The following is a 72,089-nucleotide window of genomic DNA, read 5'->3' as shown; positions in this document are numbered from 1 at the left end:
AGATCAAGATGGATGCAATGCGCTTGAAGATTAGAAGGATTAGAAAATATGCCCTTAATAAAGAGGCCTGGTATCACTATGATGTTGGATCAATTGTTACCTTAGTTGTGATCTTGATCACATTTGTTATTGCATTTAAATAATTTAGCTAGAAACTCTTGTATGTTGTTTTATGAGAATAAGTGTATATGCACCTTATGTGTGAACTTGAATTAATTTGGTCTTTCGGACTTGTGTAATGAAGATGAACCGACAATGGATGTACAATGACCGACGCTCTCCCCAGTTCATTAATGGCTTGTAGAGTTTTCTGCGTACGGCTGAGGCAAACAAGCGGGATGGTTTTATCTGTTGTCCATGTGCTGTATGTAAGAATGATAAAAGTTACTCTACGTCAAGAGTCATTCACGTGCACCTGTTTACGTCTAATTTCATGTCCGGCTATAACTGTTGGACCAAGCACGGAGAAAGAGGGGACCTAATGGAAGAGAATGGAGAAGAAGAGGACGATGACGGCTATCCTTCGTTCCCTGAATATGATGGTGTTGGGTAACGTAGCATAAATTCAAAATTTTCCTACGCCATATTCAGATCTTCCTATGGAGACACCAGCAACGAGAGAGGGGTAAGAGCATCTTCATACCTTTGAAGATCGCTAAGCGGAAGCGTTACTAGAACGCGGTTGATGGAGTCGTACTCGCAGCGATTCAGAACGCGGTGTGATTTCGATCTAGTGCCGAACTACGGCACCTCCGCGTTCAACACACGTGCAACCCGGTGACGTCTCCCGCACCTTGATCCAGCAAGGAGGAGGGAGTTGGGGAAGAACTCCAGCAGCACGACGGCGTGGTGTCGATGGAGAGACGAGGTCTCCCGGCAGGGCTTCGCCAAGCACCGGCACAGAGGAGGAGAAAGAAGGGCAGGGCTGCGCCGAGGGAGAGGGAGAAGTTTGTCTCCCAAGGGCCAAAACCCCTCTCTATTTATAGCAGGAGGGGAGGGGGTGCGCCACCCCTAGGGTTCCCCCCTAGGTGGTGCGGCAGCCACCAGATGGGAAAGGGGGGCGGCGGCTAGGGTGGGACGGGGTGGCGCACCACCTGGTGGGCCTAAGGCCCACCTGCGCCTAGGGTTGCCCCCTCTCCCACCACTTGCGCATTGGGCTGGGTGTGGGAGGCGCACCAGCCCATCTAGGGGCTGGTTCCCTCCCGCACTTGGCCCATCTAGCCTCTTGGGGTCGTTGCCCCCTTCGGTGGACCCCCGGGGCCACCTCCGGTGGTCCCGGTGGTCCCGGTACGTTACCAGTGACGCCCGAAACACTTCCGACGTCCAAAACCATCCATCCTATATATCAATCTTTACCTCCGAACCATTCCGGAGCTCCTCGTGACGTCCAAGATGTTATCCGGGACTCCGAACAACTTTCGGTAACCTCGTATAACAATTCCCTGTAACCCTAGCGTCATCGAACCTTAAGTGTGTAGACCATACGGGTTCGGGAGACACGCAATCATGACCGAGACACCTCTCTGGCCAATAACCATCAGCGGCGTCTGGATACCCTTGGTGGCTCCCACTTGCTCCACGATGATCTCATCGGAGGAACCACGATGTCAAGGATTCAATCAATCCCGTATACAATTCCCTTTGTCTGTCGGTATAGAACTTGCGCGAGATTCGATCGTCTGTATACCAATACCTTGTTCAATCTCGTTACCGGTAAGTCTCTTTACTCGTTCCGTAGCACGTCATCGTGTGACTAACTCCTTAGTCACATTGAGCTCATGATGATGTTCTACCGAGTGGGCCCAGAGATACCTCTCCGTCGCACGGAGTGACAAATCCCGATCTCGATTCGTACCAACCCAACACACACTTTCAGAGGTACCCGTAGTGCACCTTTATAGTCACCCAGTTACGTTGTGACGTTTGATACACCCAAAGCACTCCTACGCTATCCGGGAGTTGCACAATCTCACGGTCGAAGGAAAAGATACTTGACATTAGAAAAGCTTTAGCATACGAACAACACGATCTAGTGCTATGCTTAGGATTGGGTCTTGTCCATCACATCATTCTCCCAATGACGTGATCCCGTTATCAATGACATCTAATGCCCATGATCAGGAAACCATGATCATCTATTGACTAACGAGCTAGCCAACTAGAGGCTTGCTAGGGACATATTGTGATCTATTTATTCACACATGTATTACTGTTTCTTGTTAATACAATTATAGCATGAACAATAGACGATTGTCATGAACAAGGAAATATGATAATAACCATTTTATTATTGCATCTAGGGCATATTTCCAACACTAGTGGGGACAGGGCCTTTAGCCCCGGCCCGTAAGGGGCTTTAGTCCCGGTTCACCAACCGGGACTAAAGGGGCGGGACTAAAGGCCTAACCTTTAGTCCCGGCCCTGTTCCAAGCCGGGACTAAAGGTGCTCCACGTGGGCGCCTCGTAGCGCCCCAGGGGCAGGCCCTTTAGTCCCGGTTCGTTACACGGACCGGGACTAAAGAGTTTCAGATTTTGTTTATTTTTGGGGTTTTTTTGAATGAAATTATTTTTGGGTTTTAGGGTTTTAGGGTTTAGGTGTTCGGGAGATTAACGTGATGCCTCGTTTGGTGTTCGGGAATTAGTTTTCATATAATTTAAATATAAATAATTATGCATATATATATATAAGATTAACTTATCTTACAAGCGAGCACATATATACAATTATATGGAGATCTGAATTATCGGGACTAGAGCCCGTCTATTCGATTACATGGACGAACATCAGTAATGGCCCCTAGCTACACTAAATCGTCCTGTGTCATCTATAGCTTCCGTCCTCAGAAAGGTCGCAAGCTCCTCTGCAACAGCAATCGCGCGTTGCTCTGGTAGGACCTTCGTCCTCATGGCCGTGTACTATATAAGAAGAGGAGATGAATATGAATATCAATCATGATAACAAAGAATGACGGGTAAAAATAGAGGTGTGAATGTTCATTGCTTACGTCGAATCTGTGATCCTTGTGCTCAGAGGTAAACGTGCGAATGGTCTCGCAAACATAGTATCCGCATAGATGCGTTCCCCGTGGCTGCTGGTCGCACTTTACGAGAATAGAATATATATAATCAAAATAATAATCTAGCATCATAAATGTATTGAAAATAGAAGTATATCATACTACTACTTACCTGAGCCGCTCTAAAGGTTAGCTTCTCAGGTTCGATACCGGGAGTCACGCACTTGAACCGCTTCCAAACCCTGCCCGACAAGGATAATGCTTTGCTAAGTTTTTCATTAATTGATATATCAGAAAATCATCGAAAGAGACCGATAGAGCGCAAGAATGATTGAAATTACCCTTGGAGCATGTCCTGCAGGCTTTGGAACTGTTCCAAGGGTCTTGATAATGGGTCGAAGGCATCAACTCTTCCTTTATAAATTTGAGCATAGTATTCAAAGTAGGAGTACTTTTCCAATTTGAGCATTCAATAAGCAAAACCAAATCGTAAAATAAAGTAGTATTCAAATTAGAATGCATTCAATTATAAGCAAATACATCATCTCTTTTGTCCGTACATCGTCGAATATTATCACTAATACTCCTCGAATACTATCATACATATAGCATCACTGATACATCTAGAACCGTAGCGCCCGACGGGTATCGGTGCGGGCGGTGGACACCCAAAGAGAAGGAACCATCACAGGATCATAGCTCGAGTGAGATCCCCGAAGAACCTGCTAGGTATGCTCGAACCTGCCCTCCAACGCAACCATGTAGCGACGGACGTGCTCATCCTCCTCGCTAACACGGTGACTTACCACCTCCGCGGTGTCCGGAAGCCTCGGCACCCTCACTGGCCCACGCGACCGCCACCAAACAAGGATCGGGTCAACGACGGGCTCGCTCCTCACCAACCTACGCCCCCCGGAAGGTAGCACCTCCCAATACCAGCCGGGCGGAGCCCAGTCCCGGACAGGGCCCTTCTGATCAAGCTGGTGTCCTCCGCCGAGTCGACGACGAGGATGCGGTATAGGCATCGTAAAATGAACTAAAAAATAAACTAGTTCTATTAATTTTCTTGCTAAAAATAAACTATTAACACTTAAGCATATACAATAGCAAAATTAAACTAGTAACACTTAAGCATATACAATAGCAAAATTAAGCAATAATCTAAGAAACACTATTAACACTTAAGCATATACACTATACAATAGCAAAATTAAATGACAAAAAAAATATTTCTTCTTCTTGTAACCCTAAACTAATTTTTCCTCTTCTTCTATTTCTCCTCTTCTTCTACTTCTTCTTCTACTTCTACTTCTCCTCTTCTTCTACTACTTCTCCTCTTCTCTTCTTCTACTTCTCCTCTCCTCCTCTTCTAATTTTTTCTCTTCTTCTACTTCTCCTCTTCTTCTATTTTTCCTCTTCTTATCCTCTCCTCCTCTTCTTATTCTCCTTTTTCTTCTTTTCTTCTTCTCCTCTTCTTATTTTCCTTTTTCCTAATTCTAAATATTACTAACCCTAAGAATCTAGCACAAACCTAATAACAATAGGAATCAAATGACAAAAAAATCTTTTTCTTCTTTTCTTCCCTTTTTCTTCCTTTCTTCTCCTTTTTCTTCCTTTCTTCTCCTTTTTCTTCCTTTCTTCTCCTTTTTCTTCTTTTCTTCTCCTTTTTCTTCTTTTCTTCTACTGGCCGGAGTGTTGGGGAGGAGGGGGCGGGGGGCTTACCGGCCGGAGGTGTCGACGGCGCGCGGCGAGGAGGACGGCGGCGGCGAGGAGGACGACGGCGACGGCGAGGAGGACGGTAGGCGGCGGCGAGCAGGACGGCGGGCAGCCTGACGGCGTCGTCGAGTTCGTCAATGTGCCGCGTCGGGCACGAGAACGAGGAAGAAGGAGAGAAAGAAATACGATTTGGGTTGGAAATTTTCTAACTCCTCCTTATATAGGTGGATCTTTAGTCCCGGTTCGGGGCTCGCTCCGGGACTAAAGGCCCCCTTTAGTCCCGAGTGGAGCCACGACCCGGGACTAAAGGCCCTTTTTCGGCAGACCAGAAGGCGGGAAGCAGGGGCCTTTAGTCCCGGGGCGTGGCTCCACCCGGGACTAAAGCCCCTCCTCGGCTGCACGATAAGTTTAGTCCCACCTCGTCCAGTGAGGGGGACTAACACTTGTTTATAAGCCCCGTCTCAGCTTCTGCATCGAGCTCCTCTCTAAAGCACGCTTACGGGCCTAAACTCACTCAAAATTGAAACTATATTCGCAATTATGGAGAAAATTCAACCTGAATTCAAAGTGAGTTCAATTTGAATTTAGATTGAATTTTCTCTATAAATTCACATATAGTTTCAATTTTTTTCTATTTTCATAATTAATAATTTTGACTATCCAAACTATTATCTATTTTGTTATTTTCAATTAAAAACTATGTTTATTAAAAATTCTTTTTGCATACTTGAGAATTTGACAAAACTATGATAATGAAAAGTGTTTGAAATTTAATAAATAATGCAAAACTATTTTCTATTTTTAAAAGTAATTATTTTGACTATCCAAACTATTATCTATTTTGTTATTTTCAATTAACAACTATGTTTATTAAAAATTCTTTTTGCATATTTGAGAATTTGACAAAACTATGATAATGAAAAGTGTTTGAAATTGAATAAATAATGCAAAACTATTTTCTATTTTCAAAAGTAATTATTTTGACTATCCAAACTATTAACTATTTTGTTATTTTCAATTAAAAACTATGTTTAATAAAATTCTTTTTGCATATTTGAGAATTTGACAAAACTATGATAATGAAAATTGTTTGAAATTGAATAAATAATGCAAAACTATTTTCTATTTTTAAAAGTAATTATTTTGACTATCCAAACTATTAACTATTTTGTTATTTTCAATTAAAAACTATGTTTATTAAAATTCTTTTTGCATATTTGAGAATTTGACAAAACTATGATAATGAAAAGTGTTTGAAATTGAATAAATAATGCAAAACTATTTTCTATTTTCAAAAGTAATTATTTTGACTATCCAAACTATTAACTTATTTTTTTGAGCTAGTTGACCGTGAAATTGAAAAGCACTACAAATGAACTCTGAAAATGTTGAAAGTTGGCATGCTATCATCATTTCACCCACAAAAGCATGTGTTAAAAAGTTGAGAGGGTACGACAAAAACTGGATGCACTTCGTGTACAAAACGGACAATCTCTCTCGAAGTATCAGCGTTTCGAACAAGAACTCATCTCTTACAAAGGGATTTCATTTTTTTGAACTTATTTGAACTCCATACTTTTTGTGTGTTCAAAATGCAGCATTCAAAGGCACATCACAAAATTTCAACAATTTCTGACTTCATTTGGTATTCTTCGTGCATTTACTTTTTTTTTGAGCTAGTTGACCCTGAAATTGAAAAGCACTACAAATGAACTCTGAAAATGTTGAAAGTTGGCATGCTATCATCATTTCACCCACATAGCATGTGTTAAAAAGTTGAGAGGGCTACGACAAAACTAGATGCACTTCGTGTACAAAACGGACAATCGCTCTCGAAGTATCAGCGTTTCGAACGAGAACTCATCTCTTACAAAGGGATTTCATTTTTTTGAACTTATTTGAACTCCATACTTTTTGTGTGTTCAAAATGCACCATTCAAAGGCACATCACAAAATTTCAACAATTTCTGACTTCATTTGGTATTCTTCATGCATTTACTTTTTTTTTGAGCTAGTTGACCCTGAAATTGAAAAGCACTACAAATGAACTCTGAAAATGTTGAAAGTTGGCATGCTATCATCATTTCACCCACATAGCATGTGTTAAAAAGTTGAGAGGGCTACGACAAAAACTGGATGCACTTCGTGTACAAAATGTACAATCTCTTTGGAAGTAGAAGCGACCCCCACAATAAGAGACGATATTTTTCTTCTCTCATATATGGTGGACACTAGCTCACCTGATTTTTCAACCGTCGATGATGGTCGCTACTCCTACTTCCCCTAGTGCATAACCAATATCTAGCACAAGGAGAAGAAGGAGAAACGACCACCCACAGCAACAGTCGACATTCTTCTTCTCTCATGTATGGTGGACACTCCCTCACCTGATTTTTCGACCGTCGATGATGGTCGCTACTCCTTCTTCCCCTAGTGCATAACAAATATCTAGCACAAAGAGAAAAAGGAGAAGCAACCCCCACAACAACAGTCAGCATTCTTCTTCTCTCATGTATGGTGGACACTCCCTCGCCAGTTTTTTTGACCGTCGATGATGGTCGCTATTCCTTCTTTCCCTAATGCATAACAAATATCTAGCACAAGGAGAAGACGGAAAAGCGACCCCCACAACAAAAGTGGTTCCGCGGCACGCCACGTGGTTCCGCTGCACGCCACGTGGTTCCGCTGCACGCCATGTGGGAATAATGGTCTTTCATTTTTAAATGACTGTTTTAATCAAAAACAGATCTGTTACAAAAGGGATTTCATTTTTTGAACTTATTTGAACTGAAGACTTTTTGTATATATATGTGGTCGAAATGCATGATACCATGAAGTTAGAAAGGGCTAAACCATTCAAAAGTAGCAAATGAAGTTAGAAAGGGCTAAACCATTCAAATTTGGAAACTATAATGGCACAAACAGAAACTAGACATATATAAATTGGTCCAAGCAGCACATGATACTAGTCCAAACAGTACATAATAATAGCTATCATAGATATATATATTCGAGGTGACGCTGGCCATAGTTGACGACTCGAATCAGAATGTCCACCTTATTCGAGGTGACGCTGGCCATAGTTGACGACTCGAATCTTGCGGTACAACTCGTATGAAACGTATGTATCTTTTGCTCCATACTCAATGTTGATACGATCAAGTGGGGCCTTCTCCCAAAGTTTGTGCCGACACTTTGGGAAATTGGTCTTCATATTACCATATTCCTCGTCGATCAAAGCAACTGCCATATGAGCCATCGAAGTCCTGACATGTCGAAGCCTGAATACCGTTTGGAGAACAATGAGGCAACCAGTTGGTATCTCAATACCGAAGCTGTACCTCATCTTCAGCTTGTCATTCGTTATGTCAGCGGTAGCAAAAGTGATGCCGCTGCGAAGGAAGTCCATGAGTTCTGGACAATGCTTGTCACTACTGCAACAGAAACAAATTAAAATGGAACAAATGTTACATACTGCTGCAATAAGGAAACATGTTTCACTACAACTAAAGAGAAAATTATCTTTAGGATTCAAATAGAACATATTGCTATCCTATGCAATTTTCATATCCTACGAATTGATCAAGAAACCGTAAATTAACTATGACATATATATATATATATATATATATATATATATATATATATATATATATATATATATATATATATATATATATATATATTCTCCCACGGTTTTGCAAATATTCAATAAGCTAGACATGTTGCATATTGCGATCCAATGGAACCTAGAGAGATCACTATATCTATCCAATGGAACCTAGAGAGATCACTAGCTATATGCAATTTTCATGACTATGACATATCATATTGCTATCCAATGGAACCTAGAGAGATCACTAGCTATATGCAATTTTCATAACCTTGAATCAAAGAACACCGCATAAAATTGTATCACTACAACTATGATTTCAATGGAACATATTGAACCAATTAGATTTTTCAGATTGTGGAACACTATTCCAATGGAACATATTAAACACTAGCCCCTTAAACTATCACTACAACGATTCCCTTCAACTAATCAAAATTGTTTCACTACAACTATTTGAAGCGAACCAACTATGATTCCAATGGAACATATTAAACACTAGTTGATTCTAATACGATTTTTCAGATTATGGAACACTATTCCAATCAGATTGTGTTCCCCTTCAACTAATCAAAATTGTTTCACTACAACTATTTGAAGGTAACCAACTATGATTGAAACAAATAAACTTACAATGTCATTACCTTGGATCAAAGAAAGCCTCAAAACTTACCTCGCCCATTGGAAGATCAAGACATGGTGTGCGAAACATAGTTGGATGGCGGCAACACCGCGTTGATCGGCCGTGTACTCCAGATCAAGCCCCAAGAACTTATCATGATCCACTGCGGCGTCAAGCCATCGTTCCTTCAACTGTCTAAGAAAATGCGGCACCTCCCTGCTCTCGTTCGTGTACATGACATCGAGCTTGGTCTTTCCAAGTGCGAGCACCTCTCCAAAGCGAGTTGGCATGGTGGAAGAAGAGAAGGGAAGAAGAGAGGAGAAGAACAGAGCGAGAGCGAGAGAGGAAGAAGAACAGAGAAAGAAGGGCGACGCGACACAGACTGTGCTTCGGTTGTGGTTTTGTGAAGCGGGATGCAAACCGTTTTGGGCCTTTAGTCCCGGTTTGAGCCACCAACCGGGACTAAAGAGGCATACCAACGGTTGCCACCACTACGGTAGGCCACGTGTTAGGCCTTTAGTCCTGGATTGAGCCACCAACCGGGACTAAAGGGGGATACGAACGGTTGCCACCACCACTACCCACCGCGTAGCCCTTTAGTCCCGGTTTGGGACACGAACCGGGACTAAAGGCTCCTTACGGGCCGGGACTAAAGCCTCGAGGGAGGCATTGAGAATTGGGGCGACGTGGTCGGGCCTTTAGTCCTGGCCCAGAGGCAGGCCGGGACTAAAGGGTCCCGACCAAAGGCCCGTTTTCCACTAGTGCAACAGTCTCCCACTTGTTGGGGAACGTCGCATGGGAAACAAAAAATTTCCTACACGCACGAAGACCTATCATGGTGATGTCCATCTACGAGAGGGGATGAGTGATCTACATACCCTTGTAGACCGTACAGCAGAAGCGTTAGTGAACGCGGTTGATGTACTGGAACGTCCTCACGTCCGTCGATCTGCCCCGCGAACAATCCCGCGATCAGTCCCACGATCTAGTACCGAACGGACGGCACCTCCGCGTTCAGCACACGTACAGCTCGACGATGATCTCGGCCTTCTTGATCCAGCAAGAGAGACGGAGAGGTAGAAGAGTTCTCCGGCAGCGTGACAGCGCTCCAGAGGTTGGTGATGACCTTGTCTCAGCAGGGCTCCGCCCGAGCTCCGCGGAAACGCGATCCAGAGGAAAAACTGTGGAGGTATGTGGTCGGGCTGCCGTGGAATAGTCGTCTCAAATCAGCCCTAAAACCTCCGTATATATAGGTGGGAGAGAGGGGACCTTTGCCTTGGGGCTGAAGGATCCCCAAGGGGTTCGGCCGAGCCAAGGGGGGAAGGTCTCCCCCCCCAAACCGAGTTGGACTTGGTTTGGTGGGTGGGAGTCCTTCCTTCCCTTCCCACCTCCTCTTTTTTTTTCTCTTTGATTTTTTCTTCCAATGTGCATAGGGCCCTTTTGGGCAGTCTCACCAGCCCACTAAGGGCTGGTGCGCCACCCTCAAGGCCTATGGGCTTCCCCGGGGTGGGTTGCCCCCCCGGTGAACTCCCGGAACCCATTCGTCATTCCCGGTACATTCCCGGTAACTCCAAAAACCTTCCGGTAATCAAATGAGGTCATCCTATATATCAATCTTCGTTTCCGGACCATTCCGGAAACCCTCGTGACGTCTGTGATCTCATCCAGGACTCCGAACAACATTTGGTAACCAACCATATAACTCAAATACGCATAAAACAACGTCGAACCTTAAGTGTGCAGACCCTGCGGGTTCGAGAACTATGTAGACATGACCCGAGAGACTCCTCGGTCAATATCCAATAGCGGGACCTGGATGCCCATATTGGATCCTACATATTCTACGAAGATCTTATCGTTTGAACCTCAGTGCCAAGGATTCATATAATCCCGTATGTCATTCCCTTTGTCCTTCGGTATGTTACTTGCCCGAGATTCGATCGTCAGTATCCGCATACCTATTTCAATCTCGTTTACCGGCAAGTCTCTTTACTCGTTCCGTAATACAAGATCCCGCAACTTACACTAAGTCACATTGCTTGCAAGGCTTGTGTGTGATGTTGTATTACCGAGTGGGCCCCGAGATACCTCTCCGTCACACGGAGTGACAAATCCCAGTCTTGATCCATACTAACTCAACTAACACCTTCGGAGATACCTGTAGAGCATCTTTATAGTCACCCAGTTACGTTGCGACGTTTGATACACACAAAGTATTCCTCCGGTGTCAGTGAGTTATATGATCTCATGGTCATAGGAACAAATACTTGACACGCAGAAAACAGTAGCAACAAAATGACACTGTCAACATGCTACGTCTATTAGTTTGGGTCTAGTCCATCACGTGATTCTCCTAATGACGTGATCCAGTTATCAAGCAACAACACCTTGTTCATAATCAGAAGACACTGACTATCTTTGATCAACTGGCTAGCGAACTAGAGGCTTGCTAGGGACAGTGTTTTGTCTATGTATCCACACATGTAAATGAGTCTTTATTCAATACAATTATAGCATGGATAATAAACGATTATCTTGATACAGGAATTATAATAATAACTATATTTATTATTGCCTCTAGGGCATAATTCCAACACCACTTGCACTAGAGTCAATAATCTAGTTACATTGTGATGTATCGAACACCCATAGCATTATGGTGTTGATCATGTTTTGCTCGTGGAAGAGGTTTAGTCAACGGGTCTGCAATATTCAGATCCGTGTGTACTTTACAAATATCTACCACTCCACTCTGGACATTGTCCTGGATAGAGTTGTAGCGGCGTTTGATGTGCTTCATCTTCCGGTGAAACCTGGGCTCCTTGGCTATGGCAATGGCCCCAGTGTTATCACAGAAGAGTGTCATTGGACCCGACGCGCTTGGAACCACTCCAAGGTCGGTGATTAGCTCCTTCATCCAAATTCCTTAATGAGCCGCTTCTGAAGCAGCTATGTACTCCGCTTCATATGTAGATGCTGCCACGACTTCTTGCTTGCTGCTGCACCAGCTCACTGCCCCACCATTCAACACATATACGTATCCGGTGTGTGACTTAGAGTCATCCGGATCTGTGTTGAAGCTAGCGTTGACGTAACACTTTACGACGAGCTCTTCGTCACCTCCATAAACGAGAAACACTTCCTTAGTCATTTTCACGTACTTAAGGATATTCTTGACCGCTGTCCAGTGTTCCATACCGGGATCACTTTGGTACCTCCCTACCAAGCTTATGGCAAGGTTTATATCAGGTCTGGTACACAGCATGGCATACATTAGAGAGCCCACGGCTGATGCATAGGGGACATAACTCATCTTCTCTCTATCTGCTGTCGTGGTCGGCGACTGAGTCTTACTCAATCTCATACCTTGCAAAACTGGCAAGAACCCTTTCTTTGAGTTTTCCATATTGAACTTCTTCAATATCTTGTCAAGGTATGTGCTTTGCGAAAGACCTATGAGGCGTCTCGATCTATCTTTATAGATCTAGATGCCTAATATGTATGCAGCTTCTCCAAGGTCCTTCATCGAAAAACTCTTGTTCAAATAGGCCTTTATGCTCTCCAACATCTCTATATTATTCCCCATCAATAATATGTCATCCACATACAGTATGAGGAAAGCTACAGAGCTCCCACTCACTTTCTTGTACAGACAGGCTTCTCCGTAAACATGTATGAACCCAAACGCTTTAATCACCTCATTAAAGCAAATGTTCCAACTCCGAGATGCTTGCACCAGCCCATAGATGGAGTGCTGGAGCTTGCACACTTTGTTAGCACCCTTAGGGTCGACAAAACCTTCTGGTTGCATCATATACAACTCTTCCTTAAGGTTCCCGTTAAGGAACGTTGTTTTGACGTCCATTTGCCAAATTTCATAATCATAAAAGGCGGCAATTGCTAACATGATTCGGACTGATTTCAGATCGCTACGGGAGAGAAAGTCTCTTCGTAGTCAACTCCTTGAATTTGTCGAAAACCCTTTGCGACAAGTCGAGCTTTGTAAACGGTTACATTACCGTTTGCATCAGTCTTCTTCTTGAAGATCCATTTATTTTCTATGGCTCGCCGGTCATCGGGCAAGTCCACCAAAGTCCATACTTTGTTCTCATACATGGATCCTATCTCGGATTTCATAGCTTCAAGCCATTTGTTGGAATCCGGGCCCGCCATCGCTTCTTCATAGTTCGAAGGTTCACCATTGTCTAACAACATGATTTCCATCACAGGGTTGCCGTACCACTCTGGTGCGGAGCGTGCCCTTGTGGACCTTCGCGGTTCAGTAGCAACTTGATCCGAAGCTTCATGATCATCATCATTAACTTCCTCTTCAGTTGGTGTAGGCGCCACATGAACAACTTCCCGCGCTGCGCTACTATCCTGTTCAAGAGGGGGTGTAATTACCTCATCAAGTTCTACCTTCCTCCCACTTACTTCTTTCGAGAGAAACTCTTTCTCTAGAAAGGATCCGTTCTTGGCAACAAAGGTTTTACCTTCGGATCTAAGATAGAAGGTATACCCAATAGTTTCCTTAGGGTATCCTATGAATACGCATTTCTCCGCTTTGGGTTCGAGATTTTCTGGTTGAAGTTTCTTCACATAAGCATCGCAGCCCCAAACTTTAAGAAACGACAACTTAGGTTTGTTGCCAAACCATAGTTCATACGGTGTCGTCTCAACGGACTTAGACGGTGCCCTATTTAAAGTGAATGCTACAGTTTCTAATGCGTATCCCCAAAATGATAGCGGTAAGTCGGTAAGAGACATCATAGATCGTACCATATCTAATAAAGTGCGATTACGACGTTCAGACACTCCGTTGCGTTGCGGTGTGCGAGGCGGTGTCAGTTGTGAAACGATTCCACAGTTCCTTAGGTGTGTGCGAAACTCGTGACTCAAATATTCTCCTCCACGATCAGATCATAGACATTTAATTTTTCTGTCACGTTGATTCTCAACCTCACTCTGAAATTCCTTGAACTTTGCAAACATCTCAGATTTGTGCTTCATCAAGTAGATATACCCATACCTACTCAAATCATCGGTGAGAGTGAGAACATAACGATAGCCACCGCGAGCTTCAACGTTCATCGGACCACACACATCAGTATGTATTATTTCCAATAAGTCAGTTGCTCTCTCCATTAGTCCTGAGAATGGAGTCTTAGTCATCTTGCCCATGAGGCACGGTTCGCATGTGTCAAATGATTCAAAATCAAGAGACTCTAATAGTACATCAGTATGGAGCTTCTTCATGCGCTTAACGCCGATATGACCAAGGCGGCAGTGCCACAAGTATGTGGGACTATCGTTATCAACTTTACATCTTTTTGTACTCACGCTATGAATATGTGTAACATCACGATCGAGATTCATCAAGAATAAATCATTCACCAGCGGAGCATGACCATAAAACATATCACTCATATAAATAGAACAATCATTATTCTCTGACTTAAATGAGTAGCTGTCTCGCATTAAGCAAGACCCTGATACAATGTTCATGCTTAAAGCTGGTACTAAATAACAATTATTAATGTTTAAAACTAATCCCGATGGTAGATGTAGAGGTAGCGTGCCGACGGCGATCACATCGACCTTTGAACCATTCCCGACGCGCATCGTCACCTCGTCCTTGGCCAGTCTCCTCTTATTCCGCAGTTCCTGCTTTGAGTTGCAAATGTGAGCAACAACACCGGTATCAAATACCCAGGAGCTACTACGAGCGCTGGTAAGGTACTCATCAATAACATGTATATCACATATACCTTTAACCTTGCGGCCTTCTTGTCCGCTAAGTATTTGGGGCAGTTCCACTTCCAGTGACCTTTTCCCTTGCAATAGAAGCACTCAGTCTCAGGCTTGGGTCCATTCTTTTTCTTCTTCCCGGCATCTGGCTTACCGGGTGCGGCAACAGTTTTGCCGTCTTTCTTGAAGTTCTTCTTAGCCTTGCCTTTCTTGAAACTAGTGGTCTTGTTGACCATCAACACTTGATGCTCTTTCTTGATTTCTACTTCTGCAGACTTGAGCATCGAGTACAACTCGGGAATGGTCTTCTCCATCCCTTGCATGTTGTAGTTAAGCACAAAGCCTTTGTAGCTTGGTGGGAGAGACTGGAGGATTCTGTCGATTATAGCATCATCCGGAAGTTCGACTCCAAGTGAAGTCAGACGACCGTGTAACCCAGACATTTTGAGTATGTGCTCACTGACAGAACTGTTCTCCTCCAGCTTACAGCTAAAGAACTTGTCGGAGACTTCATATCTCTCGACACGGGCATGATCTTGAAAAACTAGCTTCAGCTCCTAGAACATCTCATACGCCCCGTGTTGCTCAAAACGTCTTTGGAGCCCCGTTTCTAAACTGTATAACATGCCACACCTAACCAGAGAGTAGTCATCACTCCGCGTTTGCCAGACGTTCAGAATGTCCAGGGCTGCTCCGGGAGCGGGAGGGTCACCTAGCGGTGCATCAAGGACATAAGCCTTTTTAGGTGCTTCAAGGATGAGCTTCAAGTTGCGAACCCAGTCCGCATAGTTGCTACCATCATCTTTCAGCTTGTTTTTCTCTAGGAATGCATTGAAATTGAGGTTGACGTTGGCCATCTACAATATTTATAAAGACAACTTTTAGACTAAGTTCATGACAATTAAGTTCATTTAATCAAATTAAGTATGAACTCCCACTTAAATCGACATCCCTCTAGTCATCTAAGTGATCCATGATCCATGTTGACTAACCCGTGTCCGATCATCACGTGAGACGGACTAGTCACCATGGTGACCAACTTCATGTTGATCGTATTCAACCATACGACTCATGTTCGACCTTTCGGTCTCTTGTATTCGAGGTCATGTCTGTACATGCTAAGCTCGTCGAGTCAACCAAGGTGTTTCGCGTGTGTAAATCTGGCTTACACCCGTTGCATGCGAACGTTAGAATCTATCACACCCGATCATCACGTGGTGCTTCGAGACAACGATCCTTCGCATTGGTGCACACTTAGGGGAATACGTTCTTGAAATTTTAAGAGGGATCATCTTATTATGCTACCGTCGTTCTAAGCAATAAGATGAAAAATATGATAAACATCACAATGCAATCATATAGTGACATGATATGGCCATTATCATCTTTGCCCTTTGGATCTCCATCTTCAGGCATCGCATGATCATCATCGTCATCGGTGTGACACCATGATCTCCATCATCGTGTCTCCGTGAAGTCGTCACGCCAACTACTACTATCACTACTACCATAGCTAACCGTTAGCAATGAAGTAAAAGTAGTAAGCACATGGCGTTGCATCTCATACAATAAATTAAGACAACTCCTATGGCTCCTGCCGGTTGTTATACTCATCGACATGCAAGTCGTGAAACCTATTACAATAACATGATCATCTCATACATCATACATGCAACATCAAAACTTTGGCCATATCACATCACATGTCAAACCCTGCAAAAACAAGTTGGACGTCCTCTAATTGTTGTTGCAAGTTTTATGTGGCTGTTTTGGGTTCCTAGCAAGAACACCTTCTTACCTACGTGACAGCCACAACGATGATATGCCAAAGCTATTTACCCTTCATAAGGACCCTTTTCATCAAATCCAATCCGACTAGAGTAGGAGAGATAGACACCCGCTAGCCACCTTTATGCACGGTGTGCATGTGTGTCGGTGGAACCAGTCTCACGTAAGCGTACGTGTAAAGTCGGTCCGGGCCGCTTCATCCCACAATACCGCCGGAAAAGAATAAGACTAGTAGCGGCAAGCAAATTGACAAATCATCGCCCACAACTTTTGTGTTCTACTCGTGCATAGAATCTACGCATAGAAAACCTGGCTCGGATGCCACTGTAGGGTAACGTAGCACAAATTCAAAATTTTCCTACGCCATATTCAGATCTTCCTATGGAGAGACCAGCAACGAGAGAGGGGTAAGAGCATCTTCATACCTTTGAAGATCGCTAAGCGGAAGCGTTACTAGAACGCGGTTGATGGAGTCATACTCGCAGCGATTCAGATCGCGGTGTGATTCCGATCTAGTGCCGAACTACAGCACCTCCGCGTTCAACACACGTGCAGCCCGGTGACGTCTCCCGCACCTTGATCCAGCAAGGAGGAGGGAGAGGTTGGGGAAGAACTCCAGCAGCACGACGGCGTGGTGTCGATGGAGAGATGAGGTCTCCCGGGAGGGCTTCGCCAAGCACTGGCACACAGAAGGAGAAAGAAGGGCAGGGCTGCGCCGAGGGAGAGGGAGAAGTCTGTATCCCAAGGGCCAAAACCCCTCTCTATTTATAGCAGGAGGGGAGGGGAGTGCGCCACCCCTAGGGTTCCCCCCTAGGTGGTGCGACAGCCACCAGATGGGAAAGGGGGGCGGCGGCTAGGGTGGGAGGGGGTGGCGCACCACCTGGTGGGCGTAAGGCCCACCTGCGCCTAGGGTTGCCCCCTCTCCCACCACTTGCGCATTGGGCTGGGTGTGGGAGGCGCACCAGCCCACCTAGGGGCTGGTTCCCTCCCGCACTTGGCCCATCTAGCCTCTTGGGGTCGTTTCCCCCCTTCGGTGGACCCCTGAGGCCACCTTCGGTGGTCCCGGTGCTCCCGGTACGTTACCGGTGACGCCCGAAACACTTCCGGCGTCCAAAACCATCCATCCTATATATCAATCTTTACCTCCGGACAATTCCTGAGCTCCACATGACGTCCAGGATCTCATCCGGGACTCCGAACAACTTTTGGTAACCTCGTATAACAATTCCCTATAACCCTAGCGTCATTGAACCTTAAGTGTGTAGACCCTACGGGTTCGGGAGACAGGCAGTCATGACCGAGACACCTCTCTGGCCAATAACCTTCAGCGGGTATGGATACCCTTGGTGGCTCCCACTTGCTCCACGATGATCTCATCGGATGAACCACGATGTCAAGGATTCAATCAATCCCGTATATAATTCCCTTTGTGTGTCGGTATAGAACTTGCCCGAGATTCGATCGTCGGTATACCAATACCTTGTTCAATCTCATTACCAGTAAGTCTCTTTACTCATTCCGTAGCACGTCATCGTGTGACTAACTCCTTAGTCAAATTGAGCTCATGATTATGTTCTACCGAGTGGGCCCAGAGATACCTCTCCGTCGCATGGAGTGACAAATCTCGATCTCGATTCGTACCAACCCAATAGACACTTTCAGAGATACCCGTAGTGCACCTTTATAGTCACCCAGTTACGTTGTGATGTTTGATACACCCAAAGCACTCCTACGGTATCCGGGAGTTTCACAATCTCACGGTCGAAGGAAAATATACTTGACATTAGAAAAGCTTTAGCATACGAACAACACGATCAAGTGCTATGCTTAGGATTGGGTCTTGTCCATCACATCATTCTCCCAATGACGCGATCCCGTTACCAATGACATCTAATGCCCATGATCAGGAAACCATGATCATCTATTGACTAACGAGCTAGCCAAATAGAGGCTTGCTAGGGACATATTGTGATCTATTTATTCACACATGTATTACTGTTTCCTGTTAATACAATTATAGCATGAATAATAGACGATTGTCATGAACGAGGAAATATGATAATAACCATTTTATTATTGCCTCTAGGGCATATTTCCAACATATGGTACTACAATGGGGGAAGAAGCTGAAGTAGAGGCACCAGATGAGCCCGTTGATGATTTTGGCCGGGCCATTGCTGATGCAAAGAGAAACTGGGCAAGTGGATAGGAGAAGCTGAAGTTGCAGCGCATGTTAGAGGATCACAAGAAATTGTTGTACCAAATTGCAAAGACGACAAGATGAAGCTGGGAACCGCACTAGAATTGCTGCAACGGAAGGCGGAGAATGGTGTATGTGACAAGGGTTTTGAAGAGTTGCTGAAATTATTAAAGAAGATGCTTCCAAAAGAACTACGAATTTCCTGACAGTAGGTACAAAGCAAAGAAGTCTATCAACCCGCTAGGACTAGACGTGTGGAAGATACATGCATGCCCTAATGACTGCATCCTGTTTTTCTTTGTGTCACCCCCGATGTATTCGAGCTCATGAGCCATATAATAAAGAGTGTGTTAGTTGAAGGGCTTTGCCTCTTGCCATGATCAAAAGAGTGAGAATAGAACAAAAGCATGAAAGATCATGTAATGATCTTATGGGAAGTGATGGAGTCACATATAAAAAGAATGAGGATTGAAACTTGTTGAGGGTAGGCAAACGTAGACCTTGGTCATGGTTGCAATTAATAGGAAGTAATAAAGAAGAAGAGGTTCACATATAAATATATCATCTCTGACACCATCTATGATTGTGAGCACTCACTAAACTATTACATGCCTAGAAGTAGATGTTGGACAAGGAAGACAACATAATAAATTGTGTTTGCTTGGTTCCGAACAATGTTATATGACTAGAGATCCCTTAGCATGTGACGATTGCTTCCACCTCACATTAGCCAAACCTCCCGCACCAAGTAGAGATACTACTTGTGCATCCATAAACCATCAACCCAGTTTTGCCATGAGTGTCCATCGTACCTACCTATGGATTGAATAAGATCCCTCAAGTAAGTTGGCATCGGTGCAAGCAATAAAAATTGCTCTCCAATATGTATGATCTATTAGTGTGTGGAAAATAAGCTTTGTATGAACCTGTGATGAGGAAGACATAAAAGCGACAGACTGCATAATAAAGTTCTTTATCACAGGGGCAATATAAAGTGACGTTCCTCCGCACTAAGAGGACACGCATCCAAACCTCAAAAGCGCATGACAACCTCTGCTTCCCTCTTCGAAGGGCCTATCTTGTACCTTTAATTTTTGCCCTTGAAAGAGTCATGGTGATCTTCACCAATTCCTTATCTCGCCTTTATCTTAGCTAACGTCATATGCTTGGGAAAGATCTATATTCATATGTCAACTTGGAAGTAAGTATTCATGAATTATTATTGTTGACATTACCCTTGAGGTAAGCAGTTGGGAGGCAAAACTATAAGCCCCTATCTTTCTCTGTGTCCAGCTGAAACTTTGATCTCATGAGTACCACGTGAGTTGTAGCAATTGTAGAGAACGAAAGAATGATTGAGTATGTGGATTTGCTTTACAAGCTCTTATTTGACTCCTTCTGATGTTGTGATAAATTGCAATTGCTTCAATGACTAAAGGCTATTGGTTGTTCTTTCTCGGTAAGGTTCTTGATCTATGCTTTACTTTGTGAAGGAATTATCACTTTAGCATGAGAGATTATATGTTGGTATTGCTGTTCTGATCACGATCATGATGCATGCATGTTCGTATCTTGTTTCGTCTCTCCCTAAACATGTGGACATATTTATTGAGCTAGGCTTTCGCTTGAGGACAAGCGAGGTCTAAGCTTGGGGGAGTTGATACGTCCATTTTGCATCATGTTTTCATGTTGATATTTATCTCTTCTTGGGCTGTTATTTCACTTCACGGTACAATTCTTATGCCTTTTTTCTCTTATTTTGCAAGGTTTACATGAAGTGCGAGAATGCCGGCAACTAGAATTCTGGCCAAAAAGTGGAGCAAAGTTGAGATACCTATTCTGCGCAACTCCAAACGTCGTAAAAATCAACGAGAATTTTTTCCTGATTTATCAAAAATACTGGGGCGAAGAAGTGCCAAAGGGGCGCCAGGGGGTGGCCACAAGCCTGCACGGCACGGCCACCCCCCAGGCCGCGCCATGGGGGCTTGTGGGCACCCTGCTGGCCCACTTGCCCCCCTCTTCTGCTATATGGAGGGTTTCGTCCAGGAAAAAATCAGAGAGGAGCTTTTTCATGGTTTCGCCGTCGCCACGAGGCGGAACTTGAGCAGAACCAATCTAGAGCTCCGGCAGGACGATCCTGCCAGGGAAACTTCCCTCCCGGAGGGGGAAATCGTCGCCATCGTCATCACCAACACTCCTCTCATCAGAGGGGACTCATCACCATCAACATCTTCATCAGCACCATCTCATCTCCAAACCCTAGTTCATCACTTGTAATCAATCTCCATCTCGCGACTCCGATTGGTACTTGTAAGGTTGCTAGTAGTGTTGATTACTCTTTGTAGTTGATGCTAGTTGGATTACTTGATGGAAGAGTTTATGTTCAGATCCTTGATGCTACTCATTACCTCTCTGATCATGAATATGATTATGCTTTGTGAGTAGTTACTTTTGTTCCTGAGGACATGTGATAAGTCATGTTAATAGTAGTCATGTGAATTTGGTATTCGTTCGGTAATTTGATATGTTGTATGTTGTTTTTCCTCTAGTGGTGTTATGTGAACGTCGACTACATAACACTTCACCACTATTTGGGCCTAGAGGAAGGCATTGGGAAGTAGTAAGTAGATGATGGGTTGCTAGAGTGACAAAAGCTTAAACCCTAGTTTATGTGTTACTTCGTAAGGGGCTGATTTGGATCCACTAGTTTAATGCTATGGTTAGACTTTGTCTTAATTCTTCTTTCGTAGTTGCGGATGCTTGCGAGAGGGGTTAATCATAAGAGGGATGCTTGTCCAAGTAAGGGCAGTACCCAAGCGCCGGTCCACCCACATATCAAACTATCAAAGTAACGAACGCGAATCATATGAACATGATGAAAACTAGCATGACAGAAATTCCCATGTGTCCTCGGGAGCGTTTTTCCTCCTATAAGACTTTGTCGAGGCTTGTCCCTTGCTACAAAAGGGATTGGGCCACTTTGCTGCACCGTTGCTACTTTTGTTACTTGTTGCTTTCTACGAATCATCTCACCACACAATCACTTGTTACCGACAATTTCAGTGCCTCTAGATTTTACCTTGCTAAAAACCACTTGTGAGATCCTTCTGCTCCTCGTTGGGTTCGACACTCTTATTTATCGAAAGGACTACGCTTGATACCCTATACTTGTGGGTCATCATAGGCCACCTTGAGTAAACGTTTTCCACATAAAAAGTGTGTGTGATGGACAATCTATGCCACACAGTTTCTTCTACGCACCGTGCGTGATGCATTCAAGAACACAAACGATAACATTGTTAATATTGTTTGCAATGGCAACACTATCACACACGATTTGATGGGGAAATTATATATGATGTACGTGTTAACGGAAACGTTTGTGTGGGATTCATCATGTGGGATGTACATACGAACGGAAACATTTTTCATGGATTGACTTTGTGGGATGTACATACAAATGAAAATGATTGGGCCCGTATAATTGTATGCGATTGCTAGCCCGATTGCACACAAGCTCATTTTGCACAACGTGTGTGACCAGAGGACCTATCCCTGACGGTTTGTGGATCGTGTGGGAAGGACCCCTTATCGCCCATACTCACTAGGAGACGATTTAAAATGCCATCGTGGAAAGGGGTTAAAACCATTTGTCTAGCAGGTCGTTGCACCAGTGTATGACCAAAATGACCGTGGGATCAATGGCCAACCTACACTTGTTCCAACAGTCGGATTTCAAAGACTCACGCGACAACATTGCTCGGGCTACAAGCAATGACTCAACCAACTCTGGAAGAGATTTTCTCTCATTGTCTTCGTTCGAAGACATATGTATTTTTGGTTTGAGAATCACGTCAACATCTGACTTCGATCACCTTCACCCCACTTAAGAGTATGGTGGTTCCTATGACTCGGGAAAGAAGAAGAAAACAACCAAAAGACTTCATATTCGTGTTCCATTATCTTCAATTGATTATCTTCGCGTACCACCAATGGCTTCGGCCATCATCAATGTCGTCGGCCATTTTTAGGGTCATCTTTGATGGTTAAACCGAATCTCCAGGGACTTCTATCTGTGTTAACCTATGAACTCTCACAAACACATTAGTCCCTCAACCACGTTTGTCTTCAATACAACAAAATCAACAACTGATGGCACTAGATGCACTTACAAAAACAGGGATCATGCCTATACTAAAGCACACCTGCATGAGCTAAACCCCCAAAAACGTACCTAATGGAGCTTGCTTTTGATTGCTTACCTTTCATGCCGAAATGCATTATTTCTTGAATGCACATTCATGTCTTTTATTGAGGATAACACGGAGTGAGAACAACTAAGATCTAGCTATACATTCTTACCCTAAAAATATTGCTATATATGAACGTGATTGAATAACCTACTACTAGACCAACCTAGAGTTAAAGTAGAAAAATTCAATTTTCCAGTACAAATCAATATCACCCCACAATTTAGAGGTTTGACCAAGTTCATGGTTGATCAGATACATATCAATACTTATATTTGATAAATATTGCTCAATAATATTTCAAGGTTTTTAATCAGGGCATATTGGAAAGCAAACTAATTGGGCATTCAGTCATTGGCCTCAATCACCACTAATTTCTTTCATAAGAATTCAATATGTGCTAAGATTGCTCACATTGGGGGAAATGTGATATTGATGAAATCAAATGAAAAGCATGTAGTCTAAAAGGTAACCTTCTAACCAGATGCAAATCAGGTTTTGCATCATCACAAAAACGTGTATCAATACCCGATGAACCCCAATGGGTGAAAATAATGAAATGTGTGAGGAAGTAGTTTAATTTTATTTTTCAAACAAAAATAAAGATCACCAATTTGCACTATAATGCAAATTATAAAGTTTCTACTTTTACCAACCCGAACAACAAGATTTAGGCCCAACCTTTTCCAAAGCTAAGTCCTATAGGAACTTAAGTATAGTTGACAAAACAGTATTCCCTACTTTTCCTTTTGATCTTCGATGTTTCATTTGTCGTCATTGGGAATAAATTTTATGGTACTATAAGCATTAAAGCTATATTATATACTACGCAACAAGGGCCAAACAACTAGAGTAGAAAAGAGATATTAATTCTTGAGCGTACTTACCTACACTAATCACATAGTCACATTTTATTATTCAATAAGAGGAGACCATAAACTAACAATTTGTAGATAAAGAAAGAACATCCAAATCACACACAAGATATGTAACTGATGAATCATGCTCTTGACTTTTTCTATGCATCATGCGACATGCATGTAGAGGTATAAGCATCACGTAATTTAGCAAAGCAAAAAAAACTGTGATTCTACTTACAACTATATGAAGATACTTCAAAATTTAAGGGGAAATTGAAGCTCAAAACACAAAAGCTAGAGATCGGGCAATATATCCTCTACAATATGAGTACTCTAGACCAACTCAATGTCTGCCAAAACAAACTTAATCATGCTCAACTCGGTACCACAAAAAACTTACTAGTAAACACCAGATGCTTATTTTTAGACATTTTAACCAAACTGAAAAATAAATCGTAGATGTGTTGGTTTTGCAAAGTTAAAATCTTAAAACATTTACAAAGTTGCACGTAGACTCAAGAAAAATCTTGTAGAAAGTGTTTGGTTATACCCAAGCACAAGGCTACACGAATTAGTTCACCTTAACAACATATTTGATTCTTACATGAACAATCCTTCATGTTCTACTGGTGATCTCAAACCACAGCATCATAGTGATGGGAGGGCTCTGCATGATTGCTCGCCCAATTGTCTATGGTCTATCTGTCAATTTGGTTAAAATGGCTAAACATGAGCATCTAGTATTTGGTTATACTAAAGTAGAAGGCTACACGAATCAGTTCAGATTAATAGCGTATACAAGCCCGACAAAAATAATTGTTCATGTTGTAATAATGATCTCAAACCTTAGCGCCATAGAGGTGGGAGGGCTCCGCGTCGTGGTGCACCTAATCGTTCACGCAATCGTTCACGTTGGCAAATTCTAGGGCGCATCATGATCCATACCCGTGAGAGGACCGACTCAAGGTACATTTGTGCTAGGCGGTCAAGATGTCGCATGCGCTCGCGGGGTCTAGGGTTTTGGCATGGAGAATTTGGACTCTTCCATTGCCATTTCCATGTATGGGAGAAAAAGGAAGAGACGCCTTCCCCATGGTCACCGGTGCAAGGGGAGGACAATTGTGTCATGCATCATAGTGATTTTTCAAACACGAGCGCAAACGACAAGTTGATCAGGAGCCCCATCACGAAAGTTGTGATTGTGATTTAACAGTAGAGATAATGATAGATAATAAATGATGTAGTTTGCAGGATTAGCGACTTGTTATTAAGGAATGTTTTGTTTTTGTTTTGAAAGATTGTTGAAAAAAAAACATATATATGTTTGTCTTTTAGTAAGGTGAGCTCACATATGTAATTAGATTTTTGGATCCTTAATCATCTAATATTTACATACTTTAATGAATCGGCACGTGCAAAGCAAGTGTAAAAAAATGAACAAGAGGTTTGATGAATCGATTCGGTTTTTAGTTGGAGGGAGGAAAAATCAGCATGACGGAGGCCCCTTTAATTGTAGAGGTTGATTGGCACTTAGCGGTAGCACGGACAAGTACTAGGTTACGAAACGATGGACTAACAAAGTAAATAATTTTACACCTGCAATTGGATAATCATCATGACTTTAGTAATGAATTTATTTATTTATTTGTCCTGAAGGGAATGGGGATGTTGAAGTGGCAAAAAATGCAATTGTACACAATGATCGAACTGATCTTAACTTGATCATAGGACTGGAGTTGGCACATTTTGGCAAGTTACTAGACCAGAGAACTTTGGGTGTAGCTAGCTTCAATTGTTGGCATTGTCGTATCAAGTGGTATATCGTTATTCAGTAATTGGCTCATGTTGGCCATATCCGATATTCAGAATCAAGCCAATATAAAATGACAGACTGCCAAGTGGCAAGTATGTTTTTCAGGATAGACATCAAGACATAAGGACAGAATCACAGGAAAAACAACAACTCAAGTAGTAGTCTTGATGAGCTCGGCAACAAAAACAAAAAAATAGAAGAAAAGAGCAAAGAACTAGGGAGACATTTCACTGGCATAGAATATATATATACTTATTGCAAACCCCTTTATACAGTGCATGTGTGTGTTATATGTTGAAGAAAATGCATAAAAATGAGTAGATGCATTCCATTTATACAAATCTGCTACTCCAGGCTTCCATAAGAAATGTCAAAACAGACAAACAATTGGTAACCCAGCATCGGGTGCAGTGTACCGCACAGCGCTAACGAGAGCGAGCAGTTGCCGTTGCCGTGTAGTAATAAAGAGCAGTAGGAGAGTGTGTGTGTGTGTGAGAGGGGCCGGGTGGGAGGAAAAAGGAAAAGGATGGGCACGTTCGTCCGTCCCTGAACATGCACAGACCATACAGTCCAAGACTTGCCTGCTGCCGGGGGGAAAAAGCTGGCCAAAGCAAAAGCCTGCATGGGCGCGGTGAGGTACGTACGTACGTACGTGTGCTCTCGCCTCGCCTGGTGTGGCGTGGGTTGGCTTTCGCGCGGGCATGGTGGTGCACGGGACAGGAGATTTTTCCGTCCGTTACGGACCAACGGGCGGGAGCGTGTGATGACAGTGGGCCTACAAAAATGCTAAATCAATGTAGCACTCCTATTTTCTCCATTGATGGAGTAGTACTAGTAAATGATGGAGGGAGGCAGCAGCACGAATCCCATGGTGTGGTGGGTCCCATTAACTCAAATCCTCCAAGCCCCTGCGCGGGCCAGCTGTCTGCTGCATGGCATGGTAACCGTGTTTCGATTTTGTCCTACCCAGTTTCGTTTCTTCCTGTCAAACGCCATGGACCATCCACCCCACCCCACCCCACCCCTGTTGCTAGTACTAGTACTGTTCTCTCCCTGCCAGCGGCATGCACGGATCCTTTCCTTCCCCCACTACACTGGGCCCTCTTCACTTTCCTATGGGATTGGGGGACACAGACTGCACGACAGGGAAGGGAGGGGTTGAGCAGCAGGGGTCCGCTCATCTGCCGGCTGCGGCGACCATGCCGGGCTATGCATGCATGGGAATATGAGATGGAAGCAAAGGGTGGGCAAAGCCAGAAAGTACCTTTCCCTCAACATGTTCTTTAACAAAGAAAAGCTTTTACCGTCTTTATACCAACTTCGAAGCACGATCCCAAACACCAGCCCATTTCGTTCCTTCCTTGTTCGTTTAGCAGTGACACTCGAGTCGTGTTCATCTGAATTTGTAGATGCGTACACATTTCGATCGCAACTCGTTCGCTCGATATCTTCAAAACAAGCATAGCAAATAATTCCACATCCGAAAGAGTATTATTATAACCCAATCAAAATAAATACAATATCAAATACTCTTACAGCCCTATCAAAATTTGTTTTAGTAAAACAAAATTAAACCGATAGATCTATTGGTTGTCAATGTAAGTTCACATGTCCTCAATCATGTCATTTTGAAGCTGGACATGAATATGCCAAACATGCAATTCACGATGAAAATGGACAAACTATTCCAAGGTTGTCGCACGTGCCTGCTGAGGCTCAAAGTTTTTACCCTGAAAATCAAACAATTCGTAGATCGTATCATCACTATCATATTGTGCATGATCACATAAGTAGTCATCACCTCCAAAGCTTTTGTGTGCTCCACGTCAATGCAGTGTTTCGAACGATGTCCCATCGAGACTGAAGCAAATCGAAAGCACGCTCCACATCCTTCCTAGCACTCTCCTGCATTCAGGCAAACCTTTGTCTCTTCTCTCCTTACGGATAGGGTATGGTCTTCACAAGATTGGACCACTGAGGATAGATATCGTCAACTAGGTAATACCCCTTGTTGTACTGGTGGCCATTGACTTCAAAGTTGAGCTCCGGGGAGTGGCCATCTACAAGCCATGCAAATACTGGAGACCGTTAAAAAACACTGATATCGTTACGAGAACCAGCATACCGAAGAAATAATGTTATATCCACAGATCTTGTGAAGCCACCGCTTCAAGTATGACTGTGTCACCTTTTACATGCCCTTTGCACTGTCCGTGCCAAGAAAGTGGACAGTTCTTCCATTTCCAGTGCATACAATCGATACTACCAAGCATGCCTGGAAAGCCGCTCTCTGCACTAATCGCCAACAACATGTTTCTATCAATGACATTTGGCTCTCTCAGTTACTCATGGCCGAACACAGCTACCACGGCCTTGCAGAAAACTGTACATTTGAGTGGATACATGTGAACTCACTCATACAAACGTACTCATCCACAAGATCTCCGAAAATTCCATATGCAAGCATGTGAATAGTCATAGTGCATTTTTGGTAAGAAGAGAAGCCAAGCTTGCCAAGGGCATCCTCCTTGCACTCAAAAGTATGGGTCATATGCTACCACTCCCCCCGAATATGATTGAACACATATCTCAACATACAGAAGCGATGACGAAATTTGTGTGCTTTGAAAACTGTGTTGTTCTCAAAGTAATCGACATAAAAAAGTGCATTGCATTTCTCCCTATTGCGGTTCAAGGTGGGAGCATGGGCGGGGGATTTGTCCCCTGAACCGAGGCCGCATCCTACTAATGTAGTCGTGGACGACCAATGCAGCCGCCACAAGCTCTTCATTAACCAAGGACGAATCATCCGATCTACAAATGAAGTTGTGAAAGAAAAACTCATCACCGCTATCCATAATACTTTGTGAGTAAATTGTCGAACACCTTGCGGTCGTGGTGGAGACGCGTCCAAAAAGAGCAAGTCCGTTTCGCGAAACGAGGTTGGTGTTGGTGGGTGTGCGCCCTGCGGCAATTCAGCGGCTGTCGGAAATTGTTGGGGTCGACATTCGACGCCGACGGCCGTAGCTTCTCTCCCACCGACAGCAAGGAAGCACGCACGCCGGCAAAATGCTCTACCGAAACATGGGGCGTGGACCGTGTATGAAATGACATGGTTGTGGGATGGACGACCTTGATGGAAGGCGACACGGCCGAGAACTGAGGTGGCAGCGACGATGGCAGGGGCGGAGGGCGGAGGGCGGAGGGTGGAGGGAAAGGGTAGGGTTAGAGGAAAATGGTTGTGTCCCCGACGGTCGAGCGAGGGGTAGGATAAGGGCACGTGTCCCGGCCATCGGCGCGTGTCCATTCGGTCACAAACGCGGCCACATGCATTGGTTCGTTTGCTCCCATGCGTTGGACGACATGTTATGTCCGTTTACCCCCAAATGGACTTGGCCGGACCATTCGGGGTATTGAGTTGGAGTTGGCCTTACCTACAAGCTTGTTCGGTAATTAATGAGGTAATAGCACCCCGGGTACTACAACTTGTAGAGAATGTGATATTTTAGTCTATAACTTGCAAAACTCCACCCCACCATCGTAGAACTTGCAGGGAATGTGACAATTTGGCCCAAAACCAATCATAGTCCGACATTTGGTGCCATGTGGCTGAACTGGTGGTTGTTGTATCTTTTCCAGATTCCCCCTGCCGTTTTAGTTAATTCTCATTGCACTCACACCAGTTGCTAAATCTGTAGAGCTCCCACCGCCGCGTCATTCATGGCGTTGCTCCTTGTGTTGGTGTCGTTCTTGGCAAGCGGCACCGAGGCCAGGAAATCCAAGAGCATCTACAGCCGGACATAGCAAATATGACCCCCTAAACGTCCACGGACGTGATGGGTCAGTCACCGGGCGTGTTCCCTATTTGTTCATCTGTGTATCCACGTTCCTCATTTTATTCCTCATATGTCCGTTCATTTGCATATGATTGATGAAGAGAAAGAGAGAGAAAGAAAAAATGAATAAAGAAAATAAAAAGGTCTCACTAGTAGAAAATGGCCCATTTGTCCCGGTTCTGGAACCGGGACTAAAGCCCAAAACCTTTAGTCCCGGTTCGCTTATCAACCGGGACAGAAAAGTCTCCACGTGGCCGCTGCGGGGAGCCCGGGAGGAGGGCGTTTAGTCCCGGTTGGTCACACCAACCGAGACCAAATGGCATCCACGCGTCAGCATCTGGCCGGAGCTGGGGTTTTGGTTTTTTTGAATGGGGGGAGGTTGGGGGGTTTTGGAGGGTTAATTTAGTGGTTTTACATTGTGTTAGCTATCTAATAGAGAGAAGTGTGCTCTCTTTCTTCGTGCTTGGTCGACCCTAGCTACTATACATATAGAGAGAACATGACGCTAGCTAATAAAAAAATGAAGCAAACCATTTACAATCTCTAACATCTTTTACAATATAACATCTTTTACAATCTCTAACATCATCTACCTAAGATCCAATCACAAATAGTCCACATAGTATTCTCCGTATTTAGGTATGACATGGTCAAGAAAGAATCCCGCCAATTCCTCTTGAATTGCTCGTATGCGATCATATGATAGGGGTTCATCCCGCATCTTCGAGATCTAATTTAAAAAAGGGGTCAATACATGCATATATATATGAATAAAACTCAACACAATTGATGGTAATATATAAAAAAATATTGTGAATATTATTTGCGTACTTCAAATTGTTTGTCAGAGATGCCCCGCTCAGAGGTCGAGAGGCGAATGAACTCGCATACGTAGTATGCACATAAATCAGTCGCACCTTCCTCATACAAGCACTTTACAAGAATAGAGTTCAATCAAACTGATAAGCAAGCATGACAATGATATATTGATGAAAATTTGAATCGATTAGAGATGCACGAAACTAGCAAGTATCTCATTCTTCTTAAGAGGGTGATCAGGCAAAGAATTCTGTAGCTGGACGAGCCTCCCCCAAGCTTGTGGAAGACTCTCTTCTTGGAGTTGAGCAAAGTTGTATATTTCCTGCAAGGCAGCTTGCTTCTTATGGACAGGGAAATATTTCTCACATAAGTAATAGACCATCTCCTGGGGACTACGCACACATCCAGGAGCAAGAGAGGTGAACCAGACTTTAGCGTCATCCTTTAGAGAGAAAGGAAACATCTTAAGGATATAGTAGTGGCGGATCTTCTCCTCATTAGTGAAAAGGTTGACTATTTTGGATAGTTTGACAAGATGGGCTATGTCCGTCTCAGACTCATAACCGTGAAAAGGATCAGATTCGACTAGAGAGATTATCTCAGGGTCGACAGAGAATTCATAATCCTTATCGGTGACAAAGATAGGCGAAGTGGCAAACTTCGGGTCATCTTCATCCTAGCTTCCCGAGATTTTTCCTTCCACTTGAGAAGTAATTTCTCAGCGTCATAGGCATCCTTACACGCAAGAAAATCCTCAGCTATCTCTCCCTCCATAACGTAACCCTCAGGTATATCAGGCAATTCATATCTAGGAGAGCTAGATCTAGTAGGAGCAAAAGCAGGTTCTATCTCAATAGTATCAGCAGTTTTAGAAGCATCACGAGCATTGGCAGTAACTCTAGCAATATGAGCATCAAGGAACACTCCTAGTGGAACATCAGGCAAAGTAGTATCTCTAGCAGTATCAAGCATAGAATCATCAGGCATAGTATCAAGCATAACATCTCTAGCAGTAGTATCACAAGCATCATGAAGCATAGGCGACATATCAAGATTTCTAGCAGGAGGTGATGTCGCAAACTTACTCATAACTGAAGGTGAATCAAGTGCAGAGCTAGATGGAAATTCCTTACCTCCCCTCGTAGTTGCGGGCAAGACTTTGGTCTTCGGATCCTTCAGATTCTTCATAGTGATCAGCAGATATAAATCCCAAGTAACTCAGAGAATATAGCAATACCTCCCCGGCAACGGCGCCAGAAAAATGTTGATTGCAATCTCTGGCGATAGATAGACGAATGTTGATGAAAACAAACCTTCTCCTGCAACGGCACCAGAAGAATGCTGCTAGCACTCCCCGGCAATGAAACTAGAAGAGTATTGTTGATGGCCCACCAGCGCGTGGGTTCGCAGCAGTTTTCGAGGGTAGAGTATTCGACCCAAATTTGTTGATAAGCCCGTCAGGAGGTGAGAGAATACTCTCGAGTATTAGCAGCTGAATTTGTCAGATTCAACCACACCTGAAAGATTAGTATCTGCAAGCACAGTAGTAACAGCAAAGTAATATGATAACAACGGTGTCAGAAACGATATGTTGACGGCAGACTATTCCTAACGGTTGTATCAATGGCGCCTCCGTTGCCGCGTTGACGAAAGTTGTCAATTCCCGTCAACGGTCAGCGAAAAAGTGTAGCAGGTAGCAGCAGTGTAACGAGTAACAGCAGTGGCAAGGAACAACAATAGTGACAACAGTAGCAAGTAGCAACAGTAGCAAGTGACAGTAGTAGCAATAGTAGCAGCAGAGCAAGACAAGTAACAGCAGTAGCAACTGTAGCAGCAGCAGCAGAGCAAGACAAGTAACAACAGTAGCAACAGTAGGACAAACTCGTAGGCAATGGGTCGGTGATTTGTTTGGATGATATTCATCATGCAACAGCTATAACACGGAGAGATATGTGGCTAGCTCCCGTTCGTTAATGTGATGTAGGCATGCATTCCGTGTGTCGTCATACGTGCTTAGGGAAAAGAACTTGCATGACATCTATTGTCCATCCCTCCCGTGGCAGCGGGGTCCAAAAGGAAACTACGGGATATTAAGGTTCTCCTTTTAATAAAGAACCCGACCAACACATTAGCACTTGGTGAACACATGAACTCCTCAAACTATGGTCATCACCGGGAGTGGTTCCGGTTATTGTCACTCCGGGGATGCCGGATCATAACACATAGTAGGTAACTACAACTTGCAAGATCGGATCTAAAACACACATATATTGGTGACAACATAATAATTTCAGATCTGAAATCATGGCACTCGGGCCCTTGTGACAAGCATTAAGCATGGCAAAGTAGTAGCAACACCAATCTCGGAACATAGTGGATACTAGGGATCAATCCCCATCAAAACTAACTCGATCACATGATAGATCTCATCCTACTCATCACCGCTCAGCGAGCCTACGAATAGATTACTCACGAACGACGAAGAGCTTCATGGAATTGGAGAGGGAAGAAGGTTGATGATGACGATGGCGACTATTTTCCCTCTCCGGAGCCCAAGACGGACTCCAGATCTGCCCTCCAGATGAAGAACAGGTGGTGGCGGCGCCTCTCGAAAACGCGACGAAAACTTTTATTTTTTATTTTTTCTGGGACGAAAGGCAACTTATAGAGCTGGAATTGGGGGCGGCAGAGCCGTGTGGGCCCCACAAGCCTGCCCACCGTCACCAGGGTGGTTGTGGCAGAGCAGGGGCTTGTGGCCCACTGGCTCACCCCGTGAGGTGGAACTTGGCGCGGATATTTTTTATATTTTCCAAAACTGCTCCCCGTAAATTTTTAGGACGTTTGGAGAACTTTGATTTCTGCACAAAAAACAACACCAAGGCAATTCTGCTGAAAACAGCGTCAGTCCAAGTTAGTTCCATTCAAATCATGCAAATTAGAGTCCAAAACAAGGGCAAAAGAGTTTGGAAAAGTAGATACGATGGAGACGTATCAGTGCATAAAATGCAACTCTTTGTTTAGACCGGGAGCCTTTGTGGTGAACTACTTACAAACCCTGCCAGGCAAAGAAAATGATTATTTGATATCAGAAAATTACCGAAAGTTGTGTGCCGATATGGTCCTCGTATTGGCTGAACTTACTTATTGAGCATTGTAGTCATGTCCGCATAATACTCAGGATCTTTACGTCTCGAGTCTAAGACAGTTATTTTTGCCCCGTCAAGCTTAAAGGATAGCACAATAAAGTGGTAACTACGCACACATATATAACTTATCAATTACATTACTTAACCTCGAGTAAGCGAAACCGAGTATACAGAGAAGACAACAACACTCACTTGAAGTTGTAAGTAAAGAGTATTTCCCTTATGTTTTGATTTATAAGGAACGACTTTAGCGAGTTCTCCTCGGTCTCTTTGGTTGATTTTCGTACTGACCATTCATTTACGACATCTGGGCTAATGAACCCAACGTCGAAAATTTCTGCTTTATTTAATTCGATGATCTTCAATCTGCATAATATATATAGTGAGGATAATTATATATACATGCAATGAACGAGCTGAGCTAGAGACTTAACTATAGATTTAATACTTACAAACAGTAGGAAGTCATGAGTTGTTTGTCGAGGGCCAGTTGATTGTATAACTGAAATAACTCGACAAATTCATCAGGCATCACTGGAGCTCCAATGAATTCGTGCTCTGGTTTCACTTCCATATAGATAGTGTCTTTCTCATATTCCCTGCAGGTTTTCATGTAATACTCATGCAATTTGTGCATCATCGGTGTTAGAGGAGGATGACCAAGTTTGACGAGAGTCTTCCCGTGCACGTATTTATATTTTTCTTTTGTTACCTCAGCCGTTTCAAAAATTACATCATCCCCCAAGTAATCATCAGGATTGGTACCGGGCACCATCCTCGGATGATTAGCGACGACGATATCGCTAGACACCTTGAGCGGGGGGCACGATTGCTTCTCCTGTTGGCTTAGCAGGGGAATTGTTTTCCCACTTCTTCGTTTTGCTAACCTTGCATGACTGCTAGCCGCCGGAGCGGCGGTGGCGTCTCTCTTCCACTTGAGAGAAGGAGGCGGAGTGCCCTCACATGTAATTTTCTTTCTTACTTGTGTAATTTTCTTACTTGTAGGATGAGCCGGAGCGGCGACATTTGTCTTCCGCCATTGCGGAGGAGGAGGCGGACTGCTCCGACGCACCGGAGGAGACTGATACGTCCATTTTGCATCATGCTTTCATGTTGATATTTATCGCTTTATGGACTGTTATTATACTTTGTGGTACCATACTTATGCCTTTTCTCTCTTATTTTGCAAGGTTTATTTGAAGAGGGAGAATACCTGCAGCTGGAATTCTGGACTGGAAAAGGAACAAGTCCGAGTCCTCTATTTTGCGCAACTCCAAATGCCCTAAAAATCAACATGGAATTTTTTGGGAATATATAAAAAATACTGGGCGAAAGAAGTGCCACACGGGAGCTGCCAGGGGCCCACAAGCCTGGTAGCCGCGGCCTGCCCCCTGGTCGCGGCTACAGGGCTTGTGGGCACCCTGGTGGCCCACTGCCCCCCTCTTCTGCTATATGAAGGGCTTTGTCCGGAAAAAATTCAAGGTGGAGCTTTTTCGAGGAGGCGCCGCCGCCAAGAGGCGGAACTTGAGCACAACCAATCTAGAGCTCCGGCAGGACGATCCTGTTGGGGAAACTTCCCTCCCGGAGGGGGAAATTGTCGCCATCGTCATCACCAACACTCCTCTCGTCGGAGGGGAGTCATCTCCATCAACATCTTCATCAGCACCATCTCCTATCCAAACCCTAGTCTATCTCTTGTAACCAATTGCCGTCTCGCGACGCCGATTGGTACCCATAAGGTTGCTAGTAGTGTTGATTACTCTTTGTAGTTGATGCTAGTTGGTTTACTTGGTGGAATATTATATGTTCAGATCCATTATGATATTCATTACTTCTATGGTCATGAATATATCCATGCGTTGTGAGTAGTTACTTTTGTTCCTGAGGACATGGGATAAGTCTTGCTATTAATAGTCATGTGAATTTGGTATTCGTTCGGTATTTTGATAAGCTGTATGTTGTCTTTTCCTCTAGTGGTCTTATATGAACGTCGACTACATAACACTTCACCATATTTGGGCCTAGAGGAAGGCATTGGGGAGTAGTAAGTAGATGATGGGTTGCTAGAGTGACAGAAGCTTAAACCCCAGTCTATGTGTTGCTTCGTAAGGGGCTGATTTGGATCCACTAGTTTAATGCTATGGTTAGACGTTGTCTTAATTCATCTTTTGTAGTTGCGGATGCTTGCGAGAGGGGTTAATCATAAGTGGGATGCTTGTCCAAGTAAGGGCAGTACCCAAGCGCCGGTCCACCAACATATCAAACTATCAAAGTAACGAACGCGAACCATGTGAACATGATGACAATTAGCTTGACAGATTTCACATGTGTCCTCGGGAGTGCTTTACTTCCTATAAGACTTTGTTTAGGCTTGTCCCTTGCTACAAAAGGGATTGGGCCACTTTGCTGCACCGTTTGTATTACTTGTTACTTGTTACTTTTCACCTACTACGTTTCACCTCACTACACCATCACTTGTTACCGCTACTTTCAGTGCTTGCATTTATTACCTTGCTGAAAACCGTTTATCAGAGCCTTCTGCTCCTCGTTGGGTTCGACACTCTTACTTATCGAAAGGACTACGATTGATCCCCTATACTTGTGGGTCATCAAGACTCTTTTCTGGCGCCGTTGTCGGGGTGTGAAGCGCCTTTGGTAAGTGGAATTTGGTAAGGAAACATTTATATATTGTGTTGAAATTTATTGTCACTTGTCACTATGGATACTGTTCCTTTGAGGAATTTGTTCGGGGTATCTTCACCATGAACGGAAGCATGAGGAATTTCTCCTCAACCTAAGGTACCTACTAAAAATATCTTTTATGAAATTCCTTCGAGTATGCTTGAGAAACTGCTGGCTAATCCTTTTATAGTAGATGGATCATCACATCCAGACTTGCATCTAATCTATGTAGATGAAGTTTGTGGTTTATTTAAGCTTGCAGGTTTGCCCGAGGATGAGGTAAAGAAGAAAGTCATTCTTTTTCTTCGAAGGATAAGGCGTTGACATGGTATAGGCTATGTGATGATACTGGATCATGGGACTACAATCGGTTGAAATTGGAATTTCATCAAAAGTTTTATCCTATGCATTTAGTACATCGTGATCGGAATTATATTTATAACTTTTGGCCTCGTGACAGGGAAATCATAGCTCAAGCTTGGGGGAGGCTTCAATCAATGCTATATTCATGCCCCAATCATGAGCTCTCGAGAGAAATTATCACTCAAAACTTTTATGCTCGGCTTTCTCATGAAGATCGTACCATGCTTGACACTTCTTGTATCGGTTCTTTTATGAAGAAGGATATTGACCACAAGTGGAATTTATTGGAAAGAATCAAACGTAACTCTGAAGATTGGGAGCTTGAATAAGGTAAGGAGTCAGGTATGAATTTCCAGTTTGATTGCGTTAAATCTTTTGTTGAAACAAACACTTCTAGAGATTTTAGCGCGAAGTATGGACTTGACTCTGAGATAGTAGCTTCTCTATGTGAATCTTTTGCTGCTCATATTGATCTTCCCAAAGAGAAGTGGTTTAAGTATCATCATCTTGTAGAAGTCAACATAGTTAAACCCAATATAGTTGAAGAGAAATTCATTGCCTATAAGGATCCTATTGTTCCTTGTGCCTACACTGAGAAACCACCTTACCCTGCTAGGAAAAAGGATTATTCTAAAGCTCCAACTGTAATACGTAGGGGTTACATTAGACCACTTGCACCCCCTGAGGAAATTAGAGTTGAACCTAGTGTTGCTATTATCCAAGATCTCTTAGCTGAAGACATAGATGGGCATGTTATCAAATTCTATGAGGACTCTGCTAGAATTGCTAAACCTCACGCGAAAGACAAATACGGACCTGTAGTTGGCCTGCCTATTGTTTCTGTCAAGATAGGAGATCACTGTTATCATGGCTTATGTGATATGGGTGCTAGTCTTAGTGCAATACCCCGGTCCCTATATGATGAAATCAAAGATGAGATTGCACCTGCTGAGTTAGAACCCATTGATGTCACTATTAAGCTAGCTAATAGAGACACTATCTGCCATGTGGGAATTGTGAGAGACGTAGAAGTCCCATGTGGTAAGACAAAGTATCCTACTGATTTCCTCGTCCTTGCTACTGCACAAGATAGCTTTTGTCCCATCATATTTGGTAGACCCCTTCTCAACACTGTCAATGCTCATATTGATTGCATTAAACAGACTGTCACTGTTAGTTTCAAGGGTGTGTCTCATGAATTCAACTTCTCCAAGTTTGGAAGACAACCCCATTAAAAAGAGTCGTCCGGTAGGGATGAAATCATTGCTCTTGCCTCTATTGCCATGCCTCCTACGGATCCTTTAGAGCAATATCTGCTTGAGCATGAAAATGATATGCATATGGATGAAAGAAATGAGATAGATAAAATTGTTTTAGAACAACATCCTATTCTTAAGAATAATCTGCCTGTTGAACTGCTTGGGGATCCTCCCCCACCAAAGGGTGATCCTGTGTTCGAGCTAAAACAGTTACCAGATACACTTAAGTATGCCTATCTTGATGAGAAGGAGATATATCCTGTTATTATTAGTGCTCACCTCTCGAATCACGAAGAGAAGAAGTTATTAAAAACTTTGAGGAAGCACCGTGCTGCTATTGGATATACTCTTGATGATCTTAAGGGTATTAGTCCCACTCTATGTCAGCACAAGATTAAAATCGATCCTCATTCTAAGCTAGTCGTTGATCATCAACGGAGATTAAATCCTGGGATGAAAGAGGTCATGAGAAAAGAAATATTAAAGCTTCTGGAAGCAGGAATCATTTACCCTGTTGCTTATAGTGATTGGGTAAGTCCAGTACATTGTGTATCTAAGAAGGGAGGTATCACCGTCGTTCCTAATGATAAGAATGAACTAATCCCAGAGAGGATTATTACTGGCTATAGGATGGTGATAGACTTCCAGAAACTGAACAAGGCAACCAGGAAAGACCATTATCCTTTGCCGTTTATTGACCAAACGCTAGAAAAGCTATCTAAACACACACACTTCTGCTTTCTAGACGGTTATTCTAGTTTTTCCCAAATACTTGTTGCACAATCTGATCAGGAGAAAACCACTTTCACCTGCCCCTTCGGTACCTTTGCTTATAGACGTATGCCTTTTGGCTTATGCAATGCACCTGCCACCTTTCAAAGATGTATGATGGCCATATTCTCTGACTTTTGTGAAAAGATTGTTGAGGCTTTTATGGGTGATTTCTCCGTTTACGGTTCTTCCTTTGACGATTGCCTCAGCAACGTTGATCGAGTCTTACAGAGATGCAAAGATACCAACCTCGTCTTGAACTGGGAGAAGTGCCACTTCATGGTTAATGAAGGCATCGTCTTAGGACACAAAATCTCTCAGAAAGGCATTGAAGTTGATAAGGCTAAGGTTGATGCAATTGAGAAAATGCCTTGCCCCACAAATATCAGAGGTATACGAAGTTTCCTAGGTCATGCTGGTTTCCATAGAAGGTTCATTAAAGAATTCTCTAAGATTTCTAGGCCTCTTACCAACCTCTTGCAGAAGGATGTTCCTTTTGTTTTTGATGAGGATTGTGAGGAAGCTTTCGAAATACTTAAGAGGGCCCTGATAACCGCACCTATTGTTCAACCACCTGATTGGAACTTGCCCTTTGAAATCATGTGCGATGCTAGTGATTATGCTGTTGGTGCTGTTCTAGGACAAAGAGTTGACAAGAATTTGAATGTTATTCACTACGCTAGTAAAACTCTAGAGAGTGCCCAAAGAAATTATGCCACTACAGAGAAGGAATTTTTAGCAGTCGTGTTTGCATGTGAAAAGTTCAGATCTTATATAGTCGACTCAAAAGTCATTATTCATTCTGATCATGCTGCTATTAAGTACCTTATGGAGAAGAAGGACGCTAAGCCTAGGCTAATCAGATGGGTTCTCCTGCTATAGGAATTTGATTTGCACGTTGTTGACCGAAAGGGTGTTGATAACCCTGTAGCAGATAACTTGTCCGGGCTAGAGGACGTCCTTGATTACCCACGACCTATTGATGACAGCTTTCCCGATGAGCAATTTAATGTCATCCGCACTTCACATAGTGCACCGGGGTATGCTGATTACGCAAACTATATCGTAGCCAAATACATACCACCCAGTTTCACCTACCAGCAAAAGAAGAAATTCTTCTTTGATTTGAGACACTACTTATGGGATGATCCTCATCTTTATAAGGAAGGAGTAGATGGTGTTATTAGACGTTGTGTGCCTCAACATGAACAGGGAAAGATCCTGCAGAAGTGTCATTCCGAAGCCTACGGAGGACACCATGCTGGAGATAGAACTGCTCATAAGGTATTGCAATCAGGTTTCTATTGGCCCACTCTTTTCAAGGATGCCTGTAAGTTTGTCTTGTCTTGTGACGAATGCCAAAGAATAGGGAACATCAGTAAACGTCAGGAAATGCCTATGAACTATTCACTTGTCATTGATCCATTTGATGTCTGGGGCTTTGATTATATGGGACCCTTCCCGAGTTCCAATGGGTATACTCACATCTTAGTTGCTGTTGATTACATCACTAAGTGGGTAGAAGCTATCCCCACTAGAAATGCTGATCACCACACCTCTATTAAGATGCTTAAAGAAGTCATTTTCCCAAGATTTGGAGTCCCTAGATATCTGATGACTGATGGCGGTTCACACTTCATCCATGGTGTTTTCCGCAAGATGCTCGCTAAGTATGATGTCAACCATAGAGTTGCATCTCCTTATCATCCTCAGTCTAGTGGTCAAGTGGAGTTGAGTAATAGGGAGATCAAATTGATCCTACAAAAGACTGTCAATAGATCTCGAAATAATTGGTCTAGCAAACTTGACGATGCACTATGGGCTTATGGGACTGCTTATAAGAATCCCATGGGCATGTCGCCGTATAAAATGGTTTACGATAAGGCCTGTCATTTACCTCTTGAGCTAGAACACAAAGCTTATTGGGGAATCAAAGAGCTCAACTTCGATTTCAAACTTGCCGGTGAGAAGCGGTTGTTTGATATCAGCTCATTAGATGAATGGAGGGCCCAGGCATATGAGAATGCCAAGTTGTTCAAGGAAAAGGTTAAGAGATGGCACGATAAAAGAATACAAAAACGTGAGTGTAGGTGATTATGTCCTGCTATACAATTATCGCTTAAGATTCTTCGCAGGCAAGCTTCTCTCTAAATGGGAAGGTCCCCACGTTGTCGAGGAAGTATATCATTCCGGTACCATCAAAATCAACAACATGGAAGGTAATTTTCTGAGAGTGGTAAATGGGCAAAGAATCAAGCATTATATCTCTGGTACTCCCATAAATGTTGAGACCAATATCATCAATATCATAACTCCATAGGAGTACATAAGGGATGTTTATCAGCCTGTTTCAGACTCTGAAAACGAAGAGGCATGTGTTTCGGTAAGTAACTGGACTCCAAAACTTTTCTAGTAGGAATCTTTCTCCGTTTTGGAATTTATGAGAAATTAGAAAAATAAAAAGCAGTCCGGAGAGCGCACGAGGCGGCCACAAGCTTGGTAGCCGCGGCCTCCCCCCTGGTCGCGGCTACATGGCTTGTGGGCACCTCGTGTGCCTCCCAGACTCTGTTTTCTTGCAGAGCACTCCTTCTGGTCCAGAAAAAAATCATTATATATACGCCCGAGGGTTTTGATCTCCGTATCGCACAGTTTTCCTGTGTTTTTCGTTTTGAGCCTGTTTCTGTTGCAGATCTAGATCGTCATGACTTCCCCAAAAGTTCCTAAGGACAAGATCTTCGAGAAGGTCATCAATCCCTACCTCACAGAAGTGCTGCAACACCCTCAATCTATTGAGATGCGTGAGGGGATGTTGCACATCCGTGATGTTGAGGGGCCTAAGAAGACCGGAAGCATGGAGACGAGGCTCGAAGCAATGGAGTAACAAGTCTTCAAGTGCGAAGGGATGGTGGAGCACAGAATCAATGCCAACCACATGATGATCACGGAGTTCACCAACAAGCACAAGATGGATGCCAATGACATTGGGAAGCACCTCTCCAGGCTCTATGACACGGTTGATCAACTCCAGGGCCAGATCTATGACTTGCAGAACCAAAACTGTGAGTATGAGTATAGATTTAAATCAATACGGTTGGCTCAGGTTTGAGGATTCCGGCGACTCGTTCATCCTGCCATGAGGGAGCACCTATGCCTTGGAAGACGGAGGATCAAACTCATGTTGCAACTCCTCCACCATCACCACCAAAGGAAGACAACTAAGCATTGGTATGGGCAACTCCCTTGGCTTGTGCCAAGCTTGGGGGAGTTGCCCTGGTATCGTATCACCTTTATATCTTTTGCTTTTACCTTTGTTTTAGTTCTTTCCTTTTCAGTTTTTATTTCTTCTCTTAGTGGGATAAGTCTTTAGTGTTTAGTTTGAGTCTTTTGCCTTGTGTCTCTCCCGATGTATTCGAGCTTGCGAGCTATATAATAAAGAGTATCTTAGTCAAGGGCTTTGTTTTGTGTCGTGATCAAAAGTATGAAAAGAACGATAGCATGAAAGATCATGAGATGATCTTATGGAAAGTGATAGCTTCACATATAACAAGTATGATGATTGAAACTTATTGAGAATAGACCAACATAGACCCCAGTCATTGTTGCAATTAATAAGAAGTAATAAGGAAAGAGAGGTTCACATATAAATATATCATCTTAGACACTTTCTATAATTGTGAGCACTCACGAAACTATTACATGCTTAGAAGTAGATGTTGGACAAGGAAGACAACATAATGAATTGTGTTTGCTTGATTCCAGACAATGTTATATGTCTAGAGATCCCTTAGCATGTGACGATTGCTTCCACCTCATATTAGCCAAAACTTTCGTACTAAGTAGAAATACTACTTGTGCATCCATAAACCTTCAACCCAGTTTTGCCATGAGAGTCCATCATACCTACCTATGGATTGCGTAAGATCCTTCAAGTAAGTTGTCATCGGTGCAAGAAATAAAAAGTTGCTACCAAAAGTATGTATGATTTATCAGTGTGTGGAAAATAAGCTTTGTACGAACCTGTGATGAGGAAGACATAAAAGCGACAGAGTGCATAATAATGTTCTTTATCACAGGGGGCAATATAAAGTGACGTTCCTTTACACTAAGAGGTCGTATATCCATACCTTAAAAGCGCATGACAACCTCTGCTTCCCTCTGCGAAGGGCCTATCTTGTACCTTTACTTTTGTCCTTGTGAAAGTCATGGTGATCAACACCAATTCCCTATTCCGTCTTCATCTTGGTGAATGTCATATGCTAGGGAAAGATCTATATTCATATATCAACTTGGAGATGAGTACTTATGCTTTATTATTGTTGACTTTACCCTTGAGGTAAATGGTTCGGAGGCAAAATTATAAGCCCCTATCTTTCTCCGTGTCCAACTGAAACTTTGATACCATGAGTACCATGTGAGTTGTAACAATTGTGGAAAACAAAAGAGACGATTGAGTATGTAGATTTGCTTTACAAGCTCTTATTTGACTCTTTCTGATGTTATGATAAATTGCAATTGCTTCAATGACTATGGACTGTTGTTGGCTACTTCTCGGTAAGGTTTTTGATTCATACTTTGCTCTGTGCAGTAATTCTTACTTTCCCATAAGAATCTTTATGATGTATTGCTGTTCTATGTGTGATCATGATGCCCTCTTGTCCGTATTGTGTTTTATTGACACCTTCATCCCTAAACATGTGGACATGTTTATGGATCTTGGTTTTCGCTTGAGGACAAGCGAGGTTTAAGCTTGGGGGAGTTGATACGTCCATTTTGCATCATGCTTTCATGTTGATATTTATCGCTTTATGGACTATTATTATACTTTGTGGTACCATACTTATGCCTTTTCTCTCTTATTTTGCAAGGTTTAGTTGAAGAGGGAGAATACCGGCAGCTGAAATTCTGGACTGGAAAAGGAGCAAGTCTCAGTCCTCTATTCTGCGCAACTCCAAATGCCCTGAAAATCAACGCGGAATTTTTTGGGAATATATAAAAAATACTGGGCGAAATAAGTGCCAGAGGGGAGCTGCCAGGGGACCACAAGCCTGGTAGCCGCGGCCTGCCCCCCTTGCCGCGGCTACAGGGCTTGTGGGCACCCTGGTGGCCCATTGGCCCCCTCTTCTGCTATATGAAGGGTTTCGTCTGGAAAAAAATCAAGGCGGAGCTTTTTCGAGGAGGCGCCGCCGCCACAAGGCGGAACTTGAGCAGAACCAATCTAGAGCTCCAGCACGACGATCCTGCTAGGGAAACTTCCCTCCCGGAGGGGGAAATCGTCGCCATCATCAGCACCAACACTCCACTCGTCGGAGGGGAGTCATCTCCACCAACATCTTCATCAACACCATCTCCTACCCAAACCCTACTCTATCTCTTGTAACCAATCGCCGTCTCGCGACGCCGATTGGTACCCGTAAGGTTGCTAGTAGTGTTGATTACTCTTTGTAGTTGATGCTAGTTGGTTTACTTGGTGGAAGACTATATGTTCAGATCCATTATGATATTCATTACTTCTATGGTCATGAATATATCCATGCTTTGTGAGCAGTTACTTTTGTTCCTGAGGACATGAGATAAGTCTTGCTATTAATGGTCATGTGAATTTGGTATTCGCTTAGTATTTTGATATGCTGCATGTTGTCTTTTCCTCTAGTGGTGTTATGTGAACGTCGACTACATAACACTTCGCCATATTTGGGCCTAGAGGAAGGCATTGGGGAGTAGTAAGTAGATGATGGGTTGCTAGAGTGACAGAAGCTTAAACCCCAGTATATGCATTGCTTCGTAAGGGGCTGATTTGGATCCACTTGTTTAATGCTATGGTTAGACGTTGTCTTAATTCTTCTTTTGTAGTTGCGGATGCTTGCGAGAGGGGTTAATCATAAGTGGGATGCTTGTCCAAGTAAGGGCCGTACCCAAGCGCTGGTCCACCCACATATCAAACTATCAAAGTAACGAACGCGAACCATGTGAACATGATGACAATTAGCTTGACATATTTCCCATGTGTCCTCGGGAGCGCTTTACTTCCTATAAGACTTTGTTCAGGCTTGTCCCTTGCTACAAAAGGGATTGGTCCACTTTGCTGCACCGTTGCTATTACTTGTTACTTGTTACTTTTCACCTACTACGTTTCACCTCACTACACCATCACTTGTTGCCGCTGCTTTCAGTGCTTGCAGTTATTACCTTGCTGAAAACCGTTTATCAGAGCCTTTTGCTCCTCATTGGGTTCGACACTCTTACTTATCGAAAGTACTACGATTGATCCCCTATACTTGTGGGTCATCAGAGCCGAAGAAGGAGGCGAAGTGCCGTGATCACTGGCCGGAGGAGGAGGAGGAGGAGGCGGAGTGCCCTGATCACTCGTCGTCGTCGTCGGAGGAGGAGTGCCATGATCACTCGCTAGAGGAGGAGGAGGAGGAGGCGGAGTGCCCTGATCACTCGTCGGAGGAGGAGGAGGCGGAGTGCCCTGATCACTCACCGGAGGAGGAGGAGGAGGAGGCGGAGTGCCCTGATTACTCGCCGGAGGAGGAGGAGGAGGAGGCGTCCAGTTTGGAAGCTTGATGTACTCCTTCTGCCATAGACATGTACTCCTCACAGCATGAACCAGCTTATTCTCCCATTCACGTGTAGGGTGGTCAAGATCGAGCTCCTCAAATCCCTCTGTTACTTCATCCACCATCACAACATCAAAGCCATGTGGAATTGGAAGGCAGTGAAAAGTTCCGTTGGGTTGAGGAGGTGCAACAGAGCCGATAGCAGCCTTGAAAGTGAGATTCCGGCATTTCGTCATAAGCTCGCAATGTTGAGCCTCAGTGATAGTATCCACGAGGTAGCTAGGATCCGTGAAGTCAGGCTGAACGAGCTCCATGGAAGCCATGTTGCCTCTCCGCTAAGATGACGGGGTAGCTTCGTGTCGCTGAGATGGTTGGCCGGCAGCTCGCTGGCTCTCAAGTTCCTCTAGCTTTTGTAGTCTTGCATTGATCTTTTGCATGTCGCTCAGCTACGCTTTCCTCTTTCTCTCCCAGCTTTTGTAACCGCCTGCGTCGGGAAACCCAACCTTCCACGGAACGGAGCCTGGTGTCCCTCATATTCGTCCAGGGTGCTCAACATTCCCTAGGGCCTCAGTCAGCTTGTCCTTCTCTTTGTCGGGAATGAACGTCCCTTCCTGCACTGCGGTGATACACTTATGAAGCTTCTTGATGGGTATTGCAAGTTGCTCGTCCGTCCAACGCACTTCCCTGTTTCAGTGTCCAAAGTTCCCCCAACCCCGAAGAACCAAGTCCTTGAACGGTCTGGCCAGTTTAATGTTTGTGGTTGGACCCCTTTAGCAATCAGGTCATTCTCAACTTTGTCCCACAATGGACGGGCTTTAAGGTAGCCACCTGACCCCGTGTGATGGTGGTCCTGCTTCTTTGCAGCATTGTCCTTGTTTGTATCTGACATTTTCTTACTCTTGTCCGATGTCGTGTAGGCCACAAATGCAGACCAGTGATCTCTCATCTTCTCAAGTCGGCCGATGAATTCTGGAGTCTTCAGTTTGTCGACAAACTTTGATTTCAAATCTTTCTTTCACCTCCTGAATAGATTGGCCATCTTCTTAAGATCACACGCCTTGACCAGTGGCTCTATAACTGGCTTATTCAGATCCTCCTCTGGCGGTAGAGTGAAATTTTCCTTCAACGCGGTCCAAAGATCATCTTTCTGACTATCGGTGACATAATCACCTTCACGGACATCGTCTCCCTTAGGCTTATTCCATTTCTTAATGCTGATCGGGATGTTGTCCCTAACAATAGCTCCGCACTGAGCAAAAAATGCGTCCTTGGTCCGCTTGGGTAGAGTCGGTAGGCCATCGTCCGCGAGTGCTGTGATCGTGAACTTTTCATCCTTGCACAACCTTCTCTTCGGGCCTCGTCTCGTAACCGAAGTTTGGCTCGATCCGTACTTTGCAACAGCTCCCTCCTCCGTTCGGTCACTGGAGCCGTCATCATGGTCTCCTTCTTCCTCCGGGATTCGGTCACTGGAGTCATCATGATCATGTCCTTCCTCCTCCATTGTTCGATCATCGTAGCCGTCATCCTCTCCTTCCAGACCATCAGTGTCGTTGAGATACCAAGAGATATCACCTCCGTCACGAATTATCTCACCCAACAACTGTTCTCGTTCCAAGCTCTTGGATCCATAGTTTCTGCAAATATTACAACATGGCAATTAATATACAAACATGAATGTCCGACGTCCGGACCACCTCTCTCATGAATGTCAAACAACGAATTCTATACAAAAAAACTTTCTTCTATAAACAAAAAACTTTCTTCTATGAACGAAAAAACGTGTCTCGACACTACTTGGAGGGGTGTGTTTAGTTCATCCATGAAGAAATCTTCGCAAGTCACAGATTCTACAATTTCATCGCTAACAAGTCAGGGACTCAAATTTGAACCGTGTCTCGTCACTACTTGGAGGGGTATCACCAAAATCGGTTAGAAATAGAACATGATCCAACAATGTTTAGTTTTTTTCCAAGACCCATACCAAAGATGGTGTACTAAATGTCATCTTAGCTATAGGAGTCCTATTTTGGTACCAATCATGGAGTAGACAAGAGTCCTATTTTACTATTTGTTAATGTATAATCATAAACTAGAAAAATATATCATGATACTCTTATACATAAACAAATGTACATAGCGAATATTTGAAAATGTACAAAAATGCATAGTGAATATACAAACACGGCAACAACGGGCGAGGGGCGGAGATGGGCGACGACGGGCTCCACGCGGCGACGACGACGACGACGGGCTCGGGGACGACGACGACGGCGATGGCGATGGGCTCGGGGACGACGGCGACGACGACGGCGATGGGCTCGGGGGCGACGGCAATGGGCTCGGGGGCGACGGCGACGGTGATGGCGACGACGACGGGCTCAGGGGCGACGGCGACGGCGGGCTCGGGGGCGACGACGACGACGACGACGGGCGCGTGGAGGTGGCACGGGCCGGCGGTGACGGGCTCGTGGCGGCGACTGGGACGGGCTCGGGGGCGACGGCGACGACGAGGAGAGAAGAGAACGGGGGAAATGAGAGTTGGTGGAAATTTCGATAAGTCCCGCCATATATGCGAATACCATTGGTTCCGGTTGGTGGTTGAAACCCGGACCAATGCCACCCTTTCGTCCCAGTTGGAGCCACCAACCGGGACTAACGGTCAATTTTTAGTAGCCCAGAAGGGCGGGAAGAAGAGACCTTTAGTACCGGTTGGTGGCTCCAACCGGGACGAAAGGATTGTATTGGTCCCGGTTGGAGACACCAACCGGGACCAAATTTTTAGTCCCACCTTGCTAGCCGAGAGAGCTCGCAAGTGGTTTATAAGGGCTGCTGCGCACACCCTGTCGAGCTCCTCTCAACTGCAGGCTTCCGGGCCTAATGTGTCACTACGTGTGGGCCTATTGGGCCTTCTGCGGGCCTGAATCCTGGCCCAACCAGCTGGTTGGATTTCTAGTCGTATTCACGCCGTGGTGGCCTAGTAGGTGACATTTAAAAAAAATCTATTTTTTTGTTTTGTTTTTTACTTTATTTATTTATTTTATTTTGTTCCTACTTACTATTTTTTTAGTGATTCTTTTTTGCTTTTACATCACAAATTTTTTCAAAATGCACCATTCAAAGCCACATCGTCAATTTTCAACAAATTTTGACTTCATTTGGTATTTTTCATGCATTTAGTGATTTTTTGAACTAAATGACCCTTAAATTGAAAATCACTTCAAATGAACTCTGAAAAGCTTGAAAATTGGCATGGTATCATCATTTCACCCACATAGCATGTGCTAAAAATTGAGAGGGTTATGACAAAAACTGGATGCACTTCATGTACAAAACGGGCAATCTCTTTCGAAGTATTAGAGTTTCATACGAAAACTCATCTGTTACAAAGGGTTTTCATTTTTTTGAACTTATTTGAACTCCAGACTTTTTGTGTGTCCAAAATACACCATTCAAAGCCACATCATCAATTTTCAATAATTTTTGACTTCATTTGGTATTTTTCATGCATTCACTGATTTTTTTGAGCTAAATGACCATGAAATTAAAAAGCACTACAAATAAACTCTGAAAAGGTTGAAAGTTGGCATTGGTATCATCATTTCACCCACATAACATGTGCTAAAAAGTTGAGAGGGTTACGGCAAAAACTGGATGCACTTCGTGTACAAAATTGACAATCTCTTTCGAAGTATCACGATTTCATACGAAAACTCATCTATTACAAAGGGATTTCATTTTTTTGAAATTATTTGAACTTGAGACTTTTTGTGTGTTCAAAATGCACCATTCAAAGCCACATCATCTGTTTTCAACATTTTCTGACTTCATTTGGTAATTTTCATGCATTTACTGATTTTTTGAGCTAAAAGAGCATGAAATTGAAAAGCACTAGAAATGAACTCTGAAAAGGTTGAAAGTTGGCATGATATCATCATTTCACCCACATAGCATGTGCTAAAAAGTTGAGAGGGTTATGACAAAAGCTGGATGCACTTCGTGTACAAATCGGACAATCTCTTTCAAAGTATCATGGTTTCATATGAAAACTCATCTATTACAAAAGGCTTTTAATTTCTTCATGTTTTCTTCACTTGTGTTCTTTGCTTATTGCGCCGTAACCATGGATAATCTTCATCGTTTAACCGGGTGCTTGGGTCAACCTTGACTTTGAAGGGAGAAATTTCATGAAATTTTTCATAATCTTCAGACATGTCTCTCTTGCCCTCCGATCCTATGATGTCTCCTTTTCCTGAAAGAACTATGTGGCGCTTTGGCTCATCGTATGATGTATTCGCTTCCTTATATTTTCTTTTTCTTGGGCTGGTAGACATGTCCTTCACATAGAAAACATGCGTCCCTGGCCAACGAGTACAGCTCATCAGAAACAGTGTTGTCACCCATTAGACGTTTTTGCAACCAATTGCCAAAAGTCCTGATGTGTTCATATGTAATCCAGTCATCACATTAAAGCCAAAATACAGTAGTGACCAAAATAAATACATGACATTCATACATAGTTCTCATTATTGAACAACATATAGCTCTCTAGAGCATTTAATTAGAACATACATTGAAACTATAAAATTTAAATGCAACAACAAATGCGATCATAACCGCAACTAAGGTATCAATTGATCCAACGGCATAATGATACCAAGCCTTAGTATGAATGGCATATTTTCCAATCTTTCTAATCTTCAAGTACATTGCATCCATCTTAATCTTGTGATCGTCGACGACATCGGCAACATCCAACTTCAATATAATCTTCTCCTCTTCAACTCTTTGTAATTTTTCCTTCAAGTAATTGTTTTCATTTTCAACCAAATTTAACTTCTCTACAAGAATTTCTATGTCGGTTGGAATTTCCGGTTCACATACCTCCTAGATTAAAAAAAACTATGTCACGTTGGTCGGCATAATTATCATAAACACTAAATAAAACAAATAGTTATAAAAGATAATATATACCACATCCGAATTATAGACAGGACGAGGGTCGGCGGAGGCGGATACCAAAACCATCGCACTATATAATAACAAACAATAATAAAAGTAAGAAAATTACATAAGTATCTATCTAAATCATACAAGTAAGAACTTTTTTTTTTATTTTAGAAAGAAGATAAGAAGAAGAGACTAACCACGGTGGTGCCGGCGTCGAGATGGGCGCGGGCGATCGACGGCGGTGAGGACGGGGACAAGACACGGACGGACCGCCAAAGCTACACAAAACTTGAGGAAAATGGAGCTTGGACAAGGAGCTTCGAGAGGAGAAAGCTTAAGTATGGTTCGGGCATTTCATCGAACACCTCATGTGCATAGGAGGTGAGCTAGAGCACCACAAAGCTCTTCCACGACCGGCCAAAAAGACAGAGCAGTGCACTGCTCTGCTCGCGGGCAGGGGGTATATATAGGCCAACCATTGATCCCGGTTTATGGTTGGAACCGAGACAAAAGTTCAACATTTGGTCCCGGTTCCAGCCACAAACCGGGACTAATGGTTGTGGGCCAGGAGCGAGGCACATTGGTCCCGGTTCGTGTCTGGAACTGGGACCAATGGCCCACGAGGCCCGACCGGCGCCCTGGCCTCACGTACCGGGACCGATGCCCCCATGGGTCCCTGTTCGTGAGTGAACCGGGACTAGTGGGATTTTATCAAGTGGACCAAAACCCTCTTTTCTACTAGTGTGTTTCGGGTGGGGTCGTGTCCTACGTGACGTACTCACTAAGTGCGCTCGAGTATGTCCATGAGCCCTCATATCCTCCCTATATTTGATACGGATATGAGGGTTCACGGACAGCTCAAGAATATAGGGACGATATGAGGTGTCCTCTTGGGTCAATTTTTTCTTTCTCTCTTCTGTCCGGTAACTAATGTCCGCAGGCGTATGAGGGGTCATTTGAGGCATTCGGTTGTAGATGCTCTAACAAAATTGTTGGAACTAGAAAAATTGCCCGTGCATTGCAACAGGATATATATTGTGATCAAATGGGGTGAAAATTGATGATGACCAAATATCAAAGATTGGTGATTCGAATATTATAAGAGCATGAGAATAGAAACTGGCTCATACACCGTATTTGTTCATAAGAATTTTAAAAGATTAAAATAGTCAACATGCTAATATAATATGCCTATCGATTATACAAAGAAGATAGTTCGATAGTAGTCAATGAATTTGTACTTAGACGAACCTATAATTTAGGAAATATACATCCTAATGTGCCTAAGCATTTCTATCGTAGTACGAATTCGGAAAATTGTTGACTTCAGCTTCACTCTTGTTCTACATAAGCATCTGCACTAATGATTATTTTCTTAGTTCCCATCCATCCTGCATGATAATACATGTCATTATGGGCACAAAACTATTTTGTCACTTCAAACAGTCACACATTTAATGAATCGGTCCAAATTGTGCAACCAGTCTAATATTTTCCTAGCCCTTCCCCTACACATCTCTACCGATTGTCCAATTCAACGGGTAAGAAGTTTTGCTACCGATTGTCGTAGTATCATCTAAAATGAATTCTAACAGAAAATCTATTGAGTAAAACCAAATCCCCAGTTAAACTGTAATTGTCCAGAGTTAAATATATCGTCAATTATGCTGCACGGAGGCAAGTGAAAAAGCATCTTATGTTTTTGCCCAAGCTGTTCGTGGGCAACCAATTTGGCAAGCATGCTCTAGTGGCTACACCAAACCATGAACGCTGTCATCTCAAGTATTACACGACTACCATCCATCACGATGAGACCAGCTACATGGATTCATCTGAACGTGATGCACCATGGCCTTTAGAAAACAATGCATGTGTTGGCTCCAGACTCGGCTTTAGTTTCACCGAGATGATCCGGCGAGACGCCGGATACTTTCTGCGTAGAGCAGCATGCAAAATCTTGCTCGGTTTGCTTGCTGATGCGATGCTGCAGGAATTAATCTACATGTACACAGTGTGCTTGATCAACCTGATCAATCCACCTGTGAAATAGCACATGCCCTCAATCTGCATAACAATTTGTGTACTACAATGTAGCGTGTGTGCCCCCTGCGGCAAATCAGTCAGATGGCCGTCGCTTACTTGTGTATCTTTGTCATGTCCAATCAACACAAAAAGTAATCCAGATAGCTTTGGTGGTCTATTCGTTTAATCCCGCGAGGAGAGTATCATGACCCATACGTCAACGTGGATGTTCAGCTGACACTGGGACCGAAGAACGGAGGCTGCTAGACACGCCATGGAGAGACCGGGAAGGGCTAAGAAGATATGGAAGGATTGTTATGCATGGCTAGGCATCAAGCCGCACCGGAACCCCTCCGCCGCCCCGTCCTTGCTCGATCGGATCCTTGCCGGTGCCTCTGCAACGCCGCCCTGGTGGTGATGCCACGGCAGGAGCCGGTCAGATCCCTTGAATCCCGTTACAGGCGCAACCTCGCAAGCCGTTGTCCGTTCGCCCGTGTCTCACTCTTGGCAGTTCCGCGCAGCAGCCTGTCCGGCATGGTGGACCTCCGAGCGATCAGGAAACTGCGCTAGGTAGGTTGGCCCGTGCGTACTGATTTCCTAGTATTTACAAAGTACAACTTGACATGGACACGACGTGAGATACCAAAATTTTTGTTTCCTGATACATATACAATTTTGACATGGATATTGTGGGATGAAAATATGTACATGGGACCTTTTTTCCGGTGCCTTCGATTGATTCTAAAAAAGATGAATGGCTTTACTATAAATATCATGACAGACTAAGAGTATCTATTTCTTTTATAATAACTAGCAAAAGGGTCCGTGCGTTGCAACGGGAGAAAAAAATATCACACGCTTTTAATTTTTTTATAATCATTTTGATTTATTAAAATAATAAGCTAACTAACTAATATAGTCAGTCCTATCCTATTTTGTCGAGAAATCAACCCGTCCATTGTTAATTCCACCATGATGAAAAATTGAGCGGGACAAGCAAAACAAAACAAAGAGGCCACATGAATTGATCAATGGATTGTTATCTTATTTAACTCATAGAGTAGAGAATGTGGGATCAGATGACAAACTGAAGGTGGTGTTCCATTCTCTCTCTACAACAATGCAATCTTATATTCAATACATTCATTTATCAGCAAAGAAATTCCCATAAACAAAATTTCTTGCCGGTGCTTGGCACACGGTTGGAGGCATGGGGAGGGGATCTCACCAGATGATGAGTTCCTGCCGGAGGAGCGGATACGATGAGGGGAGCAAAGCTTAGGCGCCTTTATCTAGCCATAAGGAGTCGTCGTTGTCGCGCCATAACCTCGGAGTTCCCCGTCTGAGCAAAGGAGGCCCGCCTCCACCTGCAAGTACTTCGCTCCGCCGTGCCTTATCCGCGCCGTCGCCGTTCTGCATCGAGCAGACGCATCATCCCAAGTCGTTGTAGCTGTCATGTTGATTTGATCCAGAAGCTATGCTCGAGCGCCGAAACGGGGACAGCAAGCGGGCAGAGGTACGACCGCGGAGGCGGGTGGGTTGAGATCGACAATTTTGACATGGATATTGTGGGATGAAAATATGTACATGAGACCTTTTTTCAGTGCCTTCGATTGATTCTAAAAAAGATGAAGGGCTTTACTATAAATATCATGACAGACCAAGAGTATCTATTTCCCTTATAATAATATATACTAGCAAAAGGACACGTGCGTTGCAACGGGAGTAAGAAAACTACATATTGGGCACTTATTATTGTAATGAGTGTTGAGTGCGTGAAGATTTTAACCGTCTCATGTGTAGTTGATATACGATTGTTAGATAAACACGTTAACACTTTATGAGGTAATTCGTCACTAACAATTCTAATGCATAGACTAATTCTAGCATTTTACATTCTTCTAAGAAGAAAATGTGACCATCTAGATGAACAACGATTTGTTGAATATATGGCTTGCTCGGTACGCATCCAAGAACAATCCTTCAAAGCATAATAAAAACATGTTGGATATATTATTTCATGGAGGGCCGCATATTTTTTTGATTTCTCCGAACAAGGTCCATCCTTAGTTCATCATTACAAAATCTAGTTGACTTTAACTGTGCCTACAACTACCGTTACTAATAATCATAATTTATTTCATTTCAAAACATATTTTCATACCGTACAAACCTTTGTCAGTACGGCTGGTACAACACAACTCTATGTGTAGTGAAGGTTTTTTTATGGTATTCTGTTCTTTTTCTATAAACTTTTATTTCGAGATCACACTCACATAAATATCAGCATATGACTTACTAAGTTGAAACTGTTGCAGTCAGAGTGTAAGGCAGTATAGTTAAATAATCACGGTGGGTCAATATGAAAAGAAGACACCTAATAGATAACCATTTGTTGAAACACCATGAACAATCACACATAAATTCAACGAACGAGTACAAAAAAATGTAATCGATGCATTCAGCAGCTTCTAGTCAGTGTGCATCTAGCAACAATGATTGATTAAAAAAGAAATAGAAACGGGCGGGTGGCAATTAGGAGAGCGGCGGCTGGGATGGGGTAAATCCCCACTGAGATATGCACTGCATGCCCCTTATCCACAACATCGTTTCCTTCATCTCCATCTTCCTCCCTCTCCTTCTCTTCCCCGCTGCAGGCCATGTCGGGCCGCCATTCTCGCTTCAGCACCAGGACCATCACCTTCTTCTCTCCCTCCCCCTCTCTTCCCCGCAGTTTAGCCACCGCCGCCTTGGTTCCTTCGTTCCCATCGCCATGGTCCTGAGCCCCGTCGTGATCCGCGCCGAAGAGCCCCTCTGTCGCTGCCATGCCTCCTCGCCTCGGCATCGTCCGCGCCCTCCCCAAGGCCCAGCTTGGCCTAGCCGTCGTCGGCTCATCGCAATTGTATATAAACTGATGTTTAGGGAAGCAATGTGGGACAAAAAACTGCCTAGGAGTCATGGATGCCATGAATCCGCCCTGGAATCCTGACCGCGGGTTGATTTCGGGAAATCACAATGAGTTTTCTGTAAAACTACAAAAAGCGATTCGTTTTCTCACTTAAATCCGGACTGCGGGTTGATTTTGAAGAACTATAGAGGTTTTTTATAAAATGTCACGACGTATGGCAGAAGCAATAACTACTTTATTATTAGAAAAAGATATAATATATATATATATATAGATATAGATATAGATTAACCAGGATGTGAAGTCCTTATCCGTCTCGGATTGGAACAATCATCACTAGTACTAGCATTAGAATATGTAACCGAGTAGGTTAGTGTACGTCGGTCCTAAATGCTATATATACATTAATTTGTATACCCCTTGTAATCGAATAATAACTAGATTAAAGCAATACGAAATATAGGTGACACGCACTTATTAGCCATCAAGCCTCGTCTTCTCGTGTGTGCGTGTCTCCGTCGAGTTCACGCATCGATCAATCAAGACGGCTGCCGGGTTGTTACATTCGTGCAAGTGTTAGTACTACGTGAGAACCCACCCACCTGCTTGTCTACATGTTTGTTGTATACAGCTACATCTTCCGCCAAGATAGGTCCAGCTTGGAAGGCAACTTGTGTGTACGTGTGTTTGACGAACGAAAGCACTCGCTGTTAGAATCACATCGTACAAAGTACGTTGGAAAGTACTCGACATACGGTCCATGACAACAATTAGTATCTAGAGAGCTTGGTTTATTGACATGATTTTCTGAAAACGATCGAAGGATCATATCGAATCCGGGCAAGGAGATCATTGTGGTGGGGACGGGAGCACTGATGCCGATGATGGTGGTGTCGCAATACCCCGGCTGGATCGAGAGGATTACGCACTATAGGCGATGAACATGAAGATCACGATGAAGGAAGCGGAGTTCTGAGAAGCCGTCGACCCCGACCGTGCCGAGTACGCGAAGGGCGCATTGAGTACCATACGGATCGTGAGGCGTTAACGGTGATCTAATCCGTCATGCCAAAGGATGTGATGCAGCACCTCGTTGGAATGAAAACAACGAAGGAGGCATGGGAGAACATCAAAATCTTACACCAGGGTCATGACCGTGTCAAGGAAGCACACCTAAGTCCCTGATGAGAAGCTACGAGTGCTTGATGATGGAGGAAAGTGAGATGGTTGACCAGTTTGCCGCCCGTCTCAAGACCCTCGTCAATGGCATACGTTGCTATGGTTCAACCTTAGAAGAAGTTACGATCGTTCAATGATTTTTGCGTGTCGCACCGGCACACTACATCTAGATCGTCATGTCGATCGAGCAATACCTCGACCTAAAGACTCATGGTCGAGGATCTCGTCGGAAGGTTCAAGGGCCATGATGAAAGAATTCGTCTCAGTTTCGACGAAGCGTAGGCGAGTGGACACCTGATGCTGATAACGGCGCAATGGATTGCCTTGTCAAAAGAATTGCAAGATGGATCCATGAGCAGCGGCAAGAAGAAGGGAAAGCAACGCTTGGCAAGAAAGAACTTTGCCGACTCGGACGACGAGGATGCGCCTGCATCACCGAGGAGGAAGTTTGACATTAAGAAAGTCATGTGTCATAAGTGTGGCCTCCTTGGTCATTTCAAGGATGACAGTGAGGAAGCATCAAAGCAACGGCTGCTCATGGCTGAGGAAGGAGACGACGGGGATATGATGCTGATGTGCGAGCTAGTGGACAAATAGCAAGATGATCAATATCGACTGGACATGATTCGAATGAGTGCACCCGTCTCAGTACACCTAGGCGAAGTTGTGGCGCCAGAAGACCATCACGCAAGGTGTGATGGTGTGGTCACGCAAGAAGCGGGCAAAGTTATGGCGCCAGAAGACCATGACACAATGTGTGACGGTGTGGTCACGCTAGAAAACGCGAAGATGTGCCACGAGAAAAAGACGATGAATCATGTGATGGAGTGGTCACGCCAGAAGAACATGACATGGGGCGAGCTTCACTCGGACGAGATGAGCTTGACACATACGTGATGTTGGTCAGATCAATGGCGAGTTGTGCGGATGTTCCGAGTATAGACACATCTATTGCGTTAGAACATCGACTGGACGAGGAGAGCTTATGCACATCGCATGCCTCAGCGCACGGAGGCACTGTTGTGCCGGATGAGCGAGCCAAAGCATCCATCGACCGAGCATGGAACCAAGCAAGATGTTGTTGATACTTGTGATCTGCGTGGGGTTTTTAGTGAATAGAAACGGGTTATCGTAGCACAATGTGAGTAAGTATTTCCCTCTGTTATGAAACCAAGGTTTATCGAACCAATAGGAATATCAACCAAAACCGTCTTCATCGGTTGCACACAAAAGAACAAACAACTTCCACACAAAGCGGGCAAGAGGGTTGTCAATCTTCATGTCTTGTTATTCGCAAGCAAGTGAGGTGTGTAGATAATTGTAGATAGCAAGATAAAATAAAAACAAGTAAATAGCAACAAGGTATATGAAGTTTTTATCAGTATGTTGTGAATAAATTTGGGGGCCATATCTTTCCTTAATGGCATCTCTCATGAAAAATAGCATACAACGGGTAAACAAATTAATGTTGGGAAATTGATAGAAAAGCGGATAGTTATGTGATATTCACGACAATGATCATGTGTATATAGGCATCACGTCCATAAACAAATAGGCCGACTTCTGCATGTACCTATTACTATTACTTCACTCATCAACCACTATCCAACATGCATTGTAACGACCAAGATGCGGTCCTTTCCGATCTGGGGATCGAGGCCCCGAATAGGAAAGAAGTGCATCTAAGCGTTTCGCAAATAGGTAACACATCACAAATAATAATAAAGGTAGACAATTCAGGATTCAATTGTCTTCTCTTAAATATCTCAGAGTACATCACACATACAACCAAGGCAGTTCCGCTACGGACTACAAAACATAGAAATGCTATGCTACCCTGTCTGCAGGCCCATGATCACGACCACACCTCAATCTTCTGGATAGTTCACGTAAAGGCGGTCTGTCTCCTCGTCATACTGCCACGCCAGCTGAGTGCCGTCAGGATCATCTGTCTCTGGGGTACCTGTACCTGTTGGGATTTTGGAGGAAACCGTGAGCCACGGGGACTCAGCAATCTAAGACCTTGGTGCCAGAACTAGTCAAGTTATTAGGTAGGATAAGGTGAAGTGTTTAAGGCTGCAACATCCTAAGCTTGATTTGGTGGCTATCTTACGTAGCATTTATGAAGGTGGTCCACACTAGCGTTCGTGATTACTTGATATCTAAGTGATCCTGAACACCCACCTACGGCATTCATAACCCCACCGTGTTCCCGATCGAAGAGAGATCTTCGAGGGGACAGTCACGTTTACGCACACAGTTGGCAATTTTATTAGCTTATGTTTAAGTTATCTAAAACCGGATGTTAACAAGATATTCCAAGTTGCCACATAACCGTGGGCACGGCTTTCCGAAAGATTAAACCCTGCAGGGGTGCTCCAACTAGTCCATCACAAACGTACACGAGCTGCAAAGTAATCCTCTATCACGAATCTCGTGATCTGTTCGGATTCCTTAGAGGGAAACCTCAACTCTCGGGAAAACCAAAGCTTCGCTGGGATTCCTATACGCAAGATATACCGCTAAGGTAAGACAAGGCTAGCAGGACCTCCCGGTGTGTCGACAACCCGATAAGAGCCGCGTATCTCAGTCTCAGGACAACACCGTTTATGCAAAGTGGGCAAGGACCAAACCTCAAGTTTCCCTGGGGTGGTCTTGCCGACTGCTAGGTGATTGGACCAACACTCATGAGGAGCACTGGTCCGGGTTGTTGATTAAAGTCCTCGGGGTAGCTATTCCCTATGCAGGTTATTAAGTGATTAGAAAATAAAACCAATGTTGGGTCCTGCCGGACAAGCCTTAGCACTACGCGATTTATCGAGGGGGTCCCCATAACAACCCCGAACGTGTTAGGAGCGATCATTATGGAATCAAACACCGGTAGTCGGTAACTATGGCGGCAATAACGGAACAAAGCACCCGGCAAAAGGCTAGGCCTTCCGTCATTTACCAAGTATATAGGTGCATTAATTAAATAACAGAATTTAAGATAATGATATCAAGCTCATGTTATCACATGAGTCAAAGCACCTGCATCTAGCAACGCTAACATTAGTAGCTGAGCAAAGCCTACTTAGCCATTCAAATTTGCTAGGAAAAGGATCAGTGTAAGGGTTCATGGCATATCAGGAGGCAATTTAATTCAGTGGTAGGCAGCGAGCAATATGACATGGAAACGCAAACTAGCATAACAAGTCTAGATATGGAATCAAGGTCATATCATCTTGCCTGTGATATCCTCAGCTTGGAATGGTTCTTGTTCGTCTTGCACATACTCTCCCGAATCCACGTACTCGTTCTCCGATCCCGGTGCTACCCAACATTAGAATAACATCCAATGAACAACAGCACCACAAGATGCAACAAGCACATGATGCATGAGATAAAAAATGAGCATGCATCACTATTTCTATCACTAGCACAAGCAAGAGAAGCTACTACAAGTTTCTGGACAGAACTGTACACTAAGCTATTTTGACATGCATGAGAATTACATGATCAGATTCGTCTCGTGAAAACGATGCAAAACCATATATAGAACATTACAATCGGAGCTACAGATCAACGGGAATCAACGAAACAAGATATGAAGCCCTACGTGTAAGAATCAACACCACACACTCAAATGGCACAAATATGATATTCCCAGGTTGCCAAGACATATAACAACCCAACATGAATGGATTGGAGCAAGGAAGAACACCGCAACATCAACTAAGCACCCACAATCATCAAAATGACAAAACTACATAATCTGCCATAATCTGCATCTTAGCACTTTGTGAGCTACATGCAACATAGCTACAGCCCTACAAATACGACAAATAATATATGTGGCTGTAGCTAGCCAAGAATACTACCAGCAGAAGCAAGAATCACACAAAAAGGAATTAAACACAGGGAGATACAAGGCTACAAACTTTCCCAAAACCATCAGATCTCAGGGACTTTGTGAAAATTCCTGCACCTGACTTTCTGTGTTTGTTCTGAAGCTTTTTGACAGCAACCAAAACATAACCTACAAGACTCCAAATGAGATGAAATTTAACAGGGAACTTCACAAACATATCAGGTCCAAATTCCTAGCACTGAACTAAGGCTAGGTCACAACACAATAACCAGCACAACCTCATCTACAGGAGACCAAAATGTTTTCAGATTCCCAGACTTTGTGAAATTCCAGATTTCACTAAGCTGGAATTTCCAGCCACATGACCACTTTGGATGGGCACCACTTGCACACATGGATTCCAAATCATGAATTGAAACCCACATGTGGTAGAGGGGGTCACCCTCTACTACCACAACCAAGAATCAAATACAAGAGCACATCACCATGCATGGAACCAAGCTCTAAACTTAGAAGAAAATGCAAATATGACTTTCCACGAAAATGCTCCAATGGCAAATCTAAGTTCACCAATGGATTCCTTGGGAAATTTTACCACAAAATCATATATAATATGTGGGCACTTACTTGGAACAAGTGACCACAAATTAAGAAGGAAGAAGCTACTCCAAATCATGTATATTACTAGAACAACTACTACATAGTCATGCTCATGTGCACAAAGACAATAGTGACATTAGGGTTTGAACCCCATGTATGTGTTATGCACATCAACACCACTAGCACAACTACCACTAGATCATCCACACACACACACATCATGCCCTCTCTCATATGAACATGAAAAGGTGCACAAGTGTTGCAAATGGGGCTGTTATCACCACACACATATCATCAAAACACCCTCATCACAAGCACTTAATCCCAAGAACAACATGAAGGAACAACTACTATGCAAGTAAACATGGAGCAACACATACATACACTCCTGCTAGGTACCACATATGTGTGCACTACTTACACACACATCTCACCTACTCCACAATGCACATACTTTGCAAGAACTACACACCCAAACACACTGGCAAGATCACATGAGCCACTTATCACTTAAGACACATACACACATACACACATCACTTGCAATATCACAAGTGTGTGCACACACACACACAACCAAAGATCCTACCTCTATCTATGCATAGCAGGAGAAGAAATCAAAATGGTCCACTTTAATGCCCATGGGTTAGGCACAAATATGGTAGGACAAGCAAAAGAAATAGAAATAAAAGAAATGACAAAAATACAACAGGGGCACCTGGGATTCGAACCTAGAACCCATTGTATAGCAAGAACAGAGCCATACCACTCTGCCACAGCCATTCTATCGACAGGGAAGGGGGGGTGTACAGGGTAACAAGTCCCTGTTGGCTACTGTACCGAAGCAAACGAGAAAAAAATAAAAGGTGCCAAGGGGGGATCGAACCCACGCCCTCTCATCAAGCAACAACACACGGCTACCACTAGGCTATGGATCGACACTTGACAGGTAAGAGGGAGTAACTCTGAAGAGTATTCCCTTCTGCATTTCTGCTGCCCGACGAACGACCGGAACAGGGGAGGTACTCGCCGACGTTGTGCTGCAAATCAAACTGCGGGTCATAGATGGAAGGTTGCTCGGGCAACCACGGTTCCATTTCTAGCGTTACTACGGCCCGAGGAGCCCTACGACGACGGATCCACGGCGAGCGGCGGCTCCGGCGACAGAGGCGAAGCACGCGTCGATTCTACTGCTACTGCGCTCGGTCTGGGACAGGGAGGAGGGAGGAGGAGCACTACCTCACGTACGGGTTGAAGAGGAAGACGCCCGCAGAGGAAGTAGTGGAAGAAGTGCGCGGAGTGGAGGAGCTCGTCGGAGAAGACGCTCCGCCGGGAAGAAGAGGAAGCAGGGGTGATGAAGACGATCAAGCGGCGGGAATGGACTCCTGGAGATGCCCTCGAGTTGCGGGAACTTTCGGCGAGGAAGAAGATGCCCCACGACGATGGCGACGTCGAGCTTCACGGATCGGCCATGGCGGAGCCGATCGCTTCTTACCTTGCAACGACGAGAGAGAGAGGAGGGAGAAGGGATCTAGATGGAGCGATGGCGGGGAGGAACCCTAACAAGGCACGGACGCCAAGGGTCCCTTTATAGAGCGAGGAGGGAATCGAGGGACGCGCGGGAGGCCATGTGCGCGTGCTCTCTCCGGTGGAACAGAGGGGATCGAAGGAGGCGCTGACAGGAGGGACCCACTGTCGAGCTGGAAAGGGGGAGGACGACGACGGACGCGCGACGGGCTCGCGAGGAAAGAGACAGATGGGCCGCTAAGTGGGAGGGAGCCCACTTAGTGCGCCGGATAGAAGAGAGAGGCCCTCTGGCTCTTTTCCTATTAAAAATAAACCAGATAAAATAAAATAGGTACAGGGCAAACTAAAGAAGATAAAATCGACACAAAAATGGCCCTGAACCTGAAAATGAACATACTATTTAAATAAAATACTAAAAGTATTTATGGGACTACTTTAATAAATACCAAAACAGCATTTAAATAATCTGTTTTGTTATTTATTTGCTCCCTAAAGTCAAGCAATAAAACTCCAAACTCTCACATCATCAACTCCACAATATACTAAAAACACAAGACATTTTTAAATCAGCTTTGGGGAAGATGGAATTTTGAACATGAGATAAAAGGAAAGGAAAAGGGTTTGAATTTCAAGGAGCTTTGAAAATACATAGCAACCACTCCTACACTCCACACACCATCATCACATGTGCATCAACACATGAAATCACAAGTCTCCACACTAAGACATGGCAAGGTATAGATGCAATTAAAACAAGGCATAGTAAGAATGGTATGGCATGGATGCATGCATGCAAAAGAAGAAATACAAGATGACACATGAATTCATACATGCATAGATAGCTCTCATGACACTGTCAAGGTGGTCACACATTGAAGGTTACAAAAAGGGAAAGCTTTACACTTGGGGCACTACATGCATCTAGAGTATTAAATAAAACAGAGTAATGCATGTAGAACAATGACATGATGTAGACAAAGAAAACTCAAGCAATAGGAATAAAACCCATCGTTTTATCCTTAGTAGCAGCAACACAAAGACGCATCTTGTCCCCTTGTGTCACTGGGATATATATTTTTTCTAGGTTGGACCTACCACACTACACCTCTCTCCCCGAAGAAATATCGATCTAGTTGGCCAAACTATTTTAATTGATCAAAGAGAACTACAAAGCTATCATAATCATGCAGATAAGAATCATATAAGTATACAGAGGAGGCTCAAATATTTATCATGAATAATGTGAACATAAACGGACAATTCATTAGATCCCAACAAACGCACCACACAAAAGGAATTTCATCATATGGATCAAAGCGAAGATGTGATGATCATTATATTGAAGATCAAAGAGAGAGAGAGAGAGATTGCCATGTAGGTACCGGCCATGGACCTGTAGGTCTATGATGAACTACTCGTGAGGGCAGCAAGGTTGGTGAACATGCCCTCTGTGATTGATCCCCCCACCGACACGGTGCCGAAGTGGAGCTCCAGATGGCCTCCCTTCGGAACAGAGACTTGCGGCTGCATGAAAAGTATTTCGGGACTCCCTTTGGTGTTTTTAGGGTAGATGAGAATTCATAAGTCGCAGGACGGAGTCAGGGAGGGCCACGAGGGAGGCACAAGCCATCAGGGTGCCTCCATGCCGCGCCCTCTTGCCTTGTGTGCCCCTCATGAGGCCCCAAAAATTTTCAGTGCAATTGGACTTCGTTTGGTATGGAAAACCTGAAAAATGAAAAACACACAGAAAACAACAAGTGGCAGTGGGCACTGGGTCAACAGGTTACTGCTAAAAAATAATATAAAATGCTAAGTAAATAGCCCAAAAGTATTGCAGAATGTAATATATCAGCATGGAACAATAAAAAATTATAGATACGTTGGAGACGTATCAAACATCCCCAAGCATAATTCCTGCTCGTCCTCGAGTAGGTAAATGATAAAAACAGATTTTTTTTTCATGTGACATGCTATCCATGATGTAACCTTATGCATGTATGCTCACTCAGAAACGATGAATTAACAAATATTAGCATAGCAATACTTATAGGTATAAGCATCAAATCATTAATCTTTCAAAGTATACGATCCTCAAAGATTGCTTTACCCCCCATCCATCTTTATTATATTAGCAAGACATGGATCCATCTTCACCACACTAATACAAATGTCAAGCACCACGATGTCCAAGTTAAGAAATTGGATCATAGTTTTTCAATATGCATCAACTTTTTATTCTTCACGCAATACATGAGCATGAACCATTGGACATAGCATAAAGGTGGAATAGAATATCGTGGTAGATTTCAAATGGGTAAAAGTGGAGAAGATAGTCTCACATCAACTAGGCATACTGACAAGCTATGTAGATGCCCGTCGATAGATATCAATGCGAGTAGTATGGATTGCCATGCAAATGATGCACAAGAGCTATAAGTGTATGAAAGCTCCGCTGAAGCTAATTGGGGTGTGCTAATGAGGAAGGCCGTCATCGGACTATACAAGCAAAGTTTATGGAAAAGTGATCCCAACTAGCATATGAATGATATAGCACGAGACTCTCTATGTGAAGAACAAGACTCTCTATATGAAGAACAAGGTGTCACTTTAAGGCACAAGTGTGGTAAAGGATAGTAGAAAAGTCCCTTATATCTTTTTCTCGCATTCATATTTTTTTCTCATGGTGGGCTCATTTGGCTTCCCCATTTTTATTTCCTCACTGGGATAATTCTCCAATAATGATGATCATTGCACTTTTATTTACTTACAACTCAATATGAAAATTGATAGGATGATATGACTCTCAATGAATGCCTCTCCCAGTGTACCAGGAAGTGCAAAGATCTAGTGTGACATGCATAAAAAATATGATGAACGGTGGCTTTGCCACAAATACTATGCAAGCTCTATATGATCATGCAAAGCATTATGATGATGAACGAACTAGTCATGTGAAGTGACGATGGCATTTGCATGGCAATATATCTCGGAATAGCTATGGTAATGCCATGATAGGTAGGTATTGTGGATGTTTTGAGGAGGATATAAAATGGTTTATGTGCAACAGAACGTGTCACGTAACGGGGTTTGTATGCACCAACGAAAGTTGCACCGATCCTCAAGGTGAGAACGGGTGATGCACGGTGCCGAAAAGGCTAGCAAATATGAGGAAGTGATGGTGCGTATGTCCATGGTGTCACATTAGTCATGAAGAACTCATATAATTATTGCAAAGTTATTAGTTTTATCGCAAATCAAAGTACTACTGACATGCCCTGAGGGAGAGGGTTGGTAAGAATTAAACATCGCGCGACTCCGACTCAAAACAACACAAGGATTTCAACAAGGAATAGAAATGCTCACACATCATCACCATGCCCTTTTAATTTTTTAGATGAACAAGAAGTTGAACATATCTTAATATCGGCACCTATGTGAATTAATAATAATGCAGTCACACCTTTTTCATATCACCACGTCAATATCATTAACCCACAATTTCTCTATATGTGCTACATGATGGTTTTTATCAGCACTTATTGAATACTCATTATTTTTTATCTAGTTTTATGACTCATGCAAATTACCTTCACTATTTGTGCAGCTCTCAAACAAATATAAGTGATGGACGAAAGCATAATATTTCTATAAAATCTACCTGCCAACGTGCTAAAAAAATATAAGTGAAAAACTAGAGTAACTGCTAAGCTCAAAAGATATAAATGAAGCACATAGAGTATTCTAACAAATTGTGATGCTGTGATATCTCTCTCAAATAGATGCATCCAGAAAACAATTATTGTAGAAAACTGAAAGTAAAATCAAACAAAAGTAAACAACGCTCCAAGCAAAACTCATATCATGTGATGAATAAAAAAAATAGCTCCAACTAGCATACCAATGGATAGAGACGAAAAGAGAGGGTGGCTTTCGAGGCATCCCCAAGGTTAGACGCATGAGCCTTCCTAGAATATTAACTTGGGGTGCCTTGGGCATCCCCAAGCTTAGTCTTTTGCTGCTCCTCAATCCTTTGTCCATCAGGACAATACCCAAAACTTGACTTCAATCACATAAAACTCACCAAAACTTCGTGAGATCCGTTAGTATAAGCAACATAGGTATTATTACCAAGCATTTATACAACGTTTTGCTTGATGTTTTACACTTTCTACCTTGCTATTTTTATATTTTTAGATTATAAAACCTATATCTACTATCATACTACAATTGTATCACCATCTCTTCGCCGAACTAGTGCACCTATACAATTTGCCATTGTATTGGGTGTGTTGGGGACACAAGAGATTTTTATATTTGATTACAGGGTTGTTTTAGGGAGGCCATATTCATCCTACACCTCTTACGAATTGATAAACCTTAGGTCATCCACTTGAGGGAAAATTGCTACTGTCCAACAAAACTCTGCGCTTGGAAGCCCAACATAGTATATAGTAATAAAGTTGTGTAGTAGACACCAAGCTCTTTTGTGGCGCCATTGCTCGGAGGTGAGTGCTTGAAGGTATATCTTTAGATCTTGCAATTAAATCTTTTAGTTTCTTGTTTTTCAATAGTTTGGTTTTATAAAAGAAAACTACAAAAAAATGGAATTTAGGTTGCCTCATTTGTTTCGTCTCTATAGTCTTTCGTGAAAATGATGGGTCGGAAAATTGTGCTCAGTTGCTAGAGGAAGAATTTATGATAATGCTTAATGTGAAATCCTTGAATGATAAGTACGATAGAAATATTGTCGGTATGAATTCTCTGAATATCCATGATGCTAATGATATGCAAATCCACAAGCTTGGGGATGCTATGTTCAGTGAAGATGCTATTTTTAGTCCCTCAAGTTTTGATGGGCTAATTTACTATGATGAAATCGTGCCTACTATCTATGATGATTATTGTGATGACATTTATGCTATAAAGAATAAATATAACCATGAAACTTGTCATCATGATTTTAATTTTCACATGGATTATATCAATCAAGTATCTCATGACAGCTATTTTGTTGAGTTTGCTCCCACTACTATGAATGATAAGAATTTTGCTTGTGTGGGTAGTAACATAATTTCTATGCTTGTGCATACTGAAAATAATGCTTTATGGGATAGTTATATATTTGAATTCCTTCATGATGCTACTAAAAATTATTATTAGGGAGGAACATATGCTAGAATTCTTAGACTCACGCTGGCTGTTAGGACCAGAGACGTGCCTCGCTGAGTTTGGTTACAGTTGTGTTGACTTTAAGCTTCCACGAAAACCTAAAAACCCTCGGCGGCGATTAGGGTTTCAGTGAACAGAAACAACGCTCGTCGATCTCTCCAACGGGGCGGTCGCTGATTCCGGCAAAAGATGGCTTCATCAGTTGACGACAGGCAGAACGAGAAGGACCCTAGCTCCTCGCGGGTGGCTAGGGCTCAACTAGAGGAGGCGTTGGGGAAGCTTGGGATTACAGACGAGGAGGCGACTCCCCTAGTCATCGACGACACGAAGGAAGGAGAAGCGCAAAAGTGGCTCCTCGCGGGCAGGGTTTTGCACAGGAAGCTGCTCCACATCCAAACCATTGCTAGTGCGCTTTGCCCTGCCTGGGGAACCCTAGAGGATTGCAATTTAGATCGATGGGTGAGAACACTTTTGTGGCAGAGTTCGAGACGCAATGAGATCGAGAACGCATCTAGATCGGCTCGCCATGGCATGTTAGCAAGAACGATGTTGTACTTGCTGAGTTTGAGGATTGTATTCGACCTGATGAGGTCCAATTTGACCTGCTCCATATGTGGGCTAGGGTCCCAAACCTCCCCTAGAACCTCCGAGATGATTCTTGGGGCAAACTGATCGCACAACAGATCGATAAGAATGCTACTTCGGTCCAGTTCGATCATGTGGGTGGATATGTGAAGGCTAGAATTGCACATGATGTTAGCAAACCTTTGAGAAGGTGGATTTTGATTGATTTTGCCGAAAGGAAGAAGACACAGATATGCACGACATCGAGTACGAGCAAGTTCCCCACTTTTGTTTCTCTTGCGGCTGACTTGGCCGTTTCGATTTGTTTTGCCCAACTCCACGACCTCGTGATGATAAGGGTGAACTGCCATTCGGACCTAAGTTGAGGGCAGCAGAGGATTGGAAGGCGGGATGGCTCGAACAAAGAGCGAAAGGGGGTGTATCAGTCGTCTTGGCTCTTCTTCTATGAATATATGATACTTATGCTTGTAAGTATATTCTAGAAAAGAAATTTATCTAATGAATTCATGAATATATAAAACTGAGTTTTCGACAAGCTTAAAAAACCCAGTTTACACAAAAACAACGAATAGCCGTTTTAAGACAGACACCTCTTCTATATGCATCAACAGATCAACGAAGTCCGACGTACCCGTCATGCAAACTGCGCGGTCTGTTTATCTTTTATTAGATAAAGAAATTTATCTAATGAATTCATGAATATATAAAACTGAGTTTTTGAAAAGCTTAAAAAACCCAGTTTACACAAAAACAACGAATAGCCGTTTTTAGAGAAACACCTCTTCTATATGCATAAGGAGATCAACGAAGTCCGACGTGCCCGTCATGCAAACTGCACTGGTCGTGACAACAACTTGAAAAAAGCCAAAGGCCGTCGTCGTCGATCTCGGTCGGGCACATGGGATCATGTTGCTCATTTGCTCTACCTAGCCCAGCGCATCCACGCCGGACGTGGACCTAGGCCGACTGTCGCGGTGTTCGTCGGCCGCTTCAGTCCTCCAGCTTGTACATCGTCGTCGTGCCTCCCTAGCGTGTGCCTTGTGCTCTGTTGTCACTCGTTAGCTGCCAAGAGAGAGTCGTCGCATGGTGTCTGCGTGAACTGTTTTTCTCCCCAAAACGAAGAATTCAAAATCGTTTATTTCTACTTTCTCATCCAAACGAATAAAAATCATGGAACTTGCCAATACATTCAATGCATTGACCCTAATGATTGCAATGTATCATGTTGCAGGTGACTATCATGAGTAGTGATTGTACGTATAGGTCTCGTGCCTCCACTCGACATGATTCCTCGTGGTGTTGATGGATCCCTATCAAGAACTATTGTCTCGGGATTTTCTTTCATTTCGGCTATCATGAACTATGTGTGATTGTAAGACTATCTATTTGACTAGCCTTGGCTAGTGGTTTATAAGATCTATATATATTCTGGATCATGTAATGTAATGAAATGACATATTTGTGTTTGACATTATATCTATACCGTGTATGCTGGCAGTTTGGTTCAGGGTCTACTAGCATAGAACACGTGGAGACCAGAACCTTGACAGGTTGGTCGTTACAACGTTGGTTGGCGTCTCTAGCATAATTTGGCGCCAGTCGCATCACCCCCATTGTTGTGGCCCTTGAGCTCGAGCATGTGGAGGAGAGCGCGGTGCCGATACGGAATAGAGACGACGGAAGGCGGTGGTACATGATGGCGCACAACTTGTTGAATTGGTGCGTGCAGTGGTCGAATTACTGGGAGCCATGGCTATGTGCCGACGTAGAATGGGGAATGGATGCGGGGGGAAAAGAGCGTGCGGCCCGGATGGAGACGACTGGAGGGGGGGGGGGGGTAGTGTAGTGCGGTTGAGTGGTTGGGGACAAAATGAGTGGATGAGGGCATTTCCTAAGACCAGAGAAAGCAGTGCTACATTGGATACATGGCGCACGAATCGTTGCTCGATCTGAGGCGACGTGCGCGAGCAGGCGAGCCGAACGTTCCAAATCATTTCGAGAAAAGAATATGTGGAATTCCGTGTGGTCGTGTCATGGTGGGACGCCTTCGGTTCGTGGGCTGAACTGGGTCAATGACCCATGCAGTAAATGATGGTAGAAAGCCTCGGAGCCTTGCTTGATGTGGGGTGGGGGGGGGGGGGTTAACCCTAGTACTATGAGGCTTGGATAAGTGCATGACCAGACTAGACATGTATATGATCTTTCCAGTACGTCAGGTCGGAGAGCACCTGACATCACCCAAGAAGATTGAGGTGACGAGGGATCGCTCCAGGTAAGGGATGGAGGAGCGAGGGGTGGAGATGAGCAGTGGAGCGGTAGACGCATTGAATAGGCGGCGCGGAGGAGTGGATCAACCATGACCATGCCTTAGTTAATTTCTTTTCTTCTGTTCTTTTTTGAAACATAAAAGAACATAGCTTTTCTCAACACTGGAATATCACTTCTTCTCAAAGTTCACCTCGGTTACCTTGGAATCCTGCCTCTGTGAGACAACACAATACACAGTTGAACTTCGACTTAGTTTACCCGGCATACATGGAGTCATATCCTTCTACAACAAGAATTCTGTTTTCTTTCGATCAAAGGGGGTTTCCCCCTGTGCCCCCGTTTTATAACATGAAGCAAAAAAGATCAAGAGTACATAGCATGCCGACCTAACACTAGAATCAGCCTAGGAAAGAAAGTCTGGCCTCAACGGCTCCAAAGTCTACCACACCAAAATAGAAGTTCACCCAAAACAGGGTTTATCTTTTATTACGGTATCAAGGAAGACCTCGTTGACGGATCAAGTTCATCCTCTTTCCTCAGCGATGGGTGCCCTGACGCCTCCGGCCTCAACCCCATGCAATCCACAACACCTCTCCACGCCGTTTGTTCAACATGATGATACATCTTTGCAGCATCATCGCAGAACACTTTCCACTGATTTAGGTAGACTTCCAGCTTGGCAGGAATGCATTTGACACTTGTTCATGTACGCCCATGAAAAAGCAAAACCCGTTCCTTAATTTCCAAATGCTCGAGAAGAATTCTGGTTGATTACGTACCATCCAAAATACGTAGATTCCTCAGTTGCTGGTAGTCATCAAGCACAACAGATAAATATATAGTTCTAAATTCAATGACTTCATCACTAAAATTAAACATCGTTAGATGGTTTATGAACATAAATATGTTTTTTATTTTTTTATTATGTGTTTATTATATTGTCATGTCACTTGATGAAAATACTTCCTCTATTTTAATTTTACAGATTTTACTATGGACTACATACGGACGTATATAGACATATTTTAGATTCATTCATTTTGTTTTGTATATGATTCATCTTAAAATATCTAAAAAGACTTATATTTAAAAACATTAAGAAAAAAAATTCGTCGAAAAAGGAGAGAGATACGGATACGTCCGAAATCCCGTGTGTCCGTACCGGAACCGAATTCGTTCCGAAGGTGTCCGGAGAGAGATACGGATACGTCCGAAATCCCGTGTGTCCGTACCGGAACCGAATTCGTTCCGAAGGTGTCCGTTTCCAACATCCTTTGTTTCTATTTTATATATCGAGCCTCCCCAAAAAGACGAGCTTCCCTCCCGAGCGAACGACCAGATTCCCCAAGCGCGACAGTAGGGTTCCTAGCCGCCGCCGGCCAGAGCCTCCGCTGCCCTGCCGCCGGTACAGGAGCCCAGAAGCACCTCCCTCCGTCGAGCAGCCGCTCCCACCAGCAGAGCAGGCGCTCCCGCCCAGCAACGCCGCCGCCCGGAGCTTGCCGGCGACCAGTCCTGTCCATAGGCAGGTAGCCACCAACTCCCTCTCCCCTCATCCCCCCTCCCTCCTTCCTCTTGCATCATCCTCTGCCTGCTCAATTTTTTTTCCTGATTTTTGTGTTGGATGAGTGCCTGCTGTAGATTTCATACTGTTAGAAGAATATAATGATGATTATTTCTGGATGCGTACCTGCTGCCATGGTTTTTCTTTTTCCAGTGCATGTTCAAGTTTACATGGAAAGGATTTGGATTTTGCTTGATAGGTGCTTCTAGGGGCAAATGTGTGGTTTGATTTTCTTTTCTTTTTCAGATGAACAAATGTTTTGGTTTAAACTTGTTACCAGTGATTGACGATATATGAAGAGGAAATTATTAACTTGTTTTATCTCTGCACCGTCTTGGCCTGAAATCAAATCTTTAGCGCACTAACATGCAATTTGAGAGAGCACTAGGTTTGTCTTGGTTATACTGGCCCAA

The sequence above is a fragment of the Hordeum vulgare genome, chromosome 5H (assembly GCF_904849725.1).
Source record: "Hordeum vulgare subsp. vulgare chromosome 5H, MorexV3_pseudomolecules_assembly, whole genome shotgun sequence".
Classification (NCBI taxonomy): Eukaryota; Viridiplantae; Streptophyta; class Magnoliopsida; order Poales; family Poaceae; genus Hordeum; species Hordeum vulgare.
This window is presented reverse-complemented; position numbering follows the sequence as displayed.